The 68,095-nt window shown below is 37.0% G+C and overlaps 10 protein-coding genes and 2 non-coding genes across 14 annotated transcripts; 5 read left to right on the top strand and 7 right to left on the bottom strand.

The window, feature by feature from the left end:
• Positions 1-2,191: 2,191 nt before the first annotated feature.
• Positions 2,192-3,637, top strand: LOC137721538 (expansin-A4). Its single transcript, XM_068460630.2, has 3 exons — positions 2,192-2,437; positions 2,629-2,947; positions 3,051-3,637. Exons 1-3 carry the CDS (start codon positions 2,281-2,283, stop codon positions 3,358-3,360), a joined length of 786 nt encoding a protein of 261 aa, XP_068316731.1. The 5' UTR covers positions 2,192-2,280; the 3' UTR covers positions 3,361-3,637.
• A 2,037-nt stretch (positions 3,638-5,674) lies between these two features.
• Positions 5,675-10,599, bottom strand: LOC137721536 (protein INVOLVED IN DE NOVO 2). The gene is made up of 8 exons (XM_068460629.2): positions 10,349-10,599; positions 8,464-9,406; positions 8,075-8,256; positions 7,647-7,736; positions 7,262-7,549; positions 6,728-6,937; positions 6,091-6,332; positions 5,675-5,987 (listed from the first exon to the last, which is right to left on the bottom strand). Exons 2-7 carry the CDS (start codon positions 9,383-9,385, stop codon positions 6,093-6,095), a joined length of 1,932 nt encoding a protein of 643 aa, XP_068316730.2. The 5' UTR covers positions 9,386-9,406; positions 10,349-10,599; the 3' UTR covers positions 5,675-5,987; positions 6,091-6,092.
• A 1,581-nt stretch (positions 10,600-12,180) lies between these two features.
• Positions 12,181-18,015, top strand: PAT2 (protein affected trafficking 2). Its single transcript, XM_068460021.2, has 11 exons — positions 12,181-12,568; positions 12,688-12,764; positions 12,873-13,122; positions 13,484-14,107; positions 14,312-14,485; positions 14,723-14,849; positions 14,929-15,038; positions 15,192-15,392; positions 15,479-16,434; positions 16,978-17,247; positions 17,370-18,015. Exons 1-11 carry the CDS (start codon positions 12,353-12,355, stop codon positions 17,737-17,739), a joined length of 3,375 nt encoding a protein of 1,124 aa, XP_068316122.2. The 5' UTR covers positions 12,181-12,352; the 3' UTR covers positions 17,740-18,015.
• Positions 17,858-21,124, bottom strand: LOC137720900 (ternary complex factor MIP1 leucine-zipper protein (Protein of unknown function, DUF547)). The gene is made up of 9 exons (XM_068460022.2): positions 20,924-21,124; positions 20,697-20,813; positions 20,163-20,481; positions 19,298-19,712; positions 19,120-19,219; positions 18,967-19,026; positions 18,754-18,837; positions 18,554-18,661; positions 17,858-18,473 (listed from the first exon to the last, which is right to left on the bottom strand). The coding sequence occupies exons 1-9, from the start codon at positions 20,990-20,992 to the stop codon at positions 18,165-18,167; spliced, it is 1,581 nt and encodes a 526-aa protein (XP_068316123.2). The 5' UTR covers positions 20,993-21,124; the 3' UTR covers positions 17,858-18,164.
• A 531-nt stretch (positions 21,125-21,655) lies between these two features.
• TRNAK-UUU (transfer RNA lysine (anticodon UUU)) lies at positions 21,656-21,728 on the bottom strand. The gene has a single exon. It is a non-coding gene; the product is annotated as a tRNA-Lys (tRNA).
• Positions 21,729-22,007: 279 nt separating this feature from the next.
• Positions 22,008-24,626, bottom strand: LOC137719959 (16 kDa phloem protein 1-like). Its single transcript, XM_088679439.1, has 5 exons — positions 24,308-24,626; positions 23,750-23,818; positions 22,680-22,818; positions 22,336-22,471; positions 22,008-22,221 (listed from the first exon to the last, which is right to left on the bottom strand). The coding sequence occupies exons 1-5, from the start codon at positions 24,372-24,374 to the stop codon at positions 22,111-22,113; spliced, it is 522 nt and encodes a 173-aa protein (XP_088535565.1). The 5' UTR covers positions 24,375-24,626; the 3' UTR covers positions 22,008-22,110.
• Positions 24,627-26,195: 1,569 nt separating this feature from the next.
• LOC137720350 (serine/arginine-rich SC35-like splicing factor SCL30) lies at positions 26,196-29,172 on the bottom strand. 2 transcript variants are annotated; one of them, XM_068459410.2, is made up of 8 exons: positions 29,016-29,172; positions 28,732-28,888; positions 28,566-28,643; positions 27,451-27,615; positions 27,308-27,348; positions 26,996-27,062; positions 26,728-26,901; positions 26,196-26,550 (listed from the first exon to the last, which is right to left on the bottom strand). In XM_068459410.2, the coding sequence occupies exons 2-8, from the start codon at positions 28,878-28,880 to the stop codon at positions 26,430-26,432; spliced, it is 795 nt and encodes a 264-aa protein (XP_068315511.2). In that variant the 5' UTR covers positions 28,881-28,888; positions 29,016-29,172; the 3' UTR covers positions 26,196-26,429. The 2 variants fall into 2 exon arrangements, with proteins under 2 accessions (XP_068315511.2, XP_068315510.2); XM_068459409.2 differs by having other exon boundaries at positions 26,719-26,901.
• Positions 29,173-36,628: 7,456 nt separating this feature from the next.
• Positions 36,629-36,745, top strand: LOC137721588 (U5 spliceosomal RNA). The gene has a single exon (XR_011066663.2). It is a non-coding gene; the product is annotated as a U5 spliceosomal RNA (small nuclear RNA).
• A 763-nt stretch (positions 36,746-37,508) lies between these two features.
• Positions 37,509-41,072, bottom strand: LOC137720566 (receptor-like cytoplasmic kinase 176). The gene is made up of 6 exons (XM_068459647.2): positions 40,597-41,072; positions 39,716-40,002; positions 39,295-39,430; positions 39,021-39,163; positions 38,808-38,931; positions 37,509-38,166 (listed from the first exon to the last, which is right to left on the bottom strand). Exons 1-6 carry the CDS (start codon positions 40,646-40,648, stop codon positions 37,700-37,702), a joined length of 1,209 nt encoding a protein of 402 aa, XP_068315748.2. The 5' UTR covers positions 40,649-41,072; the 3' UTR covers positions 37,509-37,699.
• A 5,265-nt stretch (positions 41,073-46,337) lies between these two features.
• LOC137719669 (triosephosphate isomerase, cytosolic) lies at positions 46,338-49,644 on the bottom strand. Of its 2 annotated transcripts, XM_088694795.1 has the most exons (10): positions 49,485-49,644; positions 49,183-49,258; positions 48,918-49,041; positions 48,352-48,436; positions 48,133-48,265; positions 47,909-48,003; positions 47,475-47,553; positions 46,788-46,870; positions 46,563-46,655; positions 46,338-46,512 (listed from the first exon to the last, which is right to left on the bottom strand). In XM_088694795.1, the coding sequence occupies exons 1-9, from the start codon at positions 49,521-49,523 to the stop codon at positions 46,605-46,607; spliced, it is 765 nt and encodes a 254-aa protein (XP_088550921.1). In that variant the 5' UTR covers positions 49,524-49,644; the 3' UTR covers positions 46,338-46,512; positions 46,563-46,604. The 2 variants fall into 2 exon arrangements, with proteins under 2 accessions (XP_088550921.1, XP_068314810.2); XM_068458709.2 differs by having other exon boundaries at positions 46,338-46,655.
• A 3,933-nt stretch (positions 49,645-53,577) lies between these two features.
• LOC137721521 (DNA replication complex GINS protein PSF2) lies at positions 53,578-56,127 on the top strand. Its single transcript, XM_068460615.2, has 8 exons — positions 53,578-53,760; positions 53,870-53,944; positions 54,018-54,132; positions 54,755-54,854; positions 54,935-54,965; positions 55,044-55,139; positions 55,431-55,583; positions 55,776-56,127. Exons 1-8 carry the CDS (start codon positions 53,713-53,715, stop codon positions 55,794-55,796), a joined length of 639 nt encoding a protein of 212 aa, XP_068316716.2. The 5' UTR covers positions 53,578-53,712; the 3' UTR covers positions 55,797-56,127.
• A 6,090-nt stretch (positions 56,128-62,217) lies between these two features.
• Positions 62,218-65,213, top strand: LOC137720349 (uncharacterized). Its single transcript, XM_068459408.2, has 3 exons — positions 62,218-63,095; positions 63,626-63,842; positions 64,177-65,213. The coding sequence occupies exons 1-3, from the start codon at positions 62,889-62,891 to the stop codon at positions 64,665-64,667; spliced, it is 915 nt and encodes a 304-aa protein (XP_068315509.2). The 5' UTR covers positions 62,218-62,888; the 3' UTR covers positions 64,668-65,213.
• Positions 65,214-68,095: the final 2,882 nt, after the last annotated feature.

The raw sequence follows: 68,095 nt of genomic DNA on the forward strand, positions 1-68,095 counted from the left end.
AAAAATATATATCTTCTTTGGATTGAAGTAGGTGTCACAAAGCATATACATTCAGTATTTAGACCTAACTAGAAGCTAAAAGCAACAGTGACGTAGGCAAGCAAGTAGGTCCACCGTATCCATGTGATGTGTACGCAGCTGTACGACAGACGCACGGCGTAATACGAGGACCGTAGAATGCGGAAATGATTGGGCCCCGTTGAAGGAAAAAGCCCAATCCACACGCTTTGACAATTGAAAAAAATGGACAATGTGTAGATAAAATTGTAGCTTCGTCAAAGGTCTGTGCTTTTGTGGATAATATTTTTTATTGACTAAAAATTGCTTACGTTTAGTGCTACTCATTAACTTTTCTTTTGTTAAACAAAGAAAGTTAAGGTTCCATCATAAAATTAATTGGTAGTCTGAAAAATAATCCGAGTACTTATACACACATGCAAGGTCTCTCTTCTTCCCGTTGTGAGATTCATACTCTTAACACTAAACAAATTCAATATGAGATTATCAATGTAGATTACGTATAACCAAACAAGTTTAATTTTCAAATTTGTAATTGGTTTCATCCAATATCTCATAATGTGACGATGATACTAACTACTGGTTAGTAGTGCCAAGGAAATTGCTTTTCATATTCATAAAGTGGAACATTAGATCATAATTGTTGTATGCGAGGTTCAAGTTACTGATAGTGATATGTTATTCTTTATTTTATAAACATGATATGATATGAATTTTAAAAGAATTACAATGCTCAAGCAATACTATATGTGCAGTAAACAAAATCTTCTCCAATAACAAATCTCAACCCCACCTCCGTAACGAATTAGAATGCAAAGTTGAATGATCTGCAAAATCGTCCACAAATCAGTACATAAAGAAACTCTTGATTCAACCACTACAAGCACACACATTCGAGCCCTTATTGATAACACTATGTCGTTCAATACCTTATCTTATAATAATACATAAAACTAACCAGATCTACAATCAATCAAACACTACAACGTCAATTTTTTAAATAAAATTTTCAAGCAAAAACCTTTTATCCGTACCATTAAGTACGCCAAGCAAGTCTTCCCTCCTATTCACTAGACAGTCCACAATGCACATGCACCCACTATCTAGAGAGTCAAGAGACAAAAATGAAGGAACAAAAAGAAAGAAAATCCTTAATTTGGCAGCCAAAAAGACAAAGTGTGCGCAGTTGATGGCACAAATTGCAAACGAAGCAAACCAGTTTCATGATTCATCCAATATGATCACAACTCCCTTGAGCCCCGATATTGTTGACCCTACATTTACTACCCTCACCTTTTCCACAAAACCCCGCATCTTTCTTTGAATAGAGAGATGAATGTAATTTGATTGATTGAATAGGACAATCCGATGATAAATTCAGGCTTGATTCTAAGAATATGGGGACTCTAGAGTCTAGATGAGCCTTTGAAGTGGGGCCTTAGAAAACAATGATGCTTAGGATTTTGTGTGTTGTTTGGGGAATGCAACAAAAACCAAGGGGTTTATTTGTTTAGAGTTCGGTGTCTAGCGGTTTGGGAAGTGAGATAAAAGAAGTAAACAAACTTGTTTTCAAGTCAATAAGAACATGTTTGAGTCACTTAAAATGACAGGCTCATCTGCTTAGCTCAATGTGCTATTGTATTTAGATAAAATCTTAAAATTCATAAACTTCTTATTTAAACAAATAAAAAGTTTGTAATATATTGTGTGTGTGTGCGCCCAGTGTATCAGAAAAAAAATTGGGGGCCTCTCTAGAGTAGGGGTCCTAGGCGGTCCGTCTATTCTAGCTATCCTCAAGGCCGGTCTCGAGTGTATTGAAGAATTAAACGAGAAAATTTATACATCGAGGTTCAATCGTCGGCTACTAGTCTTTCAAGCATCCTACTCTTTTTCGTTCAGAGCAATTGAAGAGAACCAAACCCCTATTCTCCTCAATGCACCAAGATCATAATTTTAGACGTACAATCCTCACCCTAAAACTTGTTGAAAGGAATGAACCAAAAGGGCATTTCCGTCAATTGAGAATAAAAAAGAGTTGAACGGAATTACCGCCAAAAAACACCTTCAACTACTCGTGGCGTGGGAGACCAAAGCCGCATTAATCAAGGTGATGATTTTGTCACTTTTTGACAATAGTTTCTCTTCAACTTTGTTCATAAATAGCACTCCACCCCTCTGCTTTCTCCACACACCCAAACCCTCCAACTCAAAAACCCCATCCTCTCTCTCTCTCTCTCTCTCTCTCTCTCTCTCTAGAAAGTAATGGCCGCCATGGCTCCTCTGCTCTGCATTGCTTCTCTCATGGCACTGGCGAGTACCATTGTAGTCGAGGCCAGAATTCCTGGTGTTTACACTGGCGGAGCGTGGCAGGGTGCTCATGCCACCTTCTATGGCGGCAGTGATGCCTCTGGAACTATGGGTAAGCTCATGAGATTTCATTAAACCCGGCCCCCTTGCATTTTTTAAGCAGAATATAACATAAAGTTCATTCCTTTTGGATTTAGACCCTCTAATTTCAAAAACCCACATCAAAATTTCCCAAAATCTCTCAAAATATTATAACAAAAACTAAAAGTTCATGCCTTTTGATTGTCTCTGTGTATAATACAGGAGGGGCCTGTGGCTACGGAAATCTGTACAGCCAGGGCTATGGAGTGAACACGGCGGCGCTGAGCACGGCACTCTTCAACAACGGTTTGAGCTGTGGAGCTTGCTTCGAAATCAAGTGCGCGAATCAGCCTCAGTGGTGCAAATCTGGCAGTCCCTCCATTTTTGTCACGGCCACAAACTTTTGCCCTCCAAACTTCGCCCAGCCCAGCGACAATGGCGGTTGGTGCAACCCTCCTCGCACCCACTTCGATCTCGCCATGCCCATGTTCCTCAAGATCGCCGAGTACCGCGCCGGCATTGTCCCTGTTTCTTACCGCCGGTGAGCACTCTCTCTCTTTCTCTCTGTTTTTGATTTATTATTTCGGTCGTTTCTAAATAGCCAAATGACTAAAATGCCCTTTTTGTGAATTTTTGTGGTTTAGGGTGCCATGCCGGAAGCAAGGTGGAATCAGGTTCACAATCAACGGCCACAAGTACTTCAACTTGGTTCTGATCCACAACGTCGCGGGCGCAGGGGATATAGTGAAGGTGTACGTTAAAGGGACGAACACTCCGTGGATGAGCCTGAGCCGGAACTGGGGTCAGAACTGGCAGTCAAACGCCATCCTGGTTGGACAGTCACTCTCCTTCAGGGTGACAGCCAGTGACCGCCGCACCTCCACTTCCTGGAACATCGTCCCTTCCAACTGGCAGTTCGGCCAAACTTTCACCGGCAAGAACTTCAGGGTCTAATTCTTCAATTTTCCCGCTTTTTAATATATCATTTTGCTTTTCTTTTTTTTTCCTTTTAATTTTTGGGTTTGGTAAAAGAGAGAAGAGAAAGAAAGTAAAAGCAATGTTCGATGGTGGGGTTAAAGTTAAAACTTTTTTTTTTTTACTGCTGGGTGGAGGAGTGAAAAAAGCTCAAAGCTTCAAAAGTGTTGTTGTAGGCAGCTGAGGTGGCTGGTAGCCCGCTGCTTTGGTTATCTGATCCTGAATATATTTATAATTATATACTTTAATTTTAGTATTTTTTCCGTTTTTGCTTTTGGGGATGGTTTGCAACTTTGCATTTGGGGTGTGATTTTACCGGCAATCATGGACCTTTGAAGGGACGTCTGCCACCAGCAGACGAATGAGAAATTAAACAATGACCTAGAAAGTTTAGGTTGGACAGTCCGATCACGTATCTTATTCGATCATCTAATAAAAGGTTATTGCATCGTTACTCACTTTTCATAAGATTAATATTGACAAATGTCTTTTCATAAGATTTATGTTGACAAACGTGTTGACGGATAACTTGTAATTGAGGTATAGTTAATAAATATATACAACATGACAATACTCGATAATGAGTCACGTTTTTCTCTCCTAAGTCACCTTTTTCTCTCCTTCACATACGACTAAACTGAAATCGTGACTACATCTTCTACATTGGATTCTTTGTTTCGAATTGGTTTCATTACAACTTCTCAAGTTTAAGAGAGCAACTTAAATGGATCGGTGTATCTCCATACATCTTCCCTTCGATCGGTGTATCTCCGTACATCTTCCCTTCGATCGGTGTATCTCCGTACATCTTCCCTACTCTCAGTCCGTTCAATGAGAGTTGCTGGTTGATTTTTTGGTCTTGCTGAAGTGTGAGATAAAAAAGACCCTTATTATTGATTTTTTCAATTATTTGATACTTATTAACCCTAGTCTTAGTATATTTATTACTGTTAGTGTCAGTATCAATATTGATCCAGTCCTCAATATCGACCTTCGTTTTAAGACAAAAAAAAGAGAATTCCCTCTTATCATCCACGAACAGTTTTAAGTCCTCCTCAAATCCGCCCAGTACGTTTTTAAGTCCTCGAATCCGCAGGGTTTAGGGTTTATGGTCATTACTCATCGTGTTCAACCAGTCCAGGTTCCAATCCAAAACTCAAAAATCAACCGACTATGAACATAGCATACAACCCTCAATTAAATGATTATAATTTCAATTTTCAATTAAAAAAATAGAAAAAACAAATCAAGTAAAAATTAAAGTTTTTGGGATAAATTGATTGGCAAATAAGAAAATGTGAGATGGAGATTAGTAGAAAAACGGGACAGAGAACCCGCCATCTGTGGATACCATCACTACGGTTGTCTGGCCGCCGTCCGACTCCCACCGAAACGGTGCGAATTGGACCTTCACTGTAAGCACCATTGGTCTACGCGAGAAAGCAAATCAAAATCGCTTCCTCTCAAAAACCCAACAAGTGCCATATATAATATATTCCCCAAAACCCTAAAATCACACAAAAAAATCCCTAAAAATCAGAAATTGAAAAGAAAGAAAGGGGGCTCATATCAAGTGTATAGAATTGGATGGCCTGTCATTGCGGGTCGGATCCAATCAGGGCGAAAGAATCAGTGGAACGCAAAGATACGAGCAGAGACGCCAAAGGCCTACGATTCGGGTGAAAAGCGGCGGCGATCTTTCTGCTTCTCTTTGCGCTCCGTGATACTTTGGTCCTAATTGGGGTTTCCGCTCAAGCCTCTCTCTTTCTAATCACAGCCCTAATTTTTAATTTTACAGAAGATGTGGGCGATGGAGATCTCTGAGGATTTGAGAAGACAGCACGATTATATAGCCCTAGGGTTCCATAGAAACAGCAGATATTGAGATTGGATACCAGAAACGGCGTCGTTCTGGGTCGTGAAATGTGCCGCTGTCCAGAAATCACGCGGTTTCTTGTATTTATTTAGGCTCAACGGACGGGCTGAGATCCTCTCCGGATCTGTCCGGATCCTTTAATCCTGGCCTTTCACTATCAATCTTGCGTCCACGAATTAATGCATTTTTTTCAATTCTTCCCATGTTTGCACGACGTCGTTTGCAGCACTCTCTCCGTTCACTTTGACAGAATTATTATTATTTTCCTTTTATTTTTTGGAGAAAACCTTGTTTTGTAAGGTGTATGCACTTCTCCGCAAGAAGAGTGTTAGATCAAGGTGTATACAGCCCGTTTCATGCAAGTTTTTTTCAACCCGAAGACTTAAAGAGTCAGATGGGAGTAGCATCACAGCAGGATTCAGGTAGCAAATGATAGACAAAGGAACTTAAAAGTTTGCAGGAGTATTGTACATTGTTAAATACAGATACACCCAAAGTCAGATACCGATAGTTCGCTCTCGGGAACAAACCTTTATAGAGGTGAAATGACCAAACGGTTTCCGTTCCCTGAGAGTTTGAATAAGAAGTTGGGTACTGTCCCGTCTGTCCACATATTGACTGGGATAGCTTACACTACGAATGCATCTAAAGGCAGAGTACTCCTTCAGGTTAGCCACTTATTCAGCAATTCTGTGTTGGGAGGATGATCCATTAAGCTGGTCAGATGGAACTGCAAAAACAGAAAGGCAAATACTCAAATCAATCATCATTCGAACTTACAGATAATTTATGTCAAATCATTAAATACGTAATTACAAACACCGAATACTGACCTTTAGTAATCCAGCTCCATCCGCCGCTTCTTTGTTTTCCACTGATTCAGAATAAATGCAGCTCCTTCTTTTAGTGAAGCCCTTCGCCCCTCTTTGTAGTTCCACAATTCCGACGTTATGTACCTGCCACTAGGGTTGTATTCATTGATCTCTGTTAAAGCTGATATTACAGCGTTGCACACTTCCTCACCCAGTTCTTTCTTCAAATCTTTCAATTTTTCATCTTCGACGGATATAACTTCCTGAACATAAAAACATAAACTAGTGAAAAGGAAGCAAAGGGCCAGCGAGCAAGTGCCAAGTGATTCACAAGGAAAAAGCACGGAGAGCCATTAGAGTATGATTAAAGCTTAAAAATTAGATGATTCAATAACAGCTTAAGACAAAAATTTATGCGGATATTTGATGAACATCAGCTACGTCACTGGGAAAGGATTTTGCCACCACAATCACAAATTTGACACAACTAGTTTTATATGCAACAAAGAGAAATAACTCGCAGGGATAACCAAACTAGTTCAATCTAAGAAATCTTTTTAATTTATGCCAACATATTGGATACTTTTTTTTTGTCAGATGCTTTCTTGTGCTAAGAGAAACAGCAGAAGACCCCAACACAATGAGTATTAGAGAGTACCTTATGCTTCCCGTCGACCGTAGTAACTTTGAAAGGATGCCATTCTGGGTCCTTTAGGTATTCTACCCACAAGGAGCACAGCTCCATTGCCTTCTCTTCTGCTTCTTCCTCATTATACTTTCTCTTCAGTGCTTCTTGGAACGGTTTACTGTCAAGCTCACCCATTCTCCTAACACCAATTTGTGCACTACTTGATATTTCCTTCAATCCCTGCAGAATTAAGAATATTAGTAGCTTATCATAAGCATAAGAAGCTAAGAACAGAACCTTAAGAATTATCTGGTGCACAAAGGGTCATTCCACATTACAGCCGAAGATCCACTCCAGTGAAAAGCATTTACATAAACAAACAAAAGCATGTCTGCCTTACAATTTCACAGTCAAATATCAACCAGTTTTTGCAAAATATTAAAGTAAGGACACATAATTAAATTCTGAATTCTTGTAAGATCATCTGAAATGTCAGACGTCTTTTTTAGTATAAAGAGAAGTAATGGAGCAACATTTATATCAAAATCAAACAGAAAAACTTACATTAATCAATTCCCTCCGGGCTTCCTGCAGCTCATCATTGCTTTTGCGCTCCTTTACGATCAAAGTTTGATTTAAAGCTTCTAAGTCTTCTAGTGATTCTTCCTTTTCTCTCAAGCCTTTGATCATGTTGTCCACCTTTTTCAGCACTTCAACATCACCGTCATCCCCCATGCGCCTTACAACATTTAAGTTCCCTCTTAGTTGCTCAATTTCCAATTCAAGAGTTTGCTTTGTATCCAGTTGCTGTTGCAGTTTAATTATTTTATTGTGGAGCTGTTCCTTTTGCCTCTGGATCAAAATGGTTGTCACATACATCAAAGATCTTCTCTGAAATCAATATATAATGTTCAGATCATTTTTAAGCACTTAAAAATAGCCAACAAACCTTCTGATCTTCAGCCAGTTTCAATAAATTTGCATTAGCCTTCAGTTGCTCCATAGAAGCCAAGTGAAGAGAACTATTTTTTATGGAATTCTACAAGAACAACAACATCACTGTTATCAAATGTTCGGAACCATCCTTCAAGGCTCCAACAACAATGACTACAAATTAAATGCAACTCATTCTGCAATCTAAAAGTAACCAAGACAAAAACATCACACAATATAAATAAATTAAACACAAATGCTTCAAGGCCCAAAATATTCATGATACAATTTGATGACACTTGAATATCATGCTAATTTTCAGTAACTTTCAACAAACTAGTTTCCATCCTTTCAATATTCATGATTTATATACGTTCACAAGAATTTAATCATGAAATCTAAGAGAGAATGTGCAACAATGGTGCAGATATTAAATTAGTAAACCTTTTCAATCTCCTCAGCAAGCTTCCTACTTTCATCTTCGTTGGCAACTGCACGCTTCTCCATTTCTTCTATGCGGGACTCTAGCTCTTTCTTTTGAGTTTCGAGTTGCAACTTAAGCTTTTCATGGTCGCCAAATATCCTCTGAAAGTGATCACGAGCGCTTGTTTGTATCTTTTTAATCTCTATCAAAACAAAAAAAATGCATGTCAGGAATTAATGTTGCTACAGCCTCATACCAGTATAAAATGATAATGAAATATAATAAACCCAAAATGGTGAAAACCAAGCCACTTTATCCAAATCATGCGGACACTGTACACTGTACAACTTCATTCTATATGATAAATAGCACTCTTCCATTTTTTTGAATAAATAAAGCAAAATCTTACCTTCATTATAAGTCTGAATGATCTTTTCTTTCTCTGTGATTACGCTCTTAATGGAGTTTGTAGTTTCACTACATTTCAGCTCCATCTCTTCCAAGTCTTTGTACTTGACCTCAATGATGTTGTTAAGATTAGTTACTAGTCTATCCTGCTTCCTGGCTTCTTCCTCCGTAATTTCAGAAATTGATTTAAGGTCTCCAATCTTGCGGAGGTGTTCTCCAACAATATTGGAAGCTTTATAGTCATCTGAACGAGCAACCCAAGCATAAAGTCCAGATTTTTGGTCACTGTTAGTCTCCCAGTCCTTTTTTCCATGATGGTCTACATCATAAGCCTTCTCAAATGACATGGCATTAACATAGCCAGGCCAATCTTTCCTAAACTCCACGATCGCACTTCCCGAGTGACCCCGAAAATTCCATAAAGGGTGCACCCTTAAGGGATTGAACCCTCTCCTTATTAGCTCATCTCTCAGTTTCGATCCACTTTCTCCGACATACCGCCCATCATTGGCCCGTCTGGTCGGAATATTAACCACTACCCCTGTCCAAGGCCACACTAACTTTTCATCCTGGTCACAATCAATTGGGGGTTTTTCCTCACCCACAGGTTTAGATGGGCCACCTTCAGCTGCCAGATCATTTTCCAAATATTTCACCACAGCCAAGTGTTTGGCCTTTTCTTCTGTGCTTCTCTTTTCTGAAGTACTCTTTCCCACCCCAGAAGCATGTTGGAGAAGGTCCTTGCGAACAAAACCCCGCTTTTTCTTATTCGGGCAGAAAGGGCAAGTATATGTCCCATCTGAGTTTCTCACACTGTGTTTTCCATTCTTCAGCTCTTCATAATATTCTTCTACATCCTCATCCAGTTCTGTTTCGCTCATATCGGTATCATCTTCAGAGCTATGATCCGCCACACTCCCCATTTGAACTTTGTTTAAAGAGCACTAAACCATGAAAACAAAATATTAAATATCAATGTCACTAGTCAAAATTGTGAGAATTCAATGGTTTTTAATGGTTCATTTTGTGGGAAGTAGAACATGTGCAACGGCAGGTTAAAGTCAAAAAGGTAGATATAAGTGTTTAGTTGCCGCCGCCGTTGAGTTTGAAGTGTCTAGTACGGATCAATACTGTTAATCTAATTTCTTTCGAACTTGACACTATTTGCACCACAAAACCCAACATAAACGTCCCCAAAAGAGTTCAGGAAAAGAAAAGCTTATGGGTAAATTTGTTACTCCCTTAAACACCGAAAAGGGATTCAAAATTAAAAGCAAGGTGAAGCCAGAAAAAGAAGGGACAAGCATAACCAAAGCTACACCAACATTCAGGATACATAAAGAAATCACACAAATCAAGGCTTAGGGTCACACAAGTTTAGTCCTTGTACAGCAGTGAAACCGCTTTATATAGAATTCGGGTTCGGTCTCTGAATCATTCCTTTAATTCTCTACTGCAAAATCACTCATAAGACAATTTCCAAAATAAAAATCTATCTTTGCCTTAAAAGAAACATCTTGCCATATGAAACCGCATTGTAACAAAATTCACACAACCCTGAAAAATCATCAAATTCCAAAAGAAAAATCGCCAAAAAAATAAATGCAAACCATACATAAATAGTGTCCTAATGTTATTCCTGCGATTAAACAAACACACACACACAAATTATACAAGCAGATGCCGCAGATCGGAGAAAACACAAAGCAAAACGGAAGCTGAAGCTGCAAAACTCGAACCCAAACAACTCAAAAGCCCAAAATTCACAATGCATGCTGTAAATTCAACATTTCAACCAAACAAGCACATGCATGTAACGGAAAAAGCAAACCCAACAGCGATCAGCTAAATTGTAGAGAGAGAGAGAGAGAGAGAGAGAGATTGACCTGCGGAATCGGAGCTCCTGAGCTCCAAAATTAGGGTTTGTGGGGGAAGAAGAATTGGGGGCAGGGCTCTGAGTGAGTCGAAGCAGTTCAGTGCTCAGCGGAGGCCACAAAAGCGAAAGAGGAAATTGGTAATTGGAGCACTGTGCTGTCCGCGACAAGTGACAAAATCGAGAGGGCGACAAATGTATGAAATTGGAGACGTCACAATCCTAACCTAACAAACCTTTATATATAGCATTTCTAAAAGGGATGCAAAACCTCTTTTACATTCCCATTTTCTTGTTCGATTAAAGTAAATAGTTTTGTTCTAAGTTGATTTACTCACTATTTGTATCTATATGACTATGATGTGTTTGATTGTAATTTGGATCAAATATGACTGTTGGATTGAAAAAAAGTTCAAATCATTCATTTTTCACAATGAAATAAAGAGAGCGAGTGTCATAATAAAAAAGATATATTATTTGTGTTGTGGGTTTGCCGTTTTCCAATTTTGTCAAGCATGTGCAAGTAAATCATGAGTGACTCATGCGTTTAGTATCTTCAACTGTGTTTCACATGCAACACTTTAATTAGTTTATAGATCCATGCACTTGTAAACGTAACGTCTGGTTGTAAATATTTGGATTTTTTTTTTTACATCGACTCATGAGATGTGACTTTTACGTTATCAAATTTCAGTGTTTTGAAACACGTACGTTGTGGGTGATTGTGTGCAAATATGTCATATACGTAAGTTATTGCATCTCTTATTGAAGATATATTAATAGATAGATAAGTATGATGCGTTTGTTCAACAAATAAAGTATTGTTTTTAAGGAATTGTCGAAAATGAGTTGATAACTGAATGAGTAAACTGTCGATTTACCCCCTAAACTTTCACCTAACTATTTCCGCCCTAAACTTTTCTATTGGAAAATTAAGGACTCAAACTAATTTTTTTAGCCGATTTGCCTCGTACCATTAGTTTTTCATATATTCCGCCCTAAACATCTGGTTATAAATATTTGTTCTATTTTTTTTTTTTTTACATCGACTCGTGAGATGTGACTTTTACATTCTCAAATTTTAGTGTTTTGAAACAGGTACGTTATGGGTGATTGCGTACAAATATGCCATATACATAAGTTATTGCATATCTTATTGAAGATATATTAATAAATAGATAAGAATGATGCGTTTGTTCAACAAATAAACTATTATTTTTAAGGAATTGTCGAAAATGAGTTGATAATCGAATATAACCTAACAAGTTTGGAAGAAAATATGCGTCAAATCAACAAATTTGGGAATAAATAAATTCTTAAGAAATACACAATAAATTTCAAAACCAGTGTGCCAAGGGCATCTAAACACCTCATTGCTATCTCTGGTTCTACTCTTGGGTGATGCTTTACGATCGAAATCCACCTTGCACTATATTTGAAAAAACTGTACATGATTTGTTAACACAACATGAATTCACATGAAAAATTCAATGTTCAAGTTGTGGTTAATCGGGTCGTGATAGTAGCAATGGATCTGATAGTCACTCGTCTAAATAACATGTCGTTTCATGTCAATCACCATATCACTTGTTTTAGTCGTTAAAGAATATAATTGCATTAGCATTTATTAAAATACTAGATGTATAATATAAAATATTTTTCATCGTTTGTATATATCATGTGCAACCAGCAAAACAACATTATGTTTATTTATTTTATTTTCTTTATGTATTTTATAAAACGAGAAATCAAATATAAAATGAGTGAGAAAATATAGCATGTATTTTTTGGTCGGGAGAGGAGAAAGTATAACATGTTAATTAGACACGGTAACACTTAATATTTACTGTTTTAGCGGGTCGGTTAGGCGCGCATCAACCCGCTAATAAAATTTAAACCGCCAGATCCGACCCGTTTGCCAGGTAGCCCTCGCATCCCCACGCCTGTCGATCTCGCAAACTCAGATACACACAGAGACGAGTGAGCTTCCAGGAGCACCAGAAAACCGTGGCGGAAGATGTTCAATCAGTTCGGAGCAACGGCGGAGACTCTAAGCAAGGCGTCGACACTGGTGTTCCGGATCGGCACCGACGCCCACCTCTACGACGATCCCGACGACGTCAGCATCGCTCCTCTCCTGGACAGCAGGTTCGACTCCGAGAAGTGCGAGGCTCTCAAGCGTTTACTCGCTCTCATCGCCCAGGGATTCGAAGTCTCCAGTTTCTTCCCTCAGGTACCTATCCAACTTCATCACTCTCGAATTCGAATCCGAAAAAAAAAAGATAAAAATTGAATGATCGTAGCCATCAATTTTGTAATTTGAAATTCGATTTGGTTGAATTGGAATCGCAGGTTGTGAAGAACGTAGCGTCGCAGTCATTGGAAGTGAAGAAGCTCGTTTACTTGTACTTGCTGCATTATGCTCAAAAGTAAGCTAAATTCAACCTTTTGATTTCGACTGTATCGTTTACACAAATTTTGAGCTTTATTTATTTGTTGCTTTTGTTTTAATTTTTTTCATGTTTACTTTAATTTAGGCGTCCGAATGAAGCGTTGCTGTCGATTAATTATTTCCAGAAGGATTTAGGGGATCCAAATCCGTTAGTGAGGGCGTGGGCGCTGAGAACCATGGCGGGGATTCGCCTACATGTTATTGCACCTTTGGTTCTTGTTGCCGCCGGAAAATGTGCTAGAGATCCGTCTGTATATGTTAGGAAATGCGCGGCCAATGCTCTTCCTAAGCTGCACGATTTGCGCCTTGAGGATAATACTGTGGGGATTGAAGAGGTTTGATTTCGATGTTGTATTTGTAGTTCTTATCATTAAGAAGATGTTGATGTTCATTTGATTCAATCATATGATCTGCTGTCTGTTCTTTTATATGAGCTATAAAAAGTCCATTTGTTGGTCCCGTTGATATTTCATCAGATATGGTTCTGAAATCATATGTATGAAAATTCATTTCATGTCTTGAAGTTTGCAATGCTCGTGTCCCAGTAATCACAGCCCTTGTATTTTGTACATTGTATTGTACTAGCTGCATTGTCATATTTGTATATATGTCTTATCTTATATCATTATAACAACCGAAACTGTAGCTATAGCGTGTAGTGTCATTAATATTCATATAATGGTCTTTCCTATGCAGATTATTGGAATATTGTTGAATGACTCTTCCCCTTGTGTCGTTGGAGCTGCTGCTGCTGCTTTCTCTTCTGTTTGTCCAAATAATTTGTCACTGATTGGGAGGAACTATAAAAGGTTATGCGAGGTTCTTCCTGATGTGGAAGAATGGGGTAAAATAGTTTTAATTGGGATCCTTTTGCGCTATGTAGTTGCAAGGCATGGGCTTGTAAAGGAATCCATTATGTTCTCTTTGCATGGAACAGAGAATTCTCGATCTGAAAAGGATTGCTCGGACACCAACTCTGCATTGGATGACAATGGTGACAGTAATGGTCTTTATGAGTCTGAATTAACAAATGCTGTATCCCGTTGTTATATTGAAGGACCAGCTGAATACTTATCGCGATTAAGTTTCATGAATAAGGATTCCTCTGAATTTAATTATGCTCATTTTACATCCGGAAAGAATAATGATGATGTGAAGATCCTGCTGCAATGTACATCGCCATTGTTGTGGAGTAATAATAGTGCAGTTGTACTAGCAGCTGCTGGTGTACATTGGATTATGGCGCCAACAGAGGATTTGAAAAGAATCATTAAGCCGCTCTTGTTCGTTCTAAGATCATCCAATGCCTCAAAATATGTGGTAGTTAACATTTCCTTACAGTTAATTAGTTTGTATGTAGCATTGAAGTACTTTTTTTTAAGTTTATTGATGCATGCACGTGACCGTGAATTCATATCTTTTTGAAATATTTCATAAACATTTCTTTTGTCCTCTTTGAACTTTCTTTTCTTAACTTACAGTTGGTAAGATGGTGAGGATTGTTTTATTGATTGACCATTGCAGGTTTTATGTAACATTCAAGTATTTGCCAAAGCAATTCCTTCACTCTTCTCTCGATACTTTGAAGACTTCTTTATATGCTCTTCGGATTCATATCAAATCAAAGCTTTGAAACTGGATATACTGGCTTACATCGCTACAGATTCATCAATTTCATTTATACTCAAAGAATTTCAGGTAATTGTTTTTCCTTTGAAATTAAATTTTGCCTTTCCTCTTACAACAGATACTCATGTCTGCTAGATTGTTCATAATTCCAAGTGCATGTTTGCTTGATTTATTAGTTACCTAGTAGGGTTTTAGACTTAGTTATGCATCAACAACTTCATTTGAGAATTTCAAACTTGTATGTGTGTCACAATTTATAAAATGAAAGGTGTGTATGCTTTGCATATTGTTTTTGTTTGTTGCTAGGATTATATTAGAGATCCGGACAGGAGATTTGCTGCTGATACTGTTGCTGGAATTGGCATATGTGCACAACGACTTCCAGAAATGGCAAATGCATGCTTGGAATTTCTATTGGCTTTGACCAGACAGCGTTTGTGACTATCTACCTGTTGTATTGATCTTCAGAAAGTTTTGCTTCTTGATTTCTGAATTATTATCTAATTTTGCAGAACTTATGACCGGTGAGTTTGGGTCAGTGGATACTGAAGCAGATATATTGATTCAAGCAATAATGTCTATTAAGTCAATCATTCAGCTAGACCCTCCCAGTCATGAAAAGGTATTTTCAATTTTCTGCTGAGTTGCTGTCATTAGATATGTAGTCAGGGATGTAGAGGTTATGTACTAGTGTCGTTTGTGATGCTTTGTTACCTTGTCTTTCTTCTCTCTGTTTTTTGGGGCATTTATTAAGTGACTTTTATGCCTTTTCAAGGTTATTATTCAATTGGTTCGAAGTTTAACGTCAATAAAGGTGCCTGCTGCGCGTGCTATGGTTGTTTGGATGGTGGGGGAATATAACTCTTTAGGTAATCTCATCCCAAGGATGTTAGCTACAGTGCTCAAGTATCTTGCAGGGTGCTTTGCTTCTGAAGAAGTGGAAACAAAGCTTCAGATTTGTAATACCGCTGTTAAGGTACTACTGCATGGTGGTCTTCTCTAAGTAAATGTGGTAAATGTGACTATGTTTGTTTCTAAATGTTGAGGTGATCTGTTCTGCAGGTTTTATTGGGGGCAAAAGGAAATGACTTGTTGACAATCAAAATGGCTTTAATCTACGTGTTGGAGCTGGCCAAATGCGACTTAAATTATGACGTTCGTGACCGAGCTCATTTCTTAAAGAAACTTCTGTCAACTTATTTAGATTCTCAATGTTTGGAGGAGGAAACCAACCGTCCGGGCCAACATAAAGATAGTTCACGTCTCCTGGCAGAAAACTTGTTTGGGAAACAAAATAAATCAGTGTCGCATGAGCCCATTGATCACCGGTTTTACCTTCCTGGATCTTTATCGCAGATAGTACTTCATGCTGCTCCAGGGTATGAGCCTCTCCCAAAGCCCTGTAGTTTGCGCTGTGATGACCCCGAAATGGATGAAAATGGTGATCCATATGTTACAGACGATGAGGACTCAGCGTCTGAATCTTTGGATGAGGAAATTGCTTCTAGTTATAGTTCGCAACATTCTAATGTGGATTCAAGTGGGACTGATGGCAGTGAAGAGGCTGGTTCTGCAAGTGAAGACGATGACAATTCTCATCAGTTGATTCAGTTTTCAGATGAAAGGAAAAATGGAGCTTCTCAGTCTGCTTCTGATTTTGGGGAATTGTTGTCAAATAGAGCTTTAGAATCATGGTTAGATGACCAACCTGGTTTTTCAAAACCAAATACTTCAGAACACAGTCAAGTCCGTACATCTTCAGCAAGAATCTCCATCGGTGATATTGGAGGTCAAGTTAGACCTAAAAGCTATCCACTCTTGGACCCTGTGAACGGAAATGGCTTAAAGGCTGACTATTCATTTTCATCTGAGATTTCAAGTATCTCTCCTCTGTTTATATGTATAGAAGTTTCCTTCAAGAACTGCTCAAAGGAGACCATGTCTGATATAACTTTGGTGGATGAGGAATCTGGAAAAGGCAAGGATTCTGTAGAGCAATCGTCGTTTTCAGATGAAAGGTAACTTAACTGTACATGTCTGGTAATTTAACTCACATTCCAAAATATAAATACTTGATATATCATGCCTGAGATACATAAATTGGCTATCTTTTGGTTAGGGACTCGACCATTTTTGGTTATAGAACTGGATAATTATTACTTTGTTAAAACCCATGTGTTATACTTTAGGTTGAGGTTAGTAGGCCAAATAAGTTGTTTTTATGGTGGATTTGTCAAATAAATTTGCGCGCAAAAGCATTTCTGGAGATTTCTTTAAGGTCTACTATCATTATATCTTACTATTCTTAATGTTTGGTTTTTGCATATTAAGTTATTATTGATATCCTAAGTGAGATCTAATGGAGTAGTTCGGTTAGGCTTTAGTGGATTTTTACAGTTTCCAGACTGGTCCGTGCTTATGCCTGGGGGTTCCACTATTCATAATCGAGCAGGATGATTTGATAAAATGCATTTGTTTTTTTTTTCTTGGATCATGTATTAAGAATGTTTATTTCTCTTGTAAGGGCTTAATCTTTTGTTACGATTATCTTGATACTGCAGCTCCACGATACCTCAAAGTAATGAGCCAAATCTAGTTTCTGTAGAAGAGATCACTTCTCTGGATCCTGGTCAGACAATGACAAGAAGCATCCAGGTCCGCTTCCATCACCACCTCTTGCCTCTAAAACTGGCCATATATTGTAACGGCAAGAGGCATCCTATTAAGTTGCGCCCTGACATTGGATACTTTGTAAAAGCTCTTCCTATGGATGTTGAAGCCTTTACAAATAAGGAGTCTCAACTGCGTGGAATGTTTGAATGCGTAAGAAGGTAAACTAACTTTTTTTTCCTATTGTCGTATAGGCAAATGTCTCACTTATTGATAATAGTTTCCGAAAAACCCCTTCTCATTCGGTCTTTGTTATTCTATAATGTTGTGTTTTCTTCAACAGGTGCACCTTCACTGACCACATCAAGGAGTTGGACAAGGACAAGGGTGATAATTCATTGGTAGAAGACAAATTTCTCGTAATCTGCCGAAGTCTTGCATTGAAGATGCTCAGCAATGCAAATCTTCATCTTGTATCCGTTGATTTGCCAGTTGCAGCAAAGCTTGATGATGCAACAGGTTTGTGCTTACGGTTCAGCAGCAAGATTTTAAGCACCTCTGCCCCCTGCTTGATAACCATTACTGTCAAAGGTAGATGCTCCGAACCATTGGAAATGTCAGTTAAAGTAAACTGTGAAGAAACTGTGTTTGGGTTGAATCTTCTGAACAGGATCGTAAATTTCTTTGTTGAGCCCTCCCATGCCCACGTGTAGTTCGGCAGGACATTGGAAACAAGTAATTGAGTTTTGGAGAGAACATAGAAAACCCGCCGTGTACTGCTAACTCTTCTGGCTGTCCGGATGTTTAATGTATTTTCTGTACAGCGGGCAATAGCTCGGTATTATACTCATTCACAGAATTGTCTCGAGTTCATTTTCTTTCGCTCGGAAAGTGTTTGTTCTTGATTTTCAGTCTGTACTTTTTGTAATTTATGGGACATGAAATTTTATGTAATTTAAATCCATATGAAGTACGCATTTCCAGTGGAATGATTGAAGAGAGTGTACAATAAGTTATCAGCTAATCACAATTAATTTCTTTGCACAGTGATTAATCTTTCGCCGGAGCTAGTTACATTTCGATTAACCGATGACGTTAAAGCTACGCTATGCCTTTCTGCAACTCTTGTTATTTTGGCTCACAACGGCAACAGGTACCGGAACTCGGAATCATAAGGTTGGACTTCCACCATTCTGATTATCGGAGACTTTGTTTCTCCATTCAAGCACTCCATTATCAATCGTTTCAGTGAACCAGACCGCGGTAGTTGGCTGTAAATCCATTCCAGCAATGATTCCATACCGTCTGCAAAATCGAGCATGTTCCATTGAAGAAGCTTGGGCACCACAATCTTCTTCTTGCTTGTGACTCCCACCGAAGCTTCCAAGTACTCCAGTTTTGCTCTCTCCAACTCATTGACTATGTCATTGGAGGTATAAACCCTTAACTGCATGCACAGCAGAGCTTAATTTCATCAAATTTACGGAGAAAAATGTTGCGAGTAGGGGAGAGCTAGGCACTACTTACTGCTGGTGAGGACCAACTGCCGCGGCAAAGAGCAAATGTGACATTAGGTTCAGGGTATCCGAGACCATACGCATTTCTTAGTAGCATTTCCTTCTCATAGGCAGGCCCCTACCGAGTGAGGTGCAAATTGGTCAGGAAAAAAACATATGAAAAAAAAGAGGGTGCAGTTGGAGCTCAAGTATTGATTCTGTTTCACGTACATGTTTCGATTCAGATGGATGGCGGAGAATGAAATGCTCGATAGCCAGAGCATTCAGCACTATGCCTCCGACATTTAGAGCAGCCTAGGCGAAAACGGGATCATTTAGTCTCAGTATTATATGAAAGCTGTAAATCTAACCTCATTTTTTAGCTGTCTGCACTCCCAACTGAATGTTGTACGATTTTTTCTGAGAATGCCAGAATTGGTGTACCTTGTTCATAAGTGCCAGCAGTTTCTCCGGTGTGGACGGCAGCCCATGTTCCAGAAATGCCTGAAATTTGACAAGAAATAGAAGCTCCGATTACATATCATTCTCGGATTTTTCGGTTTTTTACTAAACATTGCTTAAGATCTCTTACAGTACATGCATGATGCAGGCATTGTAGATGTTGATCCAGAACGCCAACTTTTGCTTGTAGGTCAAGAAAGTCAAGTCCGCATCACACAGCTGATGCATCAAATTCCTGAATTCACAAAAAAAGAGGTTATCAAAACAATACTTTCCAGTTTTGACAATGCTTGTAGGCCAAGCAAGTAATTACCTCAACTTTTCGATTGCATTCAAACACTCAGACAATCGGCTGACATCGAATGAGCTCCTCGTGATCTGGATGAAGTTTTTGTACGGGCCAATGTCCCTGACAGCACCGTCTAAGTCCGGCAATATGCAGTAAGGGTCTGCATTGGATGAGGTGTTGTCGTTGAAGAAAATTGTGGATGATTTGCAGTTGAATGAGGTCTTCGGAATGAGCCCCTTCGAGTTCATGCAGGAAAGTGCAAGCTTTGGGACAACAGATGATCCCTCTTTGTCGAGTGATGCTTGTTTCAGTTCAAGAAATATGGATACAAGGCACTTGAGAAGTTCTTCTGAGAGTTCATTTGGTTTCAGATCATTTTCTCCATGGCCCTGGTTTCCGCTTCTTCCCCTTTGTCTCCTTGATAATTCAGCAGTTTCACCTGTTCAAACACACATAAAGAAGAATTATTTATTTGTAACGAACGGGCACGTTGAGAAACAGTCATTTCTACGTAGTAATCTTAAATTTCGATCCCGTTTATTGACATGGGTTGATTGTTTTAGTCTTTTAGGGTGTAGAATCGCGATGATTTGATCAACATTTTAATCAACCCTATCAATAAATGAGATTAAATCAGAGTTGAGTAAATATGATAATAAGTAAGATTTCCATGATACTTCCGTCCTTTAATAAAGAACAGACGTCCTGCATACATCTTGACGGGATTGGCATCTACTGAAATTAGACTATTGGAACAATCCAACTCCAGTCAGATTCATTGAAGAGTATACAATCTCACATCGGAAATCTTACAAAATAAAATACATCGTGCGTTACGTGGTTCAATTACTAATAGCATTGAGACCTTTAGTAATAACAAGCATTTTACCATCAGCATATGTGAAATTCCATCTTGGGATATCTGCTGCAGAACCTACAGAAGCTCTTCTATCCTTCAACCTTCTTTCTTTTCTCAAATTTCTCAAAGCTTCGTAGTTCTGTGATCTGCATCTCTCTTCATTCACCACTGACTGGTTTCCCACCCTGCATAACAAGTGATTCTGTTGCCCTAATTGCTTCCTCTGCACTTCCCATTCTCTTGTTTGTTCCCTCTCTTGGTACAACCTCAGTTTCAGCTCTTCGACTTTTCTTTCGAGTTGAGCTATCTCTTCCTCCACCATTGCCAGCTCCAAAAACAGCTCCTGAAACTGCCATACAAAAATGTGTCGATATCATTGTAGCAAACAAAACTTACCGATATTATTTCTCAACAACATCGAGGTTGTGTCCCTTCTCTATAAATGCTTATATCGTCATACTGCAAATCTAGACCGCATTTTCATGAAAGAATCAATGTGACCAAACCGGTATAGATTCACATTCTGTCAACAGAAAGTCTCTCGTTATACTAACACAACGATACCTGAGGTGGAAACAAGGATAAAAGACATGGATGTGACTGAACAGGTCCATGAAGTGCACAATGCAGAAACCTGCCAAGTGTTTGTTCTCCATCCAACTCTGCCTGCAATTTCTTAACCTGTATAAATACAGGAATTTGACTCTGTGTCAAGCTTATGTGAAATTTTTTTAACATGTGACACAAAATTCTTCGCCGGAAATAAGCGAAAAACTTATAACAATCATCACCTCTTCCTCAAGATCGAGTCTTTTCTGCTTCTCCTCGCTTCGCTGCATTAGAAAGTCTTCGAATTTCATTATTTGGAGAGGCAAAGATCACCACCAGCTAACAGTTTGGAAGCAAGAATCTGAGGGCTGCAGCAATAATGGAAGTTGTTGAGGCAGGGAGAGGTGCCTAAACAAAGGGAGAGTGAGGTGACTTCGTGGGTGCCATTAAGGGTAGGTATTAGACAAGAGGAGGAGGATGAGATTTGAGAAGATTGGGAGGGAAGGAAGGAGTAGAGGGAAAAATTGGGAGATTGAAATGCATGAGAGAATGGAGAATGTGCGGTGAAAGAATATTTCGGATAACTAAGTATCAAACTCATCACAAATATATACTGTAATCATCATTAATTTACGCGAGTTAAAAAAGAGACTTATTCTATTCAAATTTCAAATGAAGATAAATATCACTAAATAGAAGGCTAGTTGGTGCGTTGGAAGAATCTTTGAAGGACGTAAATACGTGATTGTATACAGTTGGAATTGTTATCATTATTGTTGGTGTTAGTGAAGTGCATGGCAATCCCATGATCTCTTTTTTCTACGAGTTGAATTTCTATTTAATTTCAACGGCAGGAGGAGGACGGTTGGGACGTGATGTCCATGAACAGAAAAATAAGACACCAAATTTGAAAAAGTAAACAGAAAAAAAAAGAAAAAAAAAAAATACAGAGAATATAATTATATAATTTAGAACGCCGTCTGTGGGAATCGAACCCACGACCACATGGTTAAAAGCCATGCGCTCTACCAGCTGAGCTAAGACGGCGGATGATTGGATTTGAATAATTAAGTATTTTGTTTCCGTTGTTAATCTCTCCCATGAGTTATTAGGGACCTTTGAAAATCTGTGAGAGTGGGACAGTTGGGAGTTGAGACTAATCACAAAATAAACCAAACGAGTAATTTCTTAATCACAAAATAAACCAAACGAGTAATTTCTTACTCTGAATAAAAGGGCGAAATATTTTTATTTATTCAATTGATAGTAAGGAAAAGAAACTCGTATACATAATCTTACAGAGTCAGAAGCATAGATGTACGAGAAGATAAAATCATTACGGAATTTGCTTTGAAACCTAAAAACCAAGAATTTGAGAGATTACGGTCAGCATGGGTCCCACAGGTCGAGTGTGGGCCCGGACTTGAACTCAAACCCTACTCTGCAATGCATCCCCATCTGCAGACGTATTGTTTCTCTGTGGATATGTAGCACTGTTCTTCCATCCTCCAAACGATTGTTCCCCGTCATCCTGTTCTACCTATAAAATGCAGACCAAAAAAAAACCACACCCACATCAGTCAAACAAGAATGGTCATTGCTGAAAATGTTGGCTAAACTTTTAAGGAAAAAAATGAAGCGAGAGGAAAGTTACTTGCGGAGTGAAAGTTAGGCCGACTTTGATCTCCCCATGATAAGTATTATTAGCGCGAACAACGCTATAGTAAAGAGGATGTTGTTCGGCAGTTCCATTCTGCACTCCCAGTGCCAATAAGTCTTTCACGTATATTCTGCAAATTAAGACCAAATTTGATCTTCCATACATCAGTCGTGACTAAATAAGGACATATCTATTTTCGGTGATAGATAGGTCTTTGTGTCACTTTTCATCCGTCCATTAAAAAGTGGATTAGTAGCATCACGTGACTAAAAAGTTTCTCGTGTTTAGGCTGAGCTCTACATCAAAATTGTATGTGAAATAACAACGTTGTGACTTACGTTGCTTGGCCGATAAAGCCATCAGAAGTGAAGGTGTCTTTGTCCATGATCTTGAGAGTGATCTTATACTCTCCCCCTGAACCTGGATATTCCGCCCTGAACGTAAATTTCTCGTTCCACTCCGGACTGCTTCCTTGTTCTGCATTATCGTTTTCAAATCAGTACATCTGCTTTTTTTTTTTCAGTTACGCAACACAACACAACACAGAACAACACGAAAGTTCAAGTTGCCACAATGATGAAGAATTACAGTGCGACTGTTTTAATATTACAAGCAGGGCTTTCGTGCCGGTGCCGTGATCATTTGATGTAATTGATTAATTAAGTGTTTACTTGCAGACCATGAGTTTGTTGAGTACTTCAGCTTCTGGAAGGCAGCTTGTTCACGCTGTTTTAATTAATTACAATTTTAAGGGGAAGGAGAAAGCGTTGATCAATATATTAGTACGCCCACCGGTCTAGAAATACCTGCAGTATAGGGTAGATAATACCATCTAATACCAATTTATTTCTCAAAGTCTCCTATAGTTGTGCTAGAAAAAAGTATACTAATTCGATGCATTACGCAACAAATCATAATATATATATATATATATATATATATAGTGGCGGATGCGTGACATCACTTTTTTTACATAATTTTTTGCAAAAGTTTTTATGGGTCCACTCCATAATGTGTTTTAACTATCTGAACCGTCTATCTTTTACAATATTATTCATAGATCACCCTTGAAAAAAATTAGACAAATTCAAAACTATTAAGACACTCATTTGCAGTAAAGAAAATAGATGAATACGATTCTAAAAAGAAACCCTAAACTCTTAATCCACGGTCATATGGTTTTGAATTTAAGTGAGTTTTGGTAAACATGATCTTTGAGGGAAGACCTAAAAATTAGACAGTTTAGATCGTTAAAATACATTACGGAGTGACCCCCACATGATATTTGAATTTGTTCTTGCAATGACTTGCCTTGCTTGTGCAAAAACTCAAGAAACCAGAAGTACGAATATGGTTACATTCAAGAGTTTGGTGCAGGTGGAGGTGAATTAGAAACTTTAGAAGTTACCTCTGGCCACGTTGCTCTCTCTCTCTTGGCCTTTGTATTCAATCACAACATACGGATCCATACGACCTGCTAAATCATACTTTGTCTTAAAAGTACAATCATTCCACGCTTACAACAACAACAACAACATCAACGATGCAGTAATTTTTCATGCAGAAGTTGATGCACAATCTCTAGTGGAGAAAAAAAAACCGGTTCGGTAAGACACTGGGGTTGGCCTAGTGGTGCTGGTGGGTTGGGCGAAGAGTACGAATAGGCGAAGGTCACGTAGCAAAAACGAAAAACAACCACTTGTGCTGGTAATAAAAACGAGTACATTTTTATAGTTTCTAATATATGCAGTATATTGTGGCCAAATCGTTTGAAGTTTTGAACTTTTCAAGAGTGACATGGAGATGAATAAACACAGGAACAAAAAATTTGAAGAACGCCATCAATGTTCGTGAATGCTTTCAACTAGTTACAAGCTCAAACAACTGAATAAATCATTGAGCAAGCTATAAATTAAACAAAATGTTGCAAAAATACAAAAGAAAGAAAGAAGAGAGAAGATTATACTGAATAAATGGGTTTCTCCAAGGCCCTTCGCACTCACAAGATTCACCTCCAATAAACCAACTGCCATCTCTCTCTCTCTCTCTCTCTCTCTCTCTCTCTCTCTCTCTCTCTCTCCTGAGATATGCGAATATCAGATTCAATGGAATTCTTGTACTAAAGCTGAGAGCTTTGACATGGTTTGTAACGAAGGATTCCAAGTTATATATAATACATACAAAAGGGCACTTGATTCTTCCACGACGGTCAACCTAAGAGCAACTCCACCCCATAGAATTCCCCTTGCAATTGGGTGATTGAATCCCCCTACCCCAAAAAAATTTGCACCAGCACATGCCAATTGCTCCACCTATTGGAATGATATTGTTGTACTAAAGGTGAGAGCTTTGACATGGTTTGTAACGAAGGACTCCAAGCTATATATAATACAAACAAAAGAACACTTGGTTCTTCTTGGGCGGTCAACTTAAGAGCAACTCCACCCTATAGAACTCCCCTGGTAATTAGGTGATTAAATCCTCTTACCCCAATAAAATTAGCTCCAGCACATGCCATTGGGTGGGCCCAACTCCCCCCAAGACCCACTGGTTAAGGCTCTGAGCAATCGGGCGAAAATGACTTGAGGCCTCGCTTGAGGTTATTTAACGTCACCCACATTATAATTTTCTTTTGCACCAAAGCGTATGCGCTTCAAATGCGTGTGGCCACTAGTGGTTCGACAAAAATCCAGATGCGGGCCCTGCTACAGTAGTCTTTTAATATGCGCCTTTGGATTTTCCAAATCCGACGGTCCATTTTTATTCTGGTTTTTAAATATTCAAATAATAGAAAAGAATCTGTAAAAGATTTCTTCTCCACGTGGCACAACCTGGACACTTGGATTGCGAAAGAAAAAGCCATCCAACGGTCCATATTAATTATGTCATCAACAATGTTTGAAAATTGTAAATAAACACAAAAATAAAAATAAAATTAAGAGTATGAACCGTAGCGTGATCGGGATGAGATTGTAATTTGAGATAATAACACGTGGCTTGATAGGGTTGTTAAAAGTCCTATTTGAAAAAAAACAATATGAATTTTTTTTTTAATATATATATATATAATTTTTTTTTTTATGTGAATAGCCCAGGCCATTCATTTTTAGGGGTGAAGATGCACTCGGATAGTTGTTTTCACTAAGGCAGTAATTGCATTAGATCAATAGCCCGAGCAGTAATTGCCTTAGTGGGGTGGAGTTGTTCCAAGGCCAGGTCTTCCTATTAACTCAAAACTATTTCCAAATCTCAAGTGGATTTGCCAAAGCAGGTGAACTATTTGACTTGGACCCACTCGACAATTAAATAAAAAAAGGTATACTACTAGATCGTAATATTAGTATCTTCTTGCTTCTCTTGTTTATATGTAGGTATAGGGTTTAGTTCATGATGCATTTGCTTATGGGACATAATTAGTTAGCAACCAACATTGCTGCTAATAACATTGCTCCAAAGTCCAAACTATTTATATAGAATCAGATCTCTGCCCCTTTGACGATCGCGTAATGCTTGGAGACCAAATTTATAAATCAAATTTGTAAACCAGATGATATGTTATCAATAAGAAATAAGCATGTTAATCAACACCTAAGTAATAATCCAATTATCAACCATCATGTCATTTGATTTGCAAATTTGATCTCCCACATTACCATTGACGGTCATATAACCATGTGCCTATACCTCTCTTAATAGACCTTTTAACGATCCTACACTCACGTGCCTCTCCCCACGTGAACATGATTCTATACAACCGGTGTTGGAACAAATCCTCTTCTCTATAAAACCCACATTGGCATTTTTAATTTATCATCCTTGAAATTTCGTACTTAAGATTTGAATTGAGCAGCAGATTTTTGACCAAAGTACGAATTATTATTATTTGATTCAATTTAGGACGCATTAAATAAAACCAGAGAACTTTAGCGGTCCAAAGAAACCAAACCAAAGGTTTTAATTGTTCCAAATGTTTGCACACAAGCCTACAACTCAGGCACAGTAAACTGATATTACAAACCAGAAATACTCAAAAATCTGCCAGACGTTATCGAACGAATGTTTGTGCATTCACATGGCGGCTTTTTTCCTTATCTGTTGCGCGGAGGTGATAACTCAGCAGATCTGGACCTAGATCCAGATGGTGATCTTGATGCTCTATCAGGAGACCTCCAGTGATCTCTTCCGTCCTTATCTTCGCGCATAGGTTTCCTACAACAGCGAAACACGAACACATGATCAACGTAAAAGATCAGCATTGCGTTCACATACATACTAAATAAAAATCCACCACTTTATAATGACAGCATAGTCCGAAAGATTATGTATGATGTGAACCCTGCAGTATAAGCTAGAAAAGTGAAGCAATTGGAGACTCACTTGTCATACCCATCGGCGTTTTCAATTGGTCCAGCCCCATTGTCATAACCTGGAGAATATGGTCTGCGATCATGATCACCGTCTCGCAGTGATGGAAGATCTTGGGGTGATCTTGGGTTGTCTCGGCGCCTTCTTCTCGGTGAAATAGAGTCGCCTCGCTGTCTTGGTGCAGGAGAATAGGACCTGAGAAAGTTATTTGCCAATGTACCTGCATCAGTGGGCTTTCCAAAAATAATATATAGTGAAATCAGGGAAATCTGTCACCTTCAAAGCTTACCTTGAGCGGTATCGACTTCTAGAACCTGATGGATAGCGTGGAGAGCGAGAACGAGAACGTGAACGCCCTGTGACATATCAGATACAGAATGGCGATTATGTTTAGCAGAAATGGCATCACAAATATAACAAACCATTTCTTAACTAATTTGATTATTAACTTCAGCAATGAATAGGAAGGCAATCATATGGCTGCAGATTTCTGATTACTTAGTGAAGCCAACATGATCAATAATGTTGAGGACCATCCCTCACTGTGGTCAGAACCAGCATGCCATAATGAGTATAACTTGTACTGTCATAAGAAACATACCATAATAAGATGATCGTCTTCCCCCATGGCCTGATGGCTCTCTGCAAAAAGCAAAACAGGCAATTGGTATTTCAAACTTACAGAGTCAAGTTAGTAAGAAAGATACCAAGAGAGTGAGAGCGAGTCAGAATAGTAGAAACTACCTAACCCTAGTCCTTTGGCGCATCTCCTCCGGCCTTTTCCTAGTCTCTGCAGCAACAACCACAGATATCTCCCTCCCAGCAAAAATCTTCCCATTCATATGATACTGAGCCTCTGCGGCCTCATAAGAATCCACAAACTGAATAAATGCAAATCCCCGAGGTTCCCTACATAGAAGTTCAAAAAAAAGTTAGTACAGTACAAAGAAGCAGAGATTAAGAGTGAGCAAAGACAGAATGTATGAGGGCAATGACTTTTCAAAATTAGCATAGTAAGTTACCACCACAGTGCCATTACTCTGTACACATATCTTACGTCAGCTCTTGAGCACTTCCACTTAAGTGGATGCTGAATTTAAGAAAAGCAGGTAAACTCGAAGCTTAGTGGCTAACCTTTTCTTTATAGTCAAGTATGAAAGGCAACTTCAAAATATGCAAGTAACTTGGAAATTCTTCTCATTCTTTAAGAAGCACTTGAAATCAACGTTGCCCACAAATTCTTCACATTCTTGTGATTATAAGCACTTGAAATCAACGTAGTCCTCACCAAACTTCTATTTGATTGTTGTAATTATATAATTTTGCTTCATAAAAAAGAACATTCTTCATTGACATTACTCCTAACACGCTTGGAATACCCCTATGTTAGGCAATGATAAACAGTAGGCCTTCATCAAATGTGAGGCTCGGGCTTGTTTTAACTTCGAAAACACCCCTGACAAACCAGTTCAAATATTCACTATGAAAAAGGAAAATAAATATTTCAAAAAATAGTTTACGAAATTCCACACACATGTAATATATTCCCTGCTTGTATATTCTAACCAAGAATGCCAACATGTAGGAAGTACGAAATTTGAAAGAACTAAAATTTCAAATAGCAATCTTATCAACCGAGTTTCACTTGTTGACCTCAAAAAAATCGTAGGAACTATAAGCACGATGTGTAAATAGATGCCGACCTCAAACAAACTAATTCACCCATTTGAAGCTTTTATATAATCTGGATAGTGCTCATTCACTTGTCAAACATAGCAAGCTCAGGTTCATTTTCAAGATTATAACCTACAACACCATTATCGATGCATCGAACACGCATTGACAAAATTAAAGCTCACCCAGTATAGTAGTCCTTGGGAATGTAGACATCCCGAACTTCCCCATATCTTTCAAAGGGAGCTCTCAGCTCTTCAGCTCTGCAAAATTAGACAAAAAACCCCAAATGTCAGAAAACAGACCAGCAAACAAATCAAACCAAAAATTCAAACTTTTCTTTCACAGGACCTGCAATCCAGAGGAATGTTCCGGACCAAAAGACTTCCATTATTCTGTTCCTTGCGCCTTCTTGGGGGGCTTCTTCCTCGCCCACCTCCTCCGCCGCCGCCGTAGCTCCTCTTCGGAGGACTATAGTACTGTGGGCTGTACCTCCTCATATCCAATACTGCAAAAAGTATCCAAATTGATTGGTTTCACGATCACATAGCAAGAAGAAGCAACGATTGGAATCAGGGTTTTGTCAATTTCTCTGATCGGATGAAGACTTTGAAGATTCGAGAGAAGATATTTACCTGTGAGTTTCTGAACACAGTGAATCGTACGGACGATGAGAGAGCTTCGAAGAAAGCGTACTTTTTTGGATCTGAATTTTCTGAAGGGAAAGACTTTCGAAACCCTGATTTTTAAGAGCCCCGAGTCTACGGTTGAGTCTTCAGGCACTCCATCTGATGACGTACTTTTGGTGGGCCGTTGGGCCGGGTTTCTGTGACCAGTTTTTGGGCCCTTAATTTCACTTCCTGCTAGCACACGTCCTGAATATTCTCCTACTTAATCAAAAACTACATCTTTGTCTTCTATCTAATGTTTAAAATATCGATATCGATGAAAATATCGAAAGGTAAATTTATGGAAATATCAGTAGATATATCGAATATTGATTGCTTTCGATGGAAATGATGAAATTTGCTCAAAAATATGGGAATTTGAAATTATTTTTTAGGGAATGTTATATGAAGCTACAATACACGTATGAATCAAGAATTAATGATTAGATACTGTGTAAACAATAAGTATGTGATATGTGAGAAAAAAAATTTTAATATATTGACAAGTAATAAAGTAAAGTATTTCACTAGAAATAATAAATTATACATATCTTAATTGAAATTTTCGTCACGAAAGCAGCACAAGTTTTATTGAAGTAAACTAATACCATAAAGAAAGAAATTTTTAAAAAAAAAAAAAAAAAAAAACAATGCAAAAGGCTCATGCATATTTCCTGCAAACCCTAGATATTTCCTTAAAATATCGAAAATATCGAGAAATTTGATTAATTTCCGAAAATATCGGGGATATGAGGTGAAGTTTAGATTTCATCCCTTCTTTCCATATTATTCCCTGAATTTTTGGATATTTCCATGGAAATATCGAGCATATTTAGGATATTTCAAACACTGCTTCTATTGCAACAAAAAAGTTAAGGATATTAACGTAATTTCACAAAACAATTTTTTTTTTTTTTAAACCTCACCTACATGTAAGTTTATCATTTTTTTTTTTTTAGATAATAAAAAACATCTCTCCTCACTCCACTTCTCTCTCACTCTCTTCCTCTCAACTTCAATTTAAAACAACCAAAGTATAAAATTTCACACACTTTATACGTGGGCATATACTATTTATTATTATTTTGAATAAACGATATTATCTACGCTAAAGAAAAATAATGGACTTAGGGCTGGTTTGGTATTGTTGTGCTTTGAAAAAAAACTGCTTCTGCTGTGCTGTGAGAATAAGCAGCTGTGAAATAAAGCAGCAGAGTGTTTGGTAAACTTTTTTGTAAAAGTGCTTTTGAAAAAAAAAAAACAGTATTATAGTGTTTGGTAAACTTTTACGTAAAACAGATGTGAAAAAAAGCCGGTTTTTCAAAGCTGGGTTTTGCAGCTTCTTGTTTTTGGCTTTTTTTCACCCAAAACTGTGAAAAAAAGCTGAAGCTGAGTGTTTACCAAACACAAAAACAGCTCTCAGCTTTTTTTTATAGCAACTTTTTTCAGAATCACCTCAGTACCAAACCAGGTCTTAACCTCACAATAAGAAGTAATAATGTAGTTCAAATTCGTTCTTAATTATTAAATTTGTCTTCTCAATTATCGAATTTATTTTAGTATGCTTCTTCACGAATTATAAGATGAAGCATTTTATAGGTATTCAAATACTATAAATTGTTCCTTTTATTTCGTTTTGTGGGATTATAAGAGATTTTACACCATAAAATACATCTTCTAGAATATAGAGACGATAATTTGGTGTTATGGCAAGAAAAAAACTGCCAAAATTTTTTGAAAGGGGGAGGATCAGTATGACGTTACTCCCCCAAATCAAGATTGGTGGCATCACTGTTCATTAGGCTCTTGAAGTATTTTTATATAAAACCTACGTTATTCTCGTGTTATAGTTATTTAGATATAAGACCAGTGATGTAGTTAATTATTAGATTTTGAGATTTCGCTTGATATTATAGGTTCATTGACTTCTGATCCAACTAAGCAATTTTCCTATTTTATAACGATGACTTAGCTTGTTTTTAAGGATGTATGTTTACAACTTTTCCGAATATCATTTATACCCTTTTGAGTACATTTTGCACCTGATGTGCAAATATTTTTTAAAATCATGGAAATTCTTGCAATAAAAAATAGTACGCAGCTAACAAATAAATAAATTGCAAGGTTTAAAATTTAACCCCATGTTTTTAGCTAAGTCACAGGATTAACCCTGAAGTTTCTCCAGTGCTTTTACCACTTCATCCATATTTGGCCTACACCTGGGTTCTATTGATAAGCATTGGCTTGCAAGGTTAGCTGCTCCAAGAGTCTACCCCCACAGAGTACTGGCCTTCAAGACGATCATCGAAAATTCAGACAACTTTACGTTTGCTGGCAAGGTAACGCCTCGCCCATTCGACTAAATTTTGTTCCTCAGATGGCCGGTTCTTGTCCACAGCTCGTCTGCCAGTCAGCGTTTCAAGCAGAACAACTCCGAAACTATACACATCACATTTCGCGGTACAATCACCTTCAGAAAGCGAATGAAGAACAACTGATTACTCGGGTTGTTTTTGTGTATGAACACGAACAATCTCTTAACTAAACAAAAGATACCTGTGGCTATATACTCAGGAGCTGCATAACCATGTGTTGCCACGATGTCTGTTGAAACATGGTTTCTATAACTTGCTGATCGATCCTCGCCAGCACAAAAATTATAAAGCTTGGCACCGTAGGTAGGGATGGGCAAGTACTCATTGGTTATAGGTAACTGCGGTTATTCGTCCATTTAAATTTGACGGTTATGGTTATGGGTAACCGTTTAGATAAATAAACGGTTATGGGTATAACCGTTTACCCGTGAAATTTAAATAGACGGTTATGGTATTACCCCCGGTTATAAACGGGTACCCATTTAACCGTTTATTTTAATATATGTAAAACTTAAAAAAATAAAATAAAATATTAGTTTCTAACTAGGTTTAGTATCCCGAGATATATTTGGTTATAAAGGGTCATATAATATATATATATATATATATATTTATTTATTTATTTATGCCTCATTTGAGAGAAAAAATATAGTTGATAGAACGGGTTAATTTTTAATATATGTGATTGAATATGCTAAAGCATTAGAGTGTTCGACAGTTTTGTTTTGGAGTCTTTTAGAGTTTTGACCAATTCAAGATAATGATTACCTTGAGCATTTAGAAACATGTTATTACCAGATGATGCGTACCTATATATATTATTAGAGTTGTTAGAGATTGAAGTCAAACGGGAGTCATATATTATTTTGTTTATTTTCTTCACTAGTATCAGATAAGAGAAATGAATGTAGAGAGGGACACATGAGGAAAACATGATTATTACTTTATGCTTTTTATCTTTTTGTACTACTCATACGATACAAACATACGTCTCTTTTAATGTATGTAAAAGGCTTACACACCAAAACAATAAAAACCAAACTTCTACTATTTAAGCAATATAATTTTGACTTTTATTCTTCCACTTTCCACTATTAGCCATATGTGGGCATCCACACCAATTTCACAAAAGAAATCATTACTTGAGTATTTATAAAAAAAAAAGGCACTAATGTTAGTGAGAAACAATTCAAGAATTAATTACAAAAAAAAAAAAAAGGCACAACTTTGTATTACTTGTAGGGCAAGTAACCCCATTATTTTTCTTTAAAAAGGCACAAGGTACGGAGAAATATCATCATAGTAATTCTCAAGCCTATCTTTTCTCTTTATGCAGCTGCACCCCCTCTCTCTCCTTCAGTTAAATTTAGGTCATAACGCATTATTAAACACGCTCCTGACACTAAGCTAAGGAACTGAATGCTTATTTACTACAAAGTCGTTCACAATATTCATCAAGCAATCCAAGTAATCTATAAAACATGGTTTCAATTTCGATATTTTTTCAGCAATGATTACATGAAACATTCACCATGAAGCATGAACTCTAATTTTACGTTTTTTTTTTTTTTTTTCAAATTATAGATTCAACTTAAATTTATTGTTCTTATAATTGTGGTGAATTGAATATGCATGAATAAGAGAAGAAAAAAAAATGGGATTTTTCAAACCCTACACGCATGGGAGCCGCAACATGAAGCCGCACTGCCCCAACCACCAAGTCGTTCTTGCTCCAAAACTCTAAGGTCCAAAATAAAGCCATTTTGCATCACCTTTCTTACAGACCTGGGCTGCCTGCAATCGACCCGCAACCCAATTAGGCATATGCACCAAACTTTCCCGCTTGTTTTCTTTTTCTTTTGGGCCTTGTTTTATTTATGGCTCACATGAAATAACAAGCCCACAGGTTAGGCCTTGTTTTTCACTTTTCCTTCTTAGTCCAATAATTGGGTATATAATCTGTTAACCCATTTACTTCTCATTTGTTGCCCAGAAACCCAACAACCACTCTTTTGGGCTTGCAAGCCACGACAACACCATATTTTGGGTCCTCACTCATTCTTTTCACACATAAATCCCGAAGCTATTCCCGTTCACTACATATGTATATTGTGTTTGTTTGCAGGTATCATGAACCTAGAGTTCGTACTTAAACTCGAACTTGAAATTTTGAAAATAAGTGTTATAGAAATTCGAAGTTTCAAAAACCAATACACCCGTAAAAATCCGGAGTTCTTGTAGGTGATTTGTTAGGATTACATGTAGATGATACTTTTAAAAACAACTGTAAAATTTAGTTTGTGCAAATTACTTTATTGTCCATAATTTTATTTTGTGATAGAAGACAAAAATGTTTTTTCACCCTCTTATATTTGACAAAAAGAGTTTCATTAATATATTGTTTAAATTAACTCTTCCTTACAAATCTATTACGTGTAAATAAACTAGCTTGAAATATGTCTAATTTTATGGAAAAATATCATCTCCGGATCCCTTCCACCAAATCCACTCAATCAATCGATCCAGGGCCTTAAATTTTGATCCAACGGCTACAAACAGGAAGTCCCTTTAAAAGTTATAATAATTTTAGCCGTTGGACTAAATTTCAAGGGTCTGAATTAGGTGATTGGGTGAATTTAGTGGAAGAGATCCGGAAATGATTCATTTCCCAATTTTATGGCATAACAATTAAATTAGTCCAATTTTTAGTTATTTTTTTATTTAGGTCCATGAATAGGACTCCATGTGTCAGCACTTTTTGTTGTTAGGTTGATACTTTGCATTGTGATTACTATTTTACTCTACTATAGCTATTCAATGGAAAAAGAAAAAAAAATTGATACGATCGGTACTTTGCTAGCGATTCTTTTTAAAAATAATCGCTCCAAAAATAGCGACTAATATGGAATAAAGTCGCTATCTTTCTACCGCTCCCTCCCCTTCCAAATTTTTTTTTTCAGTTATTTATTTATTTATTTATTTTTATTTTGTTAATGTTTCTTTTACATTAGACCCATCTCAAAACATACGGATCAAGATCCTCTCCTGAGTAAAGGGTGAGGATTCTCCTGACCAAGCCCATCGGGCCGTTGAAATTTTATCCAACAGTTACAAACAAGGGGCTCCTTTACAAGTTATAATAATTGTAGCCGTTGGATAAAATTTCAACGGCCCAATAAACTTGGTCAAGAGGATCCTCACTAGGGATGGGCAAATACCCATTGGTTATGGACGGATAACCGCGGTTACCCATAACCAATGAGTATTTGCCCATCCCTACACATAGCTAAGAGCAATGGCCATGCCGGCACCAGGTACGGTAGCTGTGAATGAAATCTCATCAATCCACCCCTTAAAGACACGTCGCATACGAACTCCATTGACTGTTGCATTAATACGGAAGTTCCTTGTGGCTGTTTTCAGTTCATCAATGCAGAAGCTCTTCAAGTTGAAGGGCTGCAAGATCTCACCCTCTATCTGTGGAGTTGAAGGCACCGAGACAGACGAAACCCTCACATTCGAATTCAATCCTGGACATGTAAATGTTAGCATGCCATATATTACTTGTAACTTGTAGGCTATGGTGTACTAGTAACTAACAACTAAAGAGTCATTTTCAATGTGTATTAAAATTCATCAATCATATACAACACACGATTTTTTATCTATGCAATCAGCTAAAAAGTGAATGAATCGCAAGTCGCAAACCTACCATCGCGAGGTGGGTTCGAAGGTGAATCTTCATTAGCTGGTTTCTTGTCTATGCAATCAGCAGCTGCAGTTAATTGGGGCGCATTACTCGAATGGCTATTAATAAATGTTGTCTCGCTAGCATTATCCCTCCCAGTATTCTCATGCGTTGTGTCCACAGCCAAATCCCCGCGTTTCACCCTAGTGTACCCTTTCACGCTTGTGCGAATCCCGCCACTCATGGTGGTCAATATCTATGAAACTGTCCTCAATAACTGGAACTTGAAATGAAACTATTACCCTTAACGATCAGTATTTGATAACCGTTTCGTATTTTGTTCTAAGTTGTTTTCACTTTCCTCATCTCTCCAACACAAAAATAAAAACTAAAAACGAAAAAATAAAATGGTCATCAAACAGACCATAACATTCATTTAATAAAATTTTCAGAACTTCATAAGTAAATATGAACTCAATTGATTTGAGTACTGCTGCACTCCATAAAACATGTTCTGTATTCCAAACTCAGATGATATGCAGCCTTTTCATCGAATTGCAAATTTGTTAATCAACTAAAAGAGAGCAATCCCAAGCCAACAACGGGGATGAATGTTTATCCTACACAGCCTTATCCTTGTTAATCAACTAAGGTTATTTAAATCGAAGATGAGCAGTTGTAAAATTAAAACGATCATATAAATTTACATGATGACGCATATACAAGTAAAAATGAATTCAAAGGCCGATGAATGTAATGAAAACTCACGGTCGATGATCGAGGAGGGAGTCGAGGGACCGAGTAAAGGGGACTGCAGAGAGGTCGTCATGCAACTGCAAGGCGGAGGAGAAACAAGTAACAAGAACAAAGATTACCAAGTTTACATATTACAGTTGACCAGACACGTTTTGTAACCATGTTTTTTTATTTGAAATTTCTACACGATCATAGACAGCATATATAAACAGACTTTTCAATGTTTTCATTGAATACAATAGTGATGCAAAACCAAACCCACGAAAAAAAAAAAAAAAAAACTAATAACAGAATGAGTTTTGAAATTTCCAACAGGCGATGCATGCCCGCTGTCTAACTGGTCCAACACCGATAGTGTCCCCATCTTAACCACCCGAGGTCGCGTTTCGGAATCGGCTGCTGCTTATCATTCATATAATTATCTCCAACAGAAGACAAACAAAATGAGAGTTTGCTAGAAACTGGTTCTTCATGAAACTTGGTTTGGGACTGGAAGTTTAATTTAATCATGAAGCATCAGTTAGTTTATCAAATCAAGGGGAAATAATGGGAGATGATTTTTGAAGGCTAAATGTAACCGGGCAGACGACAAAAAGAATTGGAGCTAAACTTTTTGTTGAGCCAAGTTTTCTTGTGCAGACTGTTTTTGTTGAACTGCAATTACCTAAACGGAAGGTAAGTCCCACATCGACGAGAGCGTGAAGAACGAGGTAGAATAGGCAATATAAAAAAAAGCGGCGTGTCAAACGTTAAACTCACGGAGCCATGCGTTGAGCACATAGCGAACTATTCTTTCGCCTTTTACTAAAGAATACCGTGTGTTCATAGCTTAAAGTGGCATACGCCTATTTTTGGAGGGGCGCACCTCTGTGGGTGCCCCTTACAATTGTAGTTAATGATTTTAAGTACAGGTGGGTCTAATGTAATGACGGAAATATGGGTGCAAAATTGTGAAATGCGTCGACTAATGCATTTGGGTGTCGGAAATTATGAAAGAGTGCTTAGATTTGTTGGGGTATCCGTCTAGATGCTTAGATTGCGAGGCATCAGACAGTTATTGTGATTCATTCATTTAGATAGAAAATAGATATTTAAACACACATTATACGTTTGTTGATCAAGATCAATGTTTCATTATGTTCTAATACTTCATAATATATGTCATTTTATTTTCTAGTTTATGATGAAATTATATATATTGTAGGTATAAACACTTATTTACATGAAATACAATAGATTTACTTAAATATGTCTAGGTGCTAGGCCTCAGTCCGCCGCCCGACTAGCATCTTTTAGAACTACACTCTAAAAACTAGAACAGTATAATATACGGCTCTAGATGTTTTAAAGATTCCGCTACGGGTACGGGCATACAACTGAATAAGGATTTCTACGTACGGAGCTGCTTGAGTAGAAGCTGTTGTGGTGTACAGAGATCCATGCTTGCCGCTGGCATGGCGTAAATAAGGACCATGCGCGCGAGAGGCGTTGAAGGTCTGTCATCATTCTGGTGCTTCGTTTGGGTTGGACAAGGTGAAGAGTGTGAGTGGCCAAAACCTCAGCTTGATGTGGTCTACTTAGTTCCTCATATTCCAGGCTCAGAAACAAAAAATGCTTGAGAGAAAAGTAACCAGGAAGGCATTCACAAAACAAAATTGTACATTATTCAACAGTCTGCAGTTACATACTCGTTACAAGATACAGTATTCAATATACACACTATCCGCTTCCTTCTTCCTATTTCTTTTCCTTCCCTTTCCTTTCAGACTGAATCCCAGTTTTCCCTTGAACCAATCAAACTAATGATAAAGCATGCATGGATTATGAATGTCTCATGCTGGGGTGGGGGAAGCGGATGCCCTGGGACGATGAGGAGTTGCTGCATTGTTGACTCCGTTGATGCTGTGTCTGCGATGTTTGGGAGCGTGGTTTGAATGTGCATGAGGGTTTGGGTGATGTTCATTTTGGGAGATACCTGAGCCCTCCGAGTCACTGGGCTCCTGAAGTTGCTCCAACGCTTTTACCACGTCATCCATGGTTGGCCTAACTTTGGGTTCTACAGCTAAGCATCGAATTGCAAGGTTAACAGCTCTGAGAGCTTCATCCAAAGAGTACTGGCCTTCAATACGACCGTCAAAAATTTGAGTAACTTTGCGTTTGCTTGCAAGGTAAGGTTTGGCCCACTCAACTAAATTGTGCTCTCCCGATGGCCGGTTCTTGTCCACAGCTCGTCTGCCAGACAATAGTTCGAGCATAACAACCCCAAAGCTATACACGTCACTTCTCGCAGTTAAATGACCTAAAAAAAAAAGAAGAAATAAGGATCAGCAGGGAGCAATCATGCATTCTTGTCATATTTAAGAAGAAAATACAGCCATATGGTTGCTGCAGCACTGATCAAGATGATGAAGACATCAGGACGAAAGCTCTTATTAAGCAGAAGTGTGAAAGGAAAACAAATTGTTTCAACAGATTTTTACCTACCACAGCAAAGTCAGGAGTAAGTCAATCACGTATCCAAAAAGTACAGCGGAACTTTCTGCAACTATATGGAGGTGAAAAAAATGAACAGGAAAATCAAAACCAAAAGCTGGTCATTCCTTAGGGTACTGCAGCAGGGAAATCTTCAAGGAAGGGCAGGATAATATGTAGGCTGTAGCAGAAGGTTTCAGATGCAACATAGGTATTGAGTAGAAATGAAGTAAATGGGAAACAGACACCAAGTACTACATACGAAGACTGGATAATGTCATAGTCCATGACGGTATTAGTCTTTTTTTTTTTTCTTTCTAAAATTGATCGAAGCCTGGCTGTGGTTAGAACCTAGAAATATTTGGTTACAACTTTGGTGAAAGGTAGATGAAGCTGTAAACAAATATCCCCCATTTTTAAGGGTAGGTTGCTTTTGTATGTGAACTCAATCCTGTTAACTAAACGTACCTGTGGACATATACTCAGGCGCCGCGTAACCATATGTCCCCATGACTCTTGTTGAGACATGGCTTTTATCACCGGCTGGGCCATCCTTGGCTAGACCAAAATCAGAAAGTTTGGCATTGTAGGTCTGTTGTTTTTCAATTAAAATTGTGTGAGAAAGTCTTACCAGAATTCTTCTAGAAGCAATAAAACTCAACAATTAAAAGTTTCAGTTACCGAATCCAGCAGGATATTAGCAGTTTTGAAGTCCCGATAGATCACTTTTGCCTTGTCACTGTGAAGAAATGCTAGGCCCTTAGCAGCTCCGAAAGCAATCTTCATACGAAGGTTCCAGGAAAGTGGTTGAAAGTAAGACGCCCCTGTTCCACCAATAACATTTTAAGTCACTAAATTATACTTACATAGTTCATACTGAAATATTTGATATCCTTAACAATGTCTTACTTTAATAGATCAAAAGGCTAAAGAGTGAGGGAAGTTCATAACTCACTTCTAAACAGATGGTTATCCAAGCTTCCGCGAGGCATAAATTCATACACCAAAAGACGGTGGTCATCCTCTAAGCAGTAACCAATCAACCTTACAAGATTTTCGTGATGCAGCTGCCCAAGGTAGTTGATTTCCGTCTACAGTTCAAGAGGCTCCACAAAGTCAATAAATTATTCTGTGAAAATATTACGTGTAACGTTATATACATGTAACAACTATAACGGAAGAAGATTCATTAAGATTGGTTCAATATATTAGCCTTTCGACCTAAACACATCTATTCCTCTATGGGGGACTCTGAGAAATTGATGGTCAATGCATATTAGATTTTCAAATATTTGATTGCACCAAAAACAAATAAAAAAGATATTCGGAAAGTGCCTGTAAGCAAAAGAAGGATAGATCATAGAAGTGATACTCACCAACCATTCTTTGTGACCCTGGAGACCTTCTTGGTTAAGCCTTTTCACAGCAATAACCATACCAGTACCGGGCTTGGCAGCTGTTAATGAATTCTCATCAACCCACCCCTTATAAACAGAGCCGAAACCACCTTCACCCACCATACTATCAGGACGGAAGTTCCTGGTGGCAGTTTTCAGTTCATTGAAGGCGAAGCTCTTCAAATTGCAGGATTGCAAGATCTCGTCCTCTGTCCGAGGAGTTGAAGTCACTGAGACGGACGACACCTTGCTATTTGAATGTAATCCTACACATTTCAAATACCATATAATGCTCAACATTCAGTCATCATATATAAGTTCTAACAAGAATCTATAACATCACAATATAAAAGAGTAAGGCTAAGTTAGTTGTTCCTGTATATGGTACAAAAACTTAAATCTCAAATTTGGCATCGATTGACTTTCAACAACAAAATGGTTAGCTTCGGATGATGCCACAGCTTATGAAGTACCATGGTAATCTAACATGGTGCTCGAGGTTCGGTTCCAAGAGGTCTTGCTTTTCCATATGAAGAAATTTAAACAGAACAAAAATGGAAAATTACGAAGTTCATCATTAATTACAAATAAATTTCCAAGTTTCTCCTTGAAATTTCAATATCTTAAACCGGAGCAGTAAAAGTCACATAAACCAAGAAGCAGGACTCATCAGAACAGCATCAGAACAAAATTCCAAAAAAAAAAAAAAAAAACAGCAAACTAAGCTATAGCTGCTATAAACTCCAAAACTGCATGTTGCATTAATCAAACACAACCAACTTTGATCAAGGTTCCAAACTTTTAATTAACAGAGTTAAGAAACTAAATGATGAATCTTAAACTTGATGAAACTTAATTACCATTATGATGGGGGCTGTCAGCTTTAATTCTAGAACTTAAGCAAGAACCCATCACCAGAAAACGTCCCAAGAACACGTCTTTCGAGACCCAACTGCCAGAAGAGGAGGAAAAAATAGAAACCCAAGTTTGCAAACAAGTTGCAAAGCGCAAGCAAAAGCAGAAGACCGTGAATCAAAGATGATGGTCTCACCAATCAGTGTGAACGCTCTCTCTCTCTCTCGGCTAGGCTTTTTCACAAACACCTAGCTGTCAAGAGCACGAAATAACTCAGCAATTGAATAGTGGAAAAAATTGAAGAGATCAAAGAAAAGCTCTGTGCTTTGAATATAGAAGATTTTTGAGGTACATGTGGGGGTGTTTGGTTGCTGGGAAAGTTCTTTTATTCGACCTTTGGGAAGGACAAAAGTGTGAGAGGTTTGACTTGCCATCCCCCACTTGAGCGTTTCTTTTGGTGTTTTCTTTATCTGCACGCAGCACGTTGGTGGATTGGAAAATGGTAAAAATAAAAGAGTGTTCAATGGGGCTTATCCAAATTACGTGCTGTCTGCATCTCTCTCTCTCTCTCTCTCTCTCTAGTGGGTGCGTGTGACAGGTTTGCATGGCTGCAGCCTCTGCTGTGCGTTTTACTTCTCTTCCATGTAATTCTTGTAAAAGGTGAAACGAAAGCCAACTCTCACTCAAGTTACGGGTTTAACGTTGGTTTAATCATGTTCATGATAATGATTAGCCATGAGAGTTATTTCTAACAGATAGATCATCGGCTCACTACTAAATACTTTGATATTTTCCTTAAACATCAGTTACAACACCTTAAATGTGTGAGATTTTATCATAAACAACTTTTGCATATTAAATAATACGTAGAATTATTCATTATGTATTGTAATTCATGCTGTCAGCTTTTAGGTGAGATCCGTATTCTTCACAAAAAAAAAAAATTTACACTTATAGCGATTCCGTGCGAAATTTCCCGATAGAAAATATTTAGTTTCTATAGGAAATGAATCGTTTCTCCTTAAATATCGGCATATAGCAAGCGTGCATAAAACTTCTCTAGTTTTACTGTAATTCGGGAACAAATATGAATGGCTTTTTATGTACGAAGAGTAGTTACTTTTGCCTTAAAATGTTAGAATATGATTCTCTCTCCTCTTATTATCATTCACTTTTCTCCCCTTCTCTCACACTTTTGTCTTTTTCTCTATATAAAAAATTTGTAGCTTAATTGAAATCGATTAAATAAAAAAAGGGGAAGAAAAGACTTGGATAAGTGTTATTGGTACTTCAAAAATCTCATTCTACACTCTTCACAAGTGTATTTTTCTTTCCAAATATAAAAAAATTGGAATATAAAATAAACTATTTGGAATGCCAATAACAATCCTCAATACTAGAGAGGGACTAGAAAGGAAGGGAATGAAATTCCTAACCGTTTTGTAGCTGCGGCTCATTAATCATCATAACACGATAAATGAGTGATAAATAATACAATGCTTTAGTGGCTTCTCTGATCAGCCAATGCGTCACAGCGGCCCCCCTTTGGAATAGAAATTGGTCTTTGTAACGATCTCGAGAATTTTGTAATCGTTTATTGTATATTGTGCGGTAAAAAATTATTGTAATTTTTTATTTAAAATTGAATATAAATAATACCTGACAAAAACCGATCGCATGATGTACAATGAACGGACGTGAATGAAGGATTTCCTGAATCCTTACAAAGAAGATTTAGAGAGGATTCTCATTCTAGAAATTGTATCTTAATTGTTGGTAGGCTTCTTTTGTGAAATTTTTCAATATGCTCGAAGTCTTCGTATATAAGTGAAGAAAAAAAACATTTCTTTTCAAATGTTTTTCTACTTGTATAATGACATGGTGCACATCATGACTTATATATATGTATTATGAGCATACTAAAAAACCTCTCCTTCTATTGGCACCCAAACTCTTAAAAAATTTTAAAAACAAAATCTACATTTTTTTTTTTAGCAAACGATATTATCTACGCTAAGAGGTAGGGGTGGATTTAGCCTTACAATGGGTTAGTAATAATATGGTTCAAATTCACTTTTGACGAAAATTGAACCTAAGACCTCTCACTTACAAGTGAAGATGAATACTACTAAATCGTAGTACTAAGTGGTAAATCTACCCTTTTTATATAAAAGAAAATGCATGAAAATGACTAGAAACTAAAATATTGTTTGAATTTAATTGGTGTACAAGTTAAAGAGGAAATGATGAACGATCATAAAAGTCCCCATTTCGTACGGACAGAATAAGTGGGTAGAAAATAGAAAAATTAGAAATGGACAGTCAAATATTCGTTTTGATTTGTCTATGGGGTCCACTCCAAAATATTAGGCTGTCGTAAAATTTAATAAATCAAAATATTCAGCCAGATCAGATTATTTTGTAAAAAAACTATAAACAATGTCAAGAACAACAACGAAACATTATCTCACTAAATAGGGTGCTTTGTATAATTCTAGAACGATTATGATCGGTTTTGCGCCAAGTTTTCCGCTAACTGCAACTGCAAGTATTCCATGTTTTTTCATAAAGTCTTTTTCCAAGTTTTCCGCTAATTGCAACTGCCAATACTCCATCTCTTATCAGAAAGTCTTTTTCCAAATATTTTTAGGCATTCTTCTACTATTTATCTCGAGTCTCTAAAAATAAATAACTTGATTCTTCCATGACAGTAAAAAAAAAAATATATATATATATATATATATTATATTACAGAAAATTTAACATTTTCGAAACAAATATTCGATTGATGAAGAATTTGAGCCAAATAAAGAAAAAAAAAGTAGTTGAGGCCGTTACATTTAGTGTGAAATGGATGAATTTTTACGTAGAAAAAAAGGCCAAGAAAATGAGTCATTGTTTGACTTTTTCTTCAGCCTTAGCTTAAAGTTTTGACTTTTCAAAGGGTGCAAGAGATATGTTAAATATTGCGATTTAATTTTAAAAGATATAATTGTGATTAGATATTGATTAAAGTCTGTATGTTTGGTAATCCTTCACCTCATGCCAATATTTAATTTTAATTAATCTTGTGCTCAGCTAACTCCCCTAATCAAATTTCTGATCTAAAATATTATATGGAAAAATAAATATTATTAAAGGACAGGCCATAGGCACGAAAAATAGGGGTCACATTTAGAACATGAGCAACGACAGCATTTCACGAGAGAAATGGCTCTGGGCGACTGTCATGCTTCTTCGGATAGAGTAAGTACAAGTCAACGACGTCAACTACCTCATCGATTCATTGTAAGCCGAAAATTCTTACATACAATCGAAGATACGTTAAGCTTAGTTCTTTGATGCGTAGTTTGATCTTATAATACAATATCAAAGATACGTTAGGCTTAGTTTCCCAATGCATAGTTTGGTCCCATAATGTACGTAATTCGATGATATAGCCAAGATCACTTGTATTAACGGCTCACGATCGCATTTTGAATGTAAACGACTGAGCTTAACATTCATTTTTTGTTTCATTGTAATCACAACATCCATGCATGCATTGTATGAATAATATCTTTGTAAGATATTGGATCTTGTGAAAGCTCATTAAAAAAGTCACAAATGTTTCAGTGCCATATCCGCCGGTTAGTCAATATAAACATGAATCCCTAATAGAAAGTGGTCCTTTAGACTCACAAGATAAAGATCGGCCTAACTAAAGCAATTCGAGGATCTGATTTCAACATGAAAGGAAAATATTTGGCTCCTCAAAGTGGAATGAGTGATTCTTATTTTTGATAGTTACATCAATCAGACTCTTGGAATACGTATCTTTGAATACAACCGAGAATCTTGTCTTTCTAATAAATTTTAGGCTCAGCTATCACGCATAAGTTGTTCTAAAAATCTCCGTTTAACACCGCTTAAGCCGCGTCTAGGCGCTAGGTGGCTGGCCACCGCCTCAATTAATGCCTAGGCATTTGAAAATTAAGAAAGGATGCCTAGACCTGTTGAGGCGCCCGCCTAGATCGCCTAAGCACCTGCCTAACCCACCCAGACCCACCTAGGCACTTGCCTAGGTTGCAACTCACATAGACAAAAAATAGATAAATTTCATTTTGCATATTATTTTTTTCAATAAATTGTAAAAGACTTGTTGAATGCTTAAATGAACACACATTATATGTTTGTTCTCCATATTTTCATTATGTTCCAATATTTCGTAATATATATGTCATTCTATCTTGTCGTTTATATATATTTTAAGTATAAACAAACATTTATTTACACGAAATATAAACAAATTTACTTAAATCCGTCTAGACGCTAGGCTCCAGCCCGCCGCCCCACAAGCGCTTAACGTCTTTTAAAACTTGCGGTATAACTCAATGCAACAATGGCAGGGGATCATTTTGAGCTTTGATTTATACCTATATGCATTAACAACTTATAATCACGAATACGAGTGTAGTCTAGCATTCATGTTCATTTCATTGTAATTACAACATTCATGCATTGTATGAGTAATATCTTTGGAAGATATGGGAAGTTGTGAATGCTCATTACAAAAGTCACAGCAAGTGGCAGGGAAGAGGAAATGTTTCAGTGTCGTATGCGCCATAAGTCAACTCCAAAATCTGTGTATGTGTATTCGGGGGCACCACACGAATAAAATCCTCTCATAGAAAGTGGTCCTTTGGGACTCGCAAGATAAAAAAGACTAGCAATTTCAAGGATTTGACTGCAAATAAGAAGCATAAAGAGGATAGGATCACTAAAATCTAAAACGATTCGAGGACGTCACTCTTACATAGACAAAACATGAGACAAAATTACTTGGCTCCCTTTAGTGGAAGCACTCGCTCTCTTACCTACTCGCAAATTACAATATCAAACGTGAGTTATTTCTATCCACGTGTAAAACTGTGATCGAACACAAGCCTATCAGTAATCCCACATGACAATAGGCAGCCTTGAACACGAGCCAATCAGTAATTACACATTTTAACCAGAGCCGTCAGATTCCGTTAGGTTAAATGATTTACCTTCATTTAGGTGTGTAACTTATAGATGCAGCCTGACCTCATGGGCCATCAGCATGAAATCATAAAACTCCTTTTCGGGGAGAACAAAAGGTGGCTCCACTCCGTGAAGCCCATTCCACATTGTTTTCGTTAGTGCCCATTAGAGATTTATGACTGGTTTGGTATTTCTGTGCTTTGAAAAAAAACTGTTTCTGCCGTGTGCTGTGAGAATAAGCAGTTATGAAATAAAGCAGCAGAGTGTTTGGTAAACTTTTTTGTAAAAGTGCTTTTGAAAAAAAAAAAAAACAGTATTATAGTGTTTGGTAAACTTTTATGTAAAACAGATGTGAAAAAAAACCGGTTTTTCAAAGCTGAATTTTACAACTTGTTTTTGGCTTTTTTTCATCCAAAACTGTGAAAAAAAGCTGAATCTGAATATTTACCAAACACAAAAACAGCTTCCAACTTTTTTTTATAACAGCTTTTTTCAAAATCACCTCAGTACCAATCCAGCCCTTAAAGCTGTGCTGCTTTGTTAGTTGGCTAGAAAAGAAGCACAGTTTTGAGAAAAATAATTTCCGCACACGTATTTTTTCTACTACTGTTTGTTTGCTGTGCATGGGACAGAAAGAACGTGCAGAAATCACTTTGACTGTGCGAGCACAGCGCTGCCACAAATCACTCAAGCTACAATAATTTCGATTTTCTTTGATCAAATAAACTGGAAAGTTAGGATCTTGAGAGCGAAAAAACTTGAATTAAAAGCATTAACAGTTGAGAATATTTATTAATACAGGAAAAAACCCATATCTAGGTGCTGATTCTGCTGAACAAAAAAGAGCATAATTATTTCCTCAAACGAGTATCTGTAAAATTGTACGGAAAAGATTCGCTACCTCCCAGACAAGAGATCTAACAGTCACACTACTCTAATCAGGTCCAACTCTTCCTAGACAAGAGACCAAACAGTCACACTACTCTCATCAGGTCCAACTCTTCAGTCTTTAGGCACTCTTCTTCACCTCCGCTGACTTGATGATGTCGATGAACTCAGGCTGGAGACAAAAAGCACAACAGAATCACAAATGTAAGATCACAAATGTCTAAAAACTTGGTGATAAGAAAGCTTTTATTTTACTAACGAAACATAGCACGTGCATTTAGTATGCATTGCGAATGAACATTACCTTTAGAGAAGCTCCACCAACCAAAAATCCGTCAATATCAGGCTGACCAGCCAGCTCTTTGCTGTTTGCACCATTCACAGACCCTGAAAAAATTATACGATTCAGCCAAGTGTTGTGAAGGGGAACAGAGAAAGATAAGTGGACTCCTTATCTTTCCCATATATACAAAGGAGAATGCGTGCGTTTTAGTCAACAGAAAGCCATGATAACTGAGTGAACTCCTTAAATCAAACACAAAGACATAATGAATTCTTCGCAAGAGAACAAATATGTTTACAACTCAAAATGACTTTGGCACATGATAGCTTCCATCCATACAACAGATGAATCCTACCCTCTAACCCTTTCGAATTTCAATCTTTCACCCGAGTCAGTCATAGTAAACTATGTTTTAATAAGCATCCATTTTTGTATATAAGCAGAATGGAGACTTAAAAAGTCCATGCTCTAGGGTAAAGAAACATGTATACAAATTGTCGTAAGCTGCATTATTGGGAGAGTCATACAACTTTTCAAAAAGTCACCGACTCTTTTATTAGTTCTATAGATATTATTCATCTTGGAGGGGGGAAAAGCTCATCAGTCAACAGAAATATATTTTAGTTGATTCAGAGTTGCAAGTGAGAAAAGGATGGAATGTCCAAGCAGATAAACAACAAAATGATGCAGTAGAGGTGTGAAACATACCTCCATAAATAATGCGCGTTGATGCAGCAACTTCAGAACTGACGTTTGCTTGAAGCCATTTCCTCAATTCAAAATGCACCTGTTGTACGGAGAAATATTTGTGTGAAACACAGACAGGGTGCAATATGTATATACATACACAAATGCATACATATAACATATGCATAATATCAGTATATGACCCAGGAAATCCCAACCACAAAAGTGGGTTGGTGACGGTTTAGAAATATTTGCTCATTCAAGCACCGTTTAATTCAGTTTTATCAGACCTTAAAGACAAAGAAGGCTACACAATCTCCTTGAATTGTGCCCATTTTAAATTTTTTACCAATAACATTTTTTCCCTTGCTCTAACATACACAAACAACATCGAGTTCAAACTGAAGTTAATATACAAAACCACATCCAGATAATCAGATAAAGGCACCACTTACTTCCTGAGCCTGAGCTGGAGATGCAACTTTCCCAGTTCCAATGGCCCACACGGGCTCATACGCCAAAACGATATTGGTCCAATCTTTCACTTTCTCTGCAATAGAAAGCATCATTTGGATGAGTAAACAAAGAAAATTAAGGAGACTCACAAGTCACAACAAAACAAATATTCTTCGAACTAACAGTAGGCCAATAAAATGGAGTTCTGATATGCATTATGTACCTGCAATTGCCTTGGTTTGTGCGGCAACAACCTCCACGGTTGTGCCAGCTTCTCGCTGCTCAAGGGTCTCACCGACACAAGCTATCACCTTCAAACCTTGAGAAAGTGCGTATGCAACCTTATCCGCAACAAACTGAACGAAGTGTGTGATATATGAGAAACTATTACGCAGTCGTTATTGATAAATTGATTAACAATACAGGGGAAGGGGAAGCATACCTCATTGGATTCACCCAAAATCAGTCTTCTTTCCGAATGACCAAGAATGACCCATGGAACCTCAAGATTGACTAGCATCTCAGCACTGAATATACACAACAAATCTTTTAAATTTACTTAATCAGAGTAAAATGCGAACTGAAAAATAAAAATTCAATAGACAGGACATGTATGATGCACATTCAATATATTTATGCTTATATGCCTATAGCTCATTGAATTTGTCACTACTAATTCATCCCTCATCATCTAAAATATTTCCAGAAAGTCGAAAGTTGAAACTAAGTGATAAGGGTTTTGTAAACAAACGATCTTCACAGATTGATGCTTCGTTCTAATGTATTCAATTTTTTTTTTACATCAGAACAGATGCCTCTTACTCCGATATTTCCTTATCAGCAATATAATTACATCTCTAATAAAAGTATCAATTTCTAGGCACATCATCAAATCATTAAAAATACACAAAAATCAGCAATATACATTCTCAATTTCTACAATTCACCGAGTTAAATCCAGATGTCAACACTACGAATTGAAAGCTAGTAAATCATAGATATACACACCTAACTTCACCAGTGAAGGCACCACCCTTCTTGACCCAGCAGTTCTGTGCAGCGACATGGAATTCGGGCCTCAATGAACCCTTCACCACCGGAAGAAACACATACGGTGGGCTAACCACAACCTCTGCAATCAGAAAAAGCCACAGAACAAATTAACGGTTTGATAACTCACACAGATCAGTAAATCTCATCAGTTGATTGAAGCAGAAAAAGCCAAATAAATCAGATTGAAAGCGGAAGTAAATAATCGGAGCAATCAACTCACCCACAACATCTTGCGATGGAACTTGTCCCTCATTGAGTATTTTCACGATCTTCTTCACCTCATCGAAGGTTCCGTTCTACACACAGATTCAGAATCAGCTCAGATTTAACTAAATCGCCACTCGGTTCGATCGAAATCAGAGCACAAAACAAATCGGAATCGAAAAAACAAGGATCTGTTTGGTTGCTGAGAAAGTATCGGAATCTGATTATTTTCCGTCAATTTCTTTGATTTTCTCAGCAACCAAACAGATTGAAAGACAAAAAAAAAACGCATAGGAGATAACGAATCGGAGAACTCACGCATTTCCAGTTGCCGCCGACGAAGAACTTCCTGCCCATATTTTCTGGATATTATCGAAATCGGCACAACAGAGGGTGTAAACTGTGTTTTAGCCTTTCGGGTTTTTGGGGTCTGATTTAACTGCGGCTTTCCTTGTTGCCCAAGGGCATGGCATCTGTGGATTCCATTTGCTTGGGCCCACATTATCGGGCGGAATTACGTTTTTGGTCTAGGAATTTGGAATATGCTTGGGCGCATCATTTGGATTATGAGTAATGGATGAGGGGTAGGTTCGTCTATTAATGTGGTCTTAAGGGCCCGCTGGTTTTCTTTCCCGTGTGTCACGGGACGTGGGTGGTTGTTAGCGGATTAGGTGGAGCCTTGGTGAGCTGAGTCCATGGATTTTTGTATCCACATTTGTATATGGGTACGGGGTTTTGGTATCCACATTTGTATATGGGTACGGCCCACACAGGTCCACGCGGACCACACCACAATCTTGAGGGAGTAGAATTCTCTCTTCTATTATTCTTATCTCCTTTCCGCTCTTCTTCTATAACTTTACTTTTTGTTTTATTGGCTTTTATTAAAAATTAATATAAGATATTGACGTAATTTAATCGTAATCGTTTAAGTATGAGAAGAAAAAAGGAGAGAGATATTAGAAAGAGAGAGAATCTTTGAGTGTCAATACATGAAACAGTGGGGATCTCAAATTAAAAAATGGTGGGACCATGTGATAATTTTTTAATTTGAGCCAAAGGACTAAGACCTGGTTTGGTACTGAGGTGATTCTGAAAAAAGATGCTATCAAAAAAAGCTGGGAGCTGTTTTTGTGTTTGGTAAACACTCAGCTTCAGCTTTTTTTTTCATAGTTTTGGATGAAAAAAAGCCAAAAACAAGAAGCTGCAAAACCTAGCTTTGAAAAACCGGCTTTTTTTCACATCTGTTTTACATAAAAGTTTACCAAACACTCTAATACTGCCTTTTTTTTTTTTCAAAAGCACTTTTACAAAAAAGTTTACCAAACACTCTGCTGCTTTATTTCACAGTTGCTTATTCTCACAGCACAGCAGAAACAGCTTTTTTTCAAAGCACAACAATACCAAACCAGCCCTAAGGAGGTTTGGCTTTCGACTTAAGACTTTCTCCATCAAAAGTATAAATTTAAAAGTATTAACATCTAACTGAAGTTCCACTTGAAGTGAGCTGCTCAAACTAAATTCAATGTCACAGATGTTGGTTTAACCACAAGTCTAAATGTTTCGCCATAATTCAAACCAAGTTCTTGGTTAAATCTTTGGCAACTAATCTTGTCGTATGCCTTGCTATAGAACCGTCTGAATTCTCTTATTTTTTAAAATCCATTTGCAATCCACTAAGTTTTTCTAAGGAGGTAAAAGAACCAAACGCCAAGTGCCAAATGCCATGTACGCATGTAGTTACACCTAACACTCAAGGCATGCTGTTATATGCATGCGTGGTGCTTTTATATTCCTGTCTTTAAAAATAAATAATAATAATTATTATTTAATTAAACATTCTCTAACAAGTCACGCCTAATGTATTTTTTAAAGAATAAAGTCATGCTTTAGCCACTCAATACTACGATCTAGTGGTATTTCTCTTTATTTGTAAGTGAGAAGTCTTAATTTCGAATTTCGTGCATAGCGAATTCGATACCTAATTAAGTTGTCTATTGTGTGATTTAACTGAACTCTTTATTTTCTTAATGTAAAATATATTGTTGTAGTAAAAAATAGAGTCATGCTTTAACGTTGTTTATATAAGTATTGCTGCGGCGTGCGTGCAGATGTTTGGTTTGTTGGTTTTTGTAGTGCATCTCTGACGTTGCTTCTTGTCGCATGCCACCTTCTCGTTTTGTCAAGGGGTAAAAGCACCAACCTAGTTGGAGCTTATATTCACTTGTACTTGTGTAAACTTATAAAGTTGTGTGTTGGATGATGTAACTTTGTTATGAGTTTCGAGGAAGTACTTTAAACGTAATAAGAAATTTGAAAATAAGATACATGTTTAATTGTTTCGTCAATCTATTAAGTATGACTGAATTTGGTTATGCATATTAGTTTTAGTGCCAGATGTCATGAGTATATAGGGTCCTATGCCAAAGACATAGGCTTCGAGCGTGTGAGAATGGTATAAGCACCAAGTTTGACGGTCTAGGTCATGTGTTTGAAACTTTAGAGTTTTGGTTTCTTGTAGTCTCATATCTTTGGTGAAATGTCTTAAGATAGGAGTTGAAGTACGCCGTGTTGAAATAAAATTTTAAAATTAGGCGTATTTGAGTGAAACCCTTTAAACCCTTTCTCTGTTGTCGAACTTGGTGCTGCCTATATTGAGATTTTAAACTCTTTAGGAAATTGTTCAAGAAATTCACCCGATACCATCTCTATTTCCGAAATAATCAAATTTTATACGGGATTTGGGCCTCCACACCTCTCCTTGACCAGAAGGATTTGGGCCTACCTCTTCTAAATCCAAAATTTTGAGTTAGGCCTGATTTGAAGTGATTTGGGCCTGCCAAATCTGCTAATTTTATATTAATATTTTTTAAATTTAATTTTTTCAGATTTTGTTTCATTCTAAGGGGAGTGTATTCAATTGATAATTTGATATATTTTAATAGATTTTCATGGACTTTAAGAGAGTTTAATTGATCTGTATTGATTCCATGAAATTTTTTTATTCAATTCCCTCGAAATCTTAAAGAGAAAGGTGAAATTTGTGAATGCTTAAAGATGGTGTATTCAATTGAGATTTTGAAGGATTTTAATTCTTTTAATGAATTTAGAGGTATTCAATTAGGATTTTAAGTAATTCTCTGAAATTCAATGGGTATTCAATTATGATTTTAAAATAGTTTATTAAAATCATTAGAAATCTGAGTGTATTCAATTAAGATTTTAAAGAAGTTTATAACATTTTAGATGTATTCAATTAGAATTTGATTTTAAATAATTTGAAAAAGTTGAGGAAATAGAGATAATTGAAGAGATTTCGTAGTGTATTTTAAGTATCCAGAAATCGCACCTCTCCCCATAAGATTGCAATAGAATTGAACCAAAACTTTACACGGAATCTCTACAAATCAATTAACCTCTTTAAAAGATTTATAAATCTATTAAAATATCTTAAATTTCCATTTGAATACACTCTAGTAAATTGCACTAAGAAATCTCTCCATTTCCATCAAATTCCTCAACTTTTTAAAATTCTTTAAAATAAATTCATAATTGAATACACCTGAAATGTTATTAAACTTCTTTGAAATCATAATTGAATACACTTGAATTCCTAAGTATTTTAATAAACTATCTTAAAATTGAAATCATAATTGAATACACTTGAATTCCTAAGTATTTTAATAAACTATCTTAAAATCTTGTTTGAATATATGTTGAATTTCAAAAACTCACTTAAAATCCTGATTAAATACCTCTAGACTCATTAAAAAAATTAAAATCTTTCAAATTCTCAATTGTATACACCCTCCTAAGCGATATTTTACACTAGGGAAAGATATATAGTTTAAATCCAGAACTTAGTACTACGGTCTGGTGATATTCCTCTTCGCTTAAAAGTGAAATGTCTTAGGTTTGAATCTCGTGGATGGTGAATTCAATGCCAAATTAGGCTGCCCATTGTGTAGCTTAACTGAACTCCTCCGCTCAATGTACTCAAAAAAAACAAAAAAAAAAAAAATGTAGAACCTAGTGTGTTGAAGATAAAAAGTCTAATCACGTAATCCACCTCTTTCAAATTTATTATTAAACTTTGTAACAAAATACAATAAATAAAAGAAATTAACGGTTTATCACTTTATCATCAGCAACATACAAGGAATTAGCTTAAACAATTATTTTCAAAGTCCAAATTTAAAAATGCCTAGTTTTCAATATATTTAATTTATAAAACCTCTTACTTACAAATAAAGAAAAATATTATTAAATTATAGTATTAAGTAATAATATTTTGATATCTAAATACTTTAATTATTTTTCAATTTTTTTAGAAGAAAACAAAATTTAAATATTCTCCTGAAAAAAAAAATTTCCCGCCACCAAAGTTAGGGTTTATAAATCCCCAATTGTGCACCGCCATTTATGATACAAGCGTCGGCGCCATTCCATTCTGCATCCCCAAATATCCGACCCCAATTGACTTAATTAGAGCTCAATTTGCTACGCTATCACTCTCAATTCTTCATCGGACTCGATTATTCAAGGGATGGCAGGCCAAACCGATCCCAGCCTGTCTATCTTTTCCGGCGAAGAGGTTCAGCTCTCTACCACCGCGTGTTCATCTGTTTTATAAGCTTAATGTGGTTGTTTTGTTTTAATTTCGACCATTTCTGTGAATTTAATTATAATTTTTGAAATCGCAGGTCGAGTTTATGGCCGAAGACGAAATGGTGGAGATCGTTCCCAATATGCGAATGGATCCTCTCAACATGCTTTGTGTAAGTTATTCACTTTTTACATGTTATTGTATGATAGACTGAGCTGGTTTAACTTTTAACTATGGATTTACAGGGAGATTTTGGTCCATTCTACCCGCAAATGGCAACCCAAGTACCGTTGTGGCTGGCGATTGCTATGAAGAAGAGAGGAAAATGCACAATTCGGCCCCCAGAGTGGATGTCTATCGGTGAGTCCTGCTTCTTTCGTGTTAGTTTGATTTCTGGTTCTGTGTTTGCAACACGATATCTAAGAATGTCGAAGAAATGTGCTTGAAAGGATTGATTTGTTTGAATATCCAGTAAAGTTTTATGCTTTGATTACGAATGTATTTGGGTGGTTACCATGCTGCCTTCGTCATTGCAAATAGTTCAAAATTTGTGTGGCTTCTTTTGGCTGCCGTTGTGGGGTATTTTTGTTGGAATTGCTTGTGAGCCTTAGCATCAGCAGCTAATATGTTAGAGTTTTTTGGTTTATTGTTGAAGGAAAAATAAATGACATCAAGAGATGATCAAGGCTAGACGTAAGTTAGATTGACATGAGAATTTTTGAATTTAGTATATGAATAGACGTAAGTTATAGTCTCGGTCTTGGAGCCTCAAGTCTTAAGGTTGATCGGATTGAGTTATGATGTAATGGAATGTTGAAATATACGTATTTAACCGGAACCTTTTCATTTGTTGAATTTGGTAGTACTTAGTACTTAACATGGAATTGGAACTCAAACGCATTTCCATTATTTTGAACTCTCTAGTCATATGCTGTAAGTAATCTAACGCATTCCATTTCTTTGACTTACGTTTTGGGAATAGAAAACTTGACTCGGATTTTGGAAGCAGAGCGCGATTCTCAGGCAGCATTTCAAGTTCTACCTTTCCATTATGTTGAAATCTCTAGCCTTCTTTTTGAATAGTAAGTTGTGAAACATTGTACATATTCTATATTTCGTTGTAAAACTATGTTGATGGCATCTGAAACTTTTTTTATGATAGTGCACCTGACGACATTCCTGACATATATATGGTGAGTTCAGGACTCTTTCAACCTTTATTTAACTATCAATCATATTTGCAATGATCTCACTGTAGTTATTTCTAATAGGTGAGGTCTCTTATTAACGACATAAGGGACGTAAGGTTTCATAAGGTTGAGACTAGCTTAGAATCATTCGAGGAGGCTCACTCTTCTGCAGTGATGGTATGTGCATTTATCTATGGTGCAATTGGATGAACCGGTTGGAACAATTTTGAATGCCTTGTTATATAATATGGAACTCTTTTCTGATGTCATTTAATATGGAATTCATAATGGTGGTATTATATCCATGGGAACATATCATATATATTGTATCTGAACAGCATGTATTATCAATGAGTGTGTGAGTGTGTGGGCCACTGAGAGAAAGAGCATTGAGTAGTTCTACTATGTGTTTACTTTGTTTTTCCCTTTTAATTGGTGCTCTTGAGCAGATTTGATTTGTACTTGCAGGTCAAGGATCTATCTGCCATGGAAGTGAATTTAGTTCGCCCATTTGTTGGGAGAGCCTTACAGGCATTTTATAGGCATGGCAGTCCAGAGCTGGTTCCAAATCCAGATGGAATGTCTGCCAGACGGCCACAAGCAACTGATAACATACCAAGAGTAAGTGCCTATGCGATCCATACTCTTTTCTTTTCTTTGTTTAGTAGAATTGAGAAGGTGAAGCGATTGATTGTGTTATTTGTTGGGAGGGACAATTTGTTTCATCAACTCTGACTGGCTGTTTTTGATTTATTTATCTGAGACACACAGTTTATAAAAAAAAGGTTTATTAACCCTATTCTGTTTTTTCAGCGCCCTCTGCGGAGACGGTAATAGCTTTCATAGAGGTAACATGTACCTTTCAATTCAGCCAGAACCACTAATTTCAGCATGCTCGCAAGGAAAGTACTTCTTTCCCCGAAAACCATTCATGGTAATAACCCTGTAGTTAAATAATGTTTTCTGTTGAACCATCACAGAGTAATGTTATTTTGTCCTTACAGTTATCAGACGTTGCTCTAATGCAGATGAGAAAGATAACCTGAAATTTCATTACTCGTAGAATAATCTATGTCTGACAATTACTGATGTCTGTTTGTGACTGCAAAAATGTTGTAGACATTGGTGCATGTTCCTTGATCTTTCTTGATAATTTTGTCTAGTTTATCCTGGTACCTAGGCTCTAGCTTTTTGAAGCGCTATGTTTATGAAATATTGGCCTGTGATTGATTGATTGATTGCTTGGTGTTCGATTCATAAACCACCAGTGTCTCTTTAGTGCCTTCCTCCTTTTTCTAGTTCATTGGTGTTTGATAACTAAACAGCACTGTTGGAAGCTTTTAACCACTTTGTCTATGAGTCTATCTCAACGAAGTTCTTACCAACGCATAAACATTAACTGGGCGATTGTAACTTATGATGCAAGCTTATTGTTGTTGAAAATATAGTCATCTTTCAAGCTTCCTGGAACTTGGATTTCGACGTATTTGTCCAGTGCTCGTATGAATACATGTAGTTATATTCCTAATCCCCCCCCCCCCCCCCCCTCTCTCTCTCTCTCTCTCTCTCTTGTGGTACTCATGCATTGAGAAACATATAAGAACAGAATTTAGCTTTCTGCTTAAACTATTGGATTAAGACTCTGCCTGTTTTGTATTGTTGATGCTTTTCTTCTGTATGCAGATAGATTGGAATAAGTTTTATTTAGCATATAGGTTGCTTTCTCATGCACTTTGAAGTTTGAAGAGAATCACTTCTCCAAAATCTCTTTCTTTTGAAATATCTTTAGGACTTAGGACAGAACAATTTGCTGCATCAATTATTTTCTAAAATTGTTCTGAAATATGATTAGCTGTAATGATTGTGGTGGCACTCAAATAAACAAGAACTGAACAGCCAGAATAAAAAGAAAATTGCAAATAATTGTGTCTGCTACTTTTTTCAAAATTAATTATTTGCCTTGATGTTTATCTTCATTTCCAGAATCATCAAAGGGAATCTTGTTTTCAAAAAGGACTGGATTGACATATTCCTGAGTGGTCCAAGTAGTAGATAGGGCCATAACATGCCTCATGTTCCCTCTGATCCCCCTCTAAATTAAAGGGGTAATTTATAATGGTGTATGTTTGCCATTTGCATTTTTAGGGATGGTTCGGTATGAGATTCTAAACCGAAAATTTTAGGGACAGAAATTTGAAGACCAATCCCAAACTAAAATTTCGGTATTCCCAATTTTCGGAATTTTTGAAATATTTTCGGTATTTCGGGATGGTTTGGTATTCCCAAATTTCATACAAATTGAAATAGCAATCATTCATACCAAGTTAAATTAACATGTAACCCAAATAAAACAAGTAACAAAACCCAAAAGCAAAAAATAAGTTACAAACCTAATATGTTTGAATACTAACAATACAATTTTTTGATTTCGTATTGAAGAAATAGACACATTTGTGGGATGTTCGTACGGGCAAATGTGGCAATAAATGGTTATGGTTACTACTTGTAGACCACACCAATTATATTGCTAATAGTAGTTAGCAACTGTTCAAATGATATATATATATATATATATATAAAACTTATTTTTGGTTCGGTATGGGATTATCGAAAAATTGAGTAGACAATACTAAATTCTGTACCGAAATTTCAGGATCAGTTTGGTATTTCATCTCGAAAATTTTGGGAATTTTGGTTTGGAACTTTTATGCTTATGTGCAAAAGTGTTTTCCAAATAAGCATTTCTCAACGGATCCATTTGGATATATGCCTAGTTGTTGTAGAAGCTTAGCTTCTTTTTTTTTTAATAATTTGTTGACCCTAAAAATTACGAAACCTACATGGCACGCAGACCGAGTAACTAATGAGCTAACTACATCATTCGATTGGTGCGGGGCGTGCCAACTTGTCGACTGAGCCTGGCCAAGGAGTACAATTTGTTGATGTTGTGTTGAGCGCGTTGCTGACTTCTTGATCTTGCAATTGCGGCCGAGGAAGGAACAAGTCTCGGCTTTTGGATTCTCGAGCCTGAAGACAAGGCTGCTAGTTCTGCGAAGTTCACGAATCGTCGGCGCCGGATTCGGTCACAGTGATTATATTCGTGAGAGTATAAGCACGTCGAATCGACACCAGACTATATGAACACAAGTACTCAAAGGAGATGTATGTTTTGATGGTAAATGTGGTTCGGCCGTTAGAATGCTGAACTCTGAAACTCACTTGTGAGTATCCAATCATAAAATCACTCGGCGTTTAATGTGCCGAATGTTGTAACTCGTAACACCTTACTTCGCTGAGAAGGCTAATAAGATGACTTCTGCCAATAAGGATTCGGAAACCCTTCTCAACCGAGACTTGGATAGGTAACCAGTCGGCCTCGACGCAGTGCTGTTTATCCAAACTGAAGGTGCTCCTCGGTCGGCTGATTTTACGGCAACAGTGTTGTTTATCCAAACTGAAGATGTTCGCTGGTTGCCTTCACAATGCTGTTTATCCAAACTGAAGATGTGTCGGTGGAAAAAGAAAATAAAAAATCTCAAAGTGTTTGAGAGGTTTGCACAAGGCAATTTGTGTGTTGAATTGGAGGTGGTCTTCTCAGCGTTCAAAGCCCTGTATTTATAGAATTCGTAGTGCTCCGTTGCCGAAATAGATTTTCCCAGTTCCACTCTAACTCTTCTACAACCGGATATTGTGATGAAAACCCTTTGATAATATCACTTCGCATTAGTCAAAGTGTCAATGCCGTGCTCCAATTTGTATTATTATCTTAACATATTAATTGGAAAGATAATTAATTGGAAAGACAATTCACTTCTCAAAACAATCACCTTACTTTTCTCAAGAATCCGTATCCCCCACATGTTGCAAATGCCTATCCAATTTGCAATTCGAAGTCATCCCATCTGCAAGTTACCCATGCATACATGAAGACCACGTATCCCACTTTTGATCAAATTGTATTGCCACCTTATCACCAACACGTGTAAAATCTTTTCCCATTGTTCCACGTGGCTTTGTACGCGAGTCCATTCAACCATAGACCCCATGCATCCGACTAGACACCAAGTTGACATCCATCACCTAACCTAACCTATTCACCATTATCTTCGGCTTGCAGATCCATGTAAGGCCACGTGAAGTGTCCAAGAATCTGTATAATTTATTTTGTATAAGAAAATTAAGATAATTTATTAAAGGATAATTATTATGATTAAGAACCATAATATTATCTCTTAACAATAGCAAATTATCCTAACTTTCTTATCCGACGATTAAGAACCATGCTTACTCAACGGCCTCGATCGCTTGGGCCCATGATGTAAAATCGGGTCCAAACATAATTATTCCAAGGTTTTATTTTTTTGTGAATTATTGGATTCCAATTTCGCCATCATTAGCTTATCCGAAAGGGAAATTTGATATTTCAGATCGATAGGTGAGTGTTTAAATTTTGTTTGGTTCCAGAAGCCGTTGCATATGCGCCACCATGGCTTCCAGCCTGGCCAATGTCCAATTTGTTGGTGTTTCTCATTCGACGGAAAATACTGCTTTATTTCTGTTTCGGTGTTCCCCTCTCGATTTCTCTTCTCATGAGAGACGTGAGGAGAGAGATAGAGAGGGGAGCACAATAAAACGGATATGACGAATTCCTCCAGCATGATCACGAAGCTGTTAACTGTTCGGTCTGTTTTGCAGAACCCGGTTAAGCGGTAGGTTTTATCACTTGGGCTGCGAGTTTAGTTCGTTGTTAGAAATGTGAATATATTGAACAATTGATGCTGAAGAAAACGTGTGGACTGCTTTGTTGTTGTTTTTAATTTTATTGTGAGATGGCGACTTTTTATTTCGGTTGAAGTTGAAGTCTAAGATGGGTGACTGGGAATTAAGTATTTGAAACAAATACAAGTTTGGTACGTGGTTGACCCTTTTTTTCTTTTTTTATAGGAAAATTAACGAAAAGTTTAAATTTTTTTTTACTTTTAATGCAAAGTCATTTTTAAAGGTATAGTGAATAGTACCAGAAAAATGTATAAATATGGTTTTTTGTTAAAAATGAACAGTACTGAGAGTGTTATGTTAAACCTCCTTTTTTTAATTTCACATTTGGTTTTGCAACCAAACAAAAGGGGAATATAAACATTTTCTTTGATCACATTTTGTATCATATATCAAATTGTTCTTTTCACAATTTGGATCTTAGCAAGTAAATTGTGAGTTAGAAATGATCTTCTTGCGCTATTTTTTCTTATTTTTGCACATTTTTGTATATTTTTATTCATCAATTTTCGTTTGAGGTTATTTAATATAAATAAACAGATCTAAGTAATGAGAGGAAATATATGGGTTGAAATCATATTTTGGTTTATAATAATTTGGTTGATCATCATATCTTAATATTAATCATTGTTCTATGTTTTTAAGAAATTGATGACTATTCCTAAACTTGAATAACAATTGTCATTCATGAGGTTTGAATTTGTAACATTTTGTCAATATAGTTGGGTGGTATTAATCAAATAGTCATCGACAGACAGACTTGAACTTAGTCAAGTTAGTTAAAACATATCGCTTATTTTCTCTGCATTCAAATTTAAATATTTCTTTCTCGTAATTTAAATAAATTTTGCTTAAATTACCGTTTCGATTAAGGGGATTTAACAAAGAAAAAGTTGAGAGTATGGCTACTAGCGCGTGATCCACGTGAATGTAAATGAAAGTGGGGCTGGATCTGGGACCAAAACTGACCGACCATCCAATGTGAAAAGGAAAAGCGTGAGTTGGGTTCGGTCGGGTTGCATACTTACCTCCCAATTGTCCTCATCACCTTTCAACCTACTTCATAAGATTACGGGCGAGAAATTGAAAGATACTGCCTCGCAGCCGCGTATGGTCCCCACAGTGGCGCGGCTGCTCTTATTACTGTCAAAATCATTTTGTTTTTGTGTTTCACTTTTCCAAACTTATATTCTAAATCACCTTAACGTACCGTGTGATCTTTACACTGGCTCGTCTGCTTTTATTACAGTCAAAATCTTTTTGTTTTCGTGTTTCACTTTGACAAACTCATATTCTAAACCACCTTAACGTATCAAGAAGAAGACTTTGAATTCAAATTCGGTGCCGCGAAGGCGGAATACATTGGTTTAAATAGGGGTGGACTTGAAAAATCGAAATATACAAGCTGTGATATAACCAACGAAATATACAAGCAATCTTAAAGAGTTTCATTTTATAGAAAATCCTCTTTAACATTCTTCTAGATAATAAAATAACAGTATACAGACGTATAAGTTGTTCTTGTAATGATAAATTAATCATACCTAACTAGTTGGTTTCCGCTGTAGCGCCATCTTCCACTCATCATAAATCCTGCATTGCACAACAAACGTGTCATCATTCATCACCCATCGTTTCTGGACCACCCATCGTTTTTGGAACCCCTTCTATTTTTAGAACAACATAAATGAGGGCTAATAATTTCGTATTTTTCAAATAATAATTGCATCGCTGTCGCGAAAACGATTCCTCCCAATAATATCTATATATTTCCTTAAAAATAAATAAAAATAAATAAATACTAGTGATGGCTGAATACTTTCAAGTCGATCCTCGTTAGCAACAAAATACGAGACACCTGTCCAATTTATTTATTTAATTAATTAATAGCTGTCAACAAAAGAAGGGATCTCCGTGTAACTTGGGGCTCACGTCATTTTCCATTCAGGCGTTGTCCGTGCCTTGGTCCTTTATTGGTCCCCAAGCCCAAGGGGAAATATCTCTACCTATTCACGGAATTCCCATTTTGCCCATGGCCTTATCAACATAATTGCTCAATCAATTAGGGTTTTCTGTCTTATGATTCAAAGTTTAATAATTTAATATACATATATATATATATATATATATATATATATATATATTAGTAGTTTTAGCATATGAAACTAATCAGACGAATTGGTTGATAAAAGAGTTCCGTCAATCTCAATCTTTCAATTTTCTACATGTTATCAGCCTAACTGACTTATAAATGTTTTTATAAGATTCAAATCCGTCTTTATTAGGAATTAATTCTAAAATATGTTTACTAAATTCGATTTCATTCATTTTAAAAACACTTTTAAACGAGTTGTATAATTATTGTTTTCTAAGAGTCAAATCAGCATTGTGACTTGGAACAAGGTTAGAATATTTCCAAGATGTACCAAACAAATACCAACTTGGAAAATAAAAATCCTTATTCTTCACAAATTTGAAACTTTCAGCAACAACCAACAAAGAACCCAATTAGGAACCGAATTGTTACTAATGACAGGTATTTACGTTAATTAAAACAAAATCCAGCAGACAACAAATCACCGTAAACAAGTTTCAGAACACAAACCAAATTACCATCCAAATACAATTTCCATCTTATCCATTTTCCCTCGATTATTTCGGTGGGACCGCCCCAGGATTTCTTGGTCCCAAAGCAAGCACACCAGGGTACTTCCGTCATTTCCCACCATACTCCTCCCCCTCTTTATATGTTTGGTTCCTATTCCTATCCCATAGCTTTCGTTCCGGCCACTTATTCTCTCCCTCTGAAAAAAATCAAATCCAAATTTCACGAAAAAAAAAAAAAAAAAAAAAATTCACATTTCTGAATACCAAAATCAAATTTCAGAAAAAACCCAACAGTTCGGAACATTTTAATTTTAATTTTATTAATTTATGAGATTTTATTTCGGATTTTTGAGAGATTACGAGGCTTTGTTGTTAAATTTCCAGCAGGGGTTGAGGTGGGTAGCTAGGGCTTTTGGTAGGAGGAATATGATCGGGTGCGGCGAGCTTTAACGTTGGATTTAAGGGATGATTGCTACGCGCGAGGAAGTGGAAGGGTCGTGGTGATCTTTAGAGAAGAAACGACGGCGTTTTTGGGGGGTGAGAATGGACTGCCGGGTGGTGTGCATGGCGGGCGGCGACGTTTGGATGAGGGGTCAGATCGGAGGGGGTTTAAGCCACGAAAGCGAGCACGACCTCGCTCTCATGGTCACTGATTTTTGGGAAAACGGTAGCGTCGGAGCTGAGTCTTGGTGTAGCAGCGACAGCGATTCTGCTCTCTCCGATCTCGGTCACCTCGCCGACAAAATTCCGGTACGAATTATATTGCTTGCTCGTTTTGTTTTGTAAATTTGGAAACTTCAAAATTAATTGCTCGTTTGTTAATTAAGTTCTAATTTGAGTCAAAATTTTGAACTTTCCCTAAATTCCCAATTTTTATGAGTTAGAAAGTTGAATTCGGCTTTTCGAATTCGAAAGCAATGATTTTTACACCCAATTTTGATGTCCAGTTTTGGGTTTTATTTTGGTTCTGCAATTTCATATGGCTGAGTTGTTCAGCTTCATATTTTGCCCATAATTTGTTTTGTAACTTATAAACTTCAGAGTATTTATTAATTTTTCTTTTTATCAAATTCGAATTTGAGTCAAATTCTTGTTTTTTTGCTAAATTTCCAGTCTTTTAAAAGAGTTCGAAGTTGAATTCAGCTTTTGTAATTCGAAACCGATTATTTTTACACCCAATTTTCATGTCCAAATTTGGGTTTTATTTAGATTCTTCAGTTTCATGTTCTGCCCATGATTTTTGCACAATTTTGAATGGTGGTCTTGGATTGGGATTGCAGTTTTTCAAGCGTTCAGTGGCTCAGTACGAAAACGATTTGACGTCGGTGGTTCATTCTCTGATACTGTCCATCAGCGAGAACGATCTTAATTTTGTGAAGTCAGGTCAGTGCAATTCCAGCTGCATCAAGTTTGATCTGGTTAAGCTTCTGAGGCTGTCTGGTTATGATGCTGCCGTGTGCGCGGCTCGGTGGCAGGGCACTGGCAAGGTCCCTGGAGGTATGCTATTCGTCTCAATTCTGCAGAAGCTTAATTTTATAGGATTTGGGTTGTTCTTTCCTGCTGTTGTTCTTTCGTTGGGTGCATGAAACCCTTCTGTTTATATCTGCTCCCTGTATGAGATGTAAACCGAACCCCGACCAATATACGGTACTGTGATCCTACAAACTATGTTCAGAAATCAGTACAAAATGTATCATAAAATGTTTCATAGGCTTCTGACTTTGTCAGCTCAATTAACCTTGGTCCTATAGGTTTCTGATTCCATTTGAGGTGTGGTAATTCTCAAGTTCTATCATTTTGAGAGTTTTGTTTCCGTATCGTCTTTTCGCAGGGGACCACGAATATATTGATGTGGTGAACTACAACAATTTGGGGAGCTCTGAGCGTCTCATCATTGACCTTGATTTCAGAAGCCACTTTGAAATAGCTAGAGCGGTTCAATCGTATGATAGAATATTGAACTCACTACCAGTTGTTTATGTGGGCTCCTTGCCTAGGCTGAAGCAGTATCTTCAAGTTATGGCCGAAGCTGCTAGATCTTCCCTCGAGCAGAACTCGATGCCTCTACCTCCGTGGAGATCACTCGCTTATCTGCAAGCGAAATGGGAATCTCCATACCAGAGACAGTTTAATATAGACGAACAGAATGTTAACGGTTCCTACAATTTTGACCACAAGCAATGCAGTGCGCATTTGAAGATGCTGCAATCTCTGCTTCAGTCTGAAATTGAAGCAGATAGGCTGTTGAAGCAGATAAACAACGATCACATTAGGAAGCACAAGCCCGATAGGCGGAGGCACTCTTTGTTCAGGACTCACTGAGAATGTACACATTTTCGGGCCTTGAGGCGAGAGAGGGCTCTTGGTGAGACGCTTAATTGTGTTGCGGCTTTTCAGATTTTTTTCCCAGACCTTAAATAAGCATGAATCTCCGATTCAGAACGAAGGCAGGTTCATATAACCAACATGAATAGCAATAAGTCATACTATAGTTGATAAGTTTCCACTGTTCGTTCTTGCTGAGGAGTCTTTCATGATTCTTTTACTTACTCTGCACTCGTGTCAAGCAGCACCACCGGGTTTTCGGAATTGCTCCAGGTTCTGTCCAGCAGCCTCAACGCCCGATCGAGGTGGTACAAGTTCTTGCTCGACTACGATGCATAAATTTTCCGATTGTATCTGTTTTTTGTTCTTTGTTATCCTCTTGAATGTATCCCTTTCCCCTAATTTTTCTGGGCCAAGGAAATTTTGTCACTGTATTTTTTTCTGTTTTCCACTTATGCAAATGTTGAGTTGCATAACTTCCCCAGCAGAACAACTTTAATTTTTTTACCCTAATAATAATGTTGATGTATTGTATTTTTAACACATGCAGATTTTGTTTTTTTCTTTTTGTCATGTGTATTATGACATGTATTGGGCCATGTTTTTATGTTTTCGGTACCCTGAAAAATTCTCAAATAAATGAAATGACGATGATATTAATTCATAGAAGTTTATAATACACAATAGCATTGCCATACATGAACAAAATTCATATTAGATTTCAATAGGCTCATCTTTTCTCTTCTTTTTTTTTTGGTTACAAAGGGGATAAAAATCCAGTTTGTTACACTAACAACTAATCTTGACCTAATTATTAAGAAGGCCATGACAGTCTATCAACTAACTAATCTTGATTGAGGACTCCAGTTTTCAATTGCTTAGTGCTTTCTGGAGAATCGTAATATACCTGTCATAAAAAATAAAAAAAAATAAAAATTCAATAGTAGATTAATTAAAGTACACGTAATAAAGCCTTTTCGGAAGGATAATACCGCACAAACTACATGTGTGTGTGTACACACACAAAACGCTTTTTAATTGATTACGTGACCAACACGTAAATGTGACTAAGAGAAAGAATTCTTCATGATTACGTGACTAACTCTTAGGTATAAGAAATGACTGTATGTTCTCCTTTTATATATAATTTTGAGGAAAGAAAAAAAATATTATTATTGTCAATCCACAAATTTCATCATATATAAACTCCTCCCTGGTTCATACGAAAAATCATAAAGGAAAATTCATCTTAATTGCAAGTTCCCTTCACAAACCTCAATTTCAAAAAACTCCCTTCAAAATTTTTAATATAAAAAGATTTCCATCATGATCCTTTAAAATATCGAAAACAATCAAAACATGAATGTTAGAAAAAAAATAAAAAATAAAATAAAATATCATGACAAAGATACCAGATCACATAAGGTGATAATATGGAGGCTTACCCTGTAGAGCCGACCGGTTTGCATCATGACTCTTTCCTCTATGATCCAGTCAGCCATATGTATCTTTGGTAAATCCGATCTTTGAGAATTGCACACTTGCCAAATTCTCCAGAGCTATCATCATATTCGCCTTCGCCTTGGTCATCAAATGTCTCAAAGTCTTGCATTATGTTCCTTGTTGTAAATCAAAATATGGTTCCTTATGGATAATGCTTGGATCCCCCCAATGGAGACTTACTTGACCCTCCACTTACGATTAGCAAACTTTTACTGTCCAAACATTATACTAGGAGCCGTTCATTCTTTTTGTCATCATCTACGGTCATATCTACAAACATTCTTTCAATGTGGGGATATTTTAGCCACTCTTATGCATAAAACAAATGGATGGTTCATCATGAGACATTTACTTGTTATCAAAATTATTGATTGGTTTAACATGTATGGATGACTAAACGATTTCCAAATTGAATGATTTTTTGCAAGTATGATTTTTAGATGATGGTAAAGAGGTTCGAATTATGATATTCAAACAGTAAAAGTTCATTAATCATAAGTGGAAGGACAAGTAAGTTCCCATTGTGGGGATCCAAGCATTATCCATAAGGAACCATATTTTCTTTGACATCTTTTGGTCGAAGGTCTAGTGCAGAATTTTTTCGGTAGAAACATTCTCATACGAAATACTTTCATTGGAAACATTTCCACTTTCTCGTTTGAAACATTTCTCAGCCGAATAGATGGAACAAACATATTCATGAGTTATGGAACACAAACATATTTTCATTCAAAACATTTCCACATTCTCGTTCCATCTAGCGAACCTTCTAAATTACACTTTCATTTACAGTTGTTTATGTTTTCCACAAATTACAAATAAGCGGGGATATAGGGATTGTGACTTGTGAGATTTTGTTTGCTCAATTTAACTGGGTGTTATAGATCCAAGATAACGAAAGTGCTTACTCTGTGGTACTTCTTGATCTCTAATCATCACGCCTATCTCATATGGACCTGCACTCCCACTATAGTTGTACTCCATATACTCTGCCTTCGCTAGAGTTTGAGTAATATATATATATATATATATATATATTTTTTTTTTTTTTCGTCAAAGAATAGTATAGAATTGGTTCAACAAATTTTTTGATATTCACAAACATCAACAAAACAAAATATACATACTAAGTACAATATTCAATCAAGCATATCTTAGAAGCCATAATCTACATTTGATGGGATTTGATCTACACTAATTTAGGATAGTAACTATTTTACAATAATGATAATATTAATATCACAATGATATTTCTTAATAGATAGGAACCCTAGGCATGAGAATGCTAGGAAGACTAAATTTTTAAACCAAATTTTGTAAACTAAATGATGTGGTTGTTGATTAATGTGCTTATTTGTTATTAGTGACACATTATTTAGTTTACATATTTAGTCTCCTTAGCATTACTCTTATATTATTCATTGCAATGCAAACTTTCATACGAACGCTGTAATTAAAAAGGAGCTGCTGGAAAGGAGGAACGGAAATGTTCTTCTTCCAAGTTGATGCATGCTTGAGGAATAATCTTGAAACTATCAAAGCAAAGGTAAAATTGATGTTCTCTTTATGTTCTTCGATAAATATATCTCTGTGCAGAAAGCTTCTCTTCGAATTGGTGTCTCCAATCCGTAAGAATTGTTTGAGTCCCTTGTTTTTGTTCAAGTGTGAAAATACTATTTTTCCACAATGATCATGTCATCTCCAACAGGTTGTTCTTCGAGATGGAGAAAGAATATAATGATTCAAGCTTCTAAGCTGCCCTCCAAATCCTTTTTTTCTATCCGTAAGGATCGTTTAAGCTGCAAGGATTGAAGTGGAACTGTGGAATCAATATAATTTAATTAAGTCATAAGGCGGCGAATGGATGTATGTGCTGTTTGCCAGAAGTAAATCCAAGCAGAGTTGGTCCTGAGATTTTTTAG

This window comes from Pyrus communis, chromosome 1, assembly GCF_041283825.1.
Source record: "Pyrus communis isolate YQ-2024b chromosome 1, ASM4128382v1, whole genome shotgun sequence".
NCBI lineage: Eukaryota > Viridiplantae > Streptophyta > Magnoliopsida > Rosales > Rosaceae > Pyrus > Pyrus communis.

Bases quoted from the DNA above. Each gene is read 5' to 3' on its own strand.
- LOC137721521 (XM_068460615.2), top strand. From the start codon at position 53,713: ATGGCAGGCCAAACCGATCCCAGCCTGTCTATCTTTTCCGGCGAAGAG. The intron at 53,945-54,017 runs GTAAGTTATTCA...ATGGATTTACAG, and splicing joins ATCCTCTCAACATGCTTTGT to GGAGATTTTGGTCCATTCTA. The intron at 54,133-54,754 runs GTGAGTCCTGCT...TTTTGGGAATAG, and splicing joins CCCAGAGTGGATGTCTATCG to AAAACTTGACTCGGATTTTG.
- LOC137720566 (XM_068459647.2), bottom strand. From the start codon at position 40,648: ATGGGTTCTTGCTTAAGTTCTAGAATTAAAGCTGACAGCCCCCATCAT. The intron at 39,431-39,715 runs GTGAGTATCACT...CTTGAACTGTAG, and splicing joins AGGGTCACAAAGAATGGTTG to ACGGAAATCAACTACCTTGG. The intron at 38,932-39,020 runs GTAACTGAAACT...GAAAAACAACAG, and splicing joins CTAATATCCTGCTGGATTCG to ACCTACAATGCCAAACTTTC.
- LOC137721538 (XM_068460630.2), top strand. From the start codon at position 2,281: ATGGCCGCCATGGCTCCTCTGCTCTGCATTGCTTCTCTCATGGCACTG. The intron at 2,438-2,628 runs GTAAGCTCATGA...TGTATAATACAG, and splicing joins TGATGCCTCTGGAACTATGG to GAGGGGCCTGTGGCTACGGA. The intron at 2,948-3,050 runs GTGAGCACTCTC...TTTGTGGTTTAG, and splicing joins GTCCCTGTTTCTTACCGCCG to GGTGCCATGCCGGAAGCAAG.
- LOC137721536 (XM_068460629.2), bottom strand. From the start codon at position 9,385: ATGGGGAGTGTGGCGGATCATAGCTCTGAAGATGATACCGATATGAGC. The intron at 7,550-7,646 runs GTTTGTTGGCTA...ATTTTGATCCAG, and splicing joins AACTGGCTGAAGATCAGAAG to AGGCAAAAGGAACAGCTCCA. The intron at 6,938-7,261 runs GTAAGTTTTTCT...TTAATTCTGCAG, and splicing joins CCCGGAGGGAATTGATTAAT to GGATTGAAGGAAATATCAAG.
- LOC137720349 (XM_068459408.2), top strand. From the start codon at position 62,889: ATGGACTGCCGGGTGGTGTGCATGGCGGGCGGCGACGTTTGGATGAGG. The intron at 63,096-63,625 runs GTACGAATTATA...TTGGGATTGCAG, and splicing joins ACCTCGCCGACAAAATTCCG to TTTTTCAAGCGTTCAGTGGC. The intron at 63,843-64,176 runs GTATGCTATTCG...GTCTTTTCGCAG, and splicing joins CACTGGCAAGGTCCCTGGAG to GGGACCACGAATATATTGAT.
- LOC137720350 (XM_068459409.2), bottom strand. From the start codon at position 28,880: ATGAGGAGGTACAGCCCACAGTACTATAGTCCTCCGAAGAGGAGCTAC. The intron at 27,616-28,565 runs GTGAGCTTTAAT...ACTTCTATGTAG, and splicing joins CCCAAGGACTACTATACTGG to GGAACCTCGGGGATTTGCAT. The intron at 26,902-26,995 runs GTAAGCTTTGAA...TAACTTTCTCAG, and splicing joins AGAAGTCGATACCGCTCAAG to GTCCTATTCTCCTGCACCAA.
- PAT2 (XM_068460021.2), top strand. From the start codon at position 12,353: ATGTTCAATCAGTTCGGAGCAACGGCGGAGACTCTAAGCAAGGCGTCG. The intron at 12,569-12,687 runs GTACCTATCCAA...TTGGAATCGCAG, and splicing joins TCTCCAGTTTCTTCCCTCAG to GTTGTGAAGAACGTAGCGTC. The intron at 14,108-14,311 runs GTAGTTAACATT...TGACCATTGCAG, and splicing joins CCAATGCCTCAAAATATGTG to GTTTTATGTAACATTCAAGT.
- LOC137719959 (XM_088679439.1), bottom strand. From the start codon at position 24,374: ATGGCAGTTGGTTTATTGGAGGTGAATCTTGTGAGTGCGAAGGGCCTT. The intron at 22,819-23,749 runs GTAACTTCTAAA...ACGATAATGCAG, and splicing joins AGAGAGCAACGTGGCCAGAG to AACAAGGAAGCAGTCCGGAG. The intron at 22,472-22,679 runs GTAAGTCACAAC...CTTAATTTGCAG, and splicing joins GGCTTTATCGGCCAAGCAAC to AATATACGTGAAAGACTTAT.
- LOC137719669 (XM_088694795.1), bottom strand. From the start codon at position 49,523: ATGGGCAGGAAGTTCTTCGTCGGCGGCAACTGGAAATGC. The intron at 47,554-47,908 runs GTAAGTGGTGCC...TCCGTACAACAG, and splicing joins CTCCAGCTCAGGCTCAGGAA to GTGCATTTTGAATTGAGGAA. The intron at 46,871-47,474 runs GTATGTTTCACA...TAATTTTTTCAG, and splicing joins AACGCGCATTATTTATGGAG to GGTCTGTGAATGGTGCAAAC.
- LOC137720900 (XM_068460022.2), bottom strand. From the start codon at position 20,992: ATGAAATTCGAAGACTTTCTAATGCAGCGAAGCGAGGAGAAGCAGAAA. The intron at 19,220-19,297 runs GTAATTACTTGC...TTGTGAATTCAG, and splicing joins AATGCAATCGAAAAGTTGAG to GAATTTGATGCATCAGCTGT. The intron at 19,027-19,119 runs GTACTGTAAGAG...GTCAAATTTCAG, and splicing joins ACAATGCCTGCATCATGCAT to GCATTTCTGGAACATGGGCT.